The following is a 72,089-nucleotide window of genomic DNA, read 5'->3' on the forward strand; positions in this document are numbered from 1 at the left end:
AAGCTTCTCTCCTCTTTGCCTCTTGTCTTATATTAAATAACGTTCAGCAATTGAATGGTTTAAAGCACATGGAGCACCAGCATGCCACAGCACGTCACCAATCTCAGGTCTAGCTGACATAAAATGCACTGATTAAATGACTTCAAAGACATTAAACAAGTAAATGAAATACCCTCAGAACCATTATGAGATATTAAAATCAAATTTTAAAAAAAGAAAACTGATTCCAGACTGTACCCCAGAACTCCCAAAAACTCGCACTGAAGTCAGAAGAAGTTCCTGTACACCAACGGTCTTCATAGAGCTGCAATGAAGCCAATTCTTATGACCTTTTCAAACAGCAGCATCTGCTAGTTACATTTCAATGTCAATGTGCTCCATACAGTGTCATGCCACCTAGATATTTCTTCATATCACCTTGAAATCAGTCTTTTCCTTGCTTCAAATACTACTGCAAGTTTCTCTCCTCTTAGCCTCTTGTCTTATATTAAATAACTTTCAGCAGTTGAATGCTTTAAAGCACATGGAGCACCAGCATGCAACAGCATGTCACCAATCTCAGGTCTAGCTGACATAAAATGTACTGTTTAAATGACGTCAAAGACATTAAACAAGTAAAAGAAATACCCTCAGAACCATTATGAGATATTAAAATCAAATTTTAAAAAAAGAAAACTGACTCCAGACTGTACACGAGAACTCCCAAACTCATGCACTAAAGTCAGAAGCTGTTCCTGTGCACCAATGATCTTCATGGGAACTGTGATGGAGCCAACACTTATCACCTTTTCAAACAGCAGCTTTGGCTAGTTACGTTTTAATGTCAATGTGTTCCATACAGTGTCATGCCACCTAGATATTTCTTCATATCACCTTGAAATCAGTCTTTTCCTTGCTTCAAATAGTGCTGCAAGCATCTCTCCTCTTGGCCTCTTGTCTTATATTAAATAACTTTCAGCAAGTGAATGGTTTAAAGCACATGGAACACCAGCATGCCATAGCATGTCACCAATTTCGGGACTAGCTGATGTAAAATGTACTGTTTAAATGACTTCAAAGACATAAAACGAGTTAAAAAATACCCTCAGAACCATTATGCAATATTAAAATCAAATTTTAAAAAAAGAAAACTGATTCCATCCTGTCCCCTAGAACTCACAAACTCATGCTCTGAAGGCAGAAACTGTTAACAATGCACCAATGTTCTTCATGGTAACTACTATGGAGTAAATTTGTATGACCCTTTCAAACAGCAGCATCTGCTAGTTACATTTCAATGTCAATGTGTTCCATATAGTGTCATGGCACCAAGATATTTCTTCATGTCACCTTGAAATCAGTCTTTTCCTTGATTCAAATACTACTGCAAGTTTCTCTCCTCTTAGCCTCTTGTCTTATATTAAATAACTTTCAGCAATCGAATGGTTTAAAGCACATGAAACACCAGCATGCCATAGCATGTCACCAATTTCGGGATTAGCAGATGTAAAATGTACTGTTTAAATGACGTCAAAGACATTAAACAAGTAAAAGAAATACCCTCAGAACCATTATGAGAAATTAAAATCAAATTTTAAAAAAAGAAAACTGATTTCAGACTGTACCCCAGAACTCCCAAACTCTTGCACGGAAGTCAGAAGCTGTTCCTGTACACCAATGCTCTTCTTGAGAACTACAATGGAGCCAATTCTTATGACCTATTCAAACAGCAGCATCTGCTAGTTACGTTTCAATGTCAATGTGTTCCATGCAGTGTCATGCCACCTAGATATTTCTTCATATCACCTTGAAATCAGTCTTTTCCTTGCTTCAAATAGTACTGCAAGCATCTCTCCTCTTACCCTCTGGTCTTATATTAAATAACTTTCAGCAATTGAATGGTTTAAAGCACATGGAACACCAGCATGCCATAGCATGTCACCAATTTCCAGACTAGCTGATGTAAAATATACAGTTTAAATGACTTCAAAGACATTCAACAAGTTAAAAAATACCCTCAGAACCATTATGCAATATTAAAATCAAATTTAAAAAAAGAAAACTGATTCCATCCTGTCCCCTAGAACTCACAAACTCATGCACTGAAGTCAGAAGCTGTTCCAGTGCACCAATGGACTTTATGGTAAATGCAATGGAGCCAATTCTTATGACTTTTTCAAACAGCTGCATCGGCTAGTTACGTTTCAATGTCAATGTGTTCCATACATTGTCATGCCACCTAGCTATTTCTTCATATCACCTTGAAATCAGTCTTTTCCTTGCTTCAAATAGTACTGCAAGTTTCTCTCCTCTTAGCCTCTTGTCTTATATTAAATAACTTTCAGCAGTTGAATGCTTTAAAGCACATGGAGCACCAGCATGCCACAGCATGTCATCAATCTCAGGTCTAGCTGACATAAAATGTACTGTTTAAATGACTTCAAAGACATTAAACAAGTAAAAGAAATACCCTCAGAACCATTATGAGATATTAAAATCAAATTTAAAAAAAAGAAAATTGACTCCAGACTGTACACGAGAACTCGCAAACTCATGCGCTAAAGACAGAAGCTGTTCCTGTGTACCGATGCTCTTCATGGGATTTGCGATGGAGCCAATTCTTATGACCTTTTCAAACAGCTGCATCGGCTAGTTACCGTTCAATGTCAATGTGTTCTGTAGGGTATTTTGTGGAGATTTGGGGCCTGACGGTATTTTATTACCGCCGAAAAATAACTTAGCAATAATCACTCCTTGTATTCAGATTGGGCCATGTGCAACAATAATACAGTGGACATGCATTATTTCAGCACCCAGACATGCATATTTGGTATGCGTGGTTGGTATGCGTGGTTGGTTGTATTTTGGTGAGCATAATTCCCTTGTTTTATTTGTGGCCCCAATGTCCAGAATCCCTTATCTTTGCTTAGAGTTTTCGTGTAATCACTAGAGAGACCTCAGACCTACATTTTAGGAATACCACATTTTCAGTGTTAGTGTGCCACCATGGGCGATCTCACTGACTTATTTACGACAGAGAGCTATATGTGGTAATTTTGTGGTAATTTCCACTACCTTATATACGGTAGAGAACTATGTTCAGAGATTCCCTCTTCCCGTTGGCTCATGTACCTCCAACGAGCTATGCTACAAACAATCACTCTCAACTGTCCATACTGAATATGATCATGCACACATCTGTCTTAAAATGACAATTGCATTGTTTAAAATCTCCCCTCATCATCAGCACTGTATTGGTAAATATAAAATACACCACCCGTCTGCTTTCAAATATTTTTCTGTATTATAAAAGTTGCATTTAAACACGATCTCACTCTTTACAGAAATAAATAAAATAGCACAGTAACAGCATTGTCTGTGATACACTGAAAAAAGAGTGGCGGAGAACAGAACCCAATTTGCAACATTAACATGTGATTAAGGCGCCGGAATCTCCTTTCCTACTCTGACTGAATATCCTCGTACACACTCAGCTCCCACACTTATGTAATTACCTTATCTGTTCAGCCGAGTTTTCTTCAGCTGTTCTCTTTCTGAATGTGGCTCCCTTGAAGATTAACCCCAGTGAAAAGGAGCGCCTTTCCTTCTAAAACCGGGGTCATTGCCTGGAACTCTCAGCTTTTTCAGCAGAAATGCTCCAACCAGGAAAAAAAACAGGTCCTTCTCCTAGCTCTCCAAATCTCCACTGTCCTCCTTCCTCCTCAAACTCCCCCCAGCAAAACTCTGATCACTCCCTCTAGCATGATACTTGCTATGACGCTGCTCCAATCAGAATCAATCATGCCATCTCCTCCTTCTCTACACAATGGCTCATTTTTATAGTAATACTTTGTAACCAACTGAGTTCCTGTTCTTTCGAGCTCTTTTGCTTCCTGTAGTTATCTGGACAGGGCAGCAGAGAAAACGAAAAAAAAAAAATGGATGTGCGTTTAAAAGTTCACTTTCAGAATAGGCCTAATTGTGCAGTGGAGACACATTTTTATTAGTGGATTATGTTAACTTCAGTTTCATTAGTCAGGTTAGTTATGAGTAATGTTAGTTATTAATTTTCAAATGTGTCTCTCGCACCATAGGCATTTCAGGTGAAAAATAGTGTGCATTTTTTAATGTGCACGTGTGCTTTTAACTGTAAAAATAGATTTGCATCTTATATGTTAAAATCGTTTTTGACTGAATAGCCTGTCTTTCCTTGTTAATCTGGTAACACATATAGCAATGCACCATAGGCATTTGGTGCTGCATCAAAAAAAAAAACATTTGCTACCTGTGCAGTAGTGCTGTACTCTGTGCTGTAACACGCCAAATATCCTTACATACCCTCCTTTTGTTTTTAGAATCTGGCTACGATCCAAGCCAATTCCTAAAAACAATTTGTTCTTTTTCTTCTTTTCACAATATAGCAATCCAACAAAATGAATATTCATGTGCATCAATGAAAAAGTTGCAATCAATACAGTATTCATCTGAGTTCATTAGTTTACAAAATGTTCTACATTTGCCTTCTCAGTGGAAGTGGCATTACTCTAAGTTTAGATTTTACAAGTCAATTAAAAACAATGAAATAAAACAACTAACCAAAACAAAGAATTAATATAACAAATTAAAATAAATAATTAAAATAATAAATACGTGGAACTCCATATGTCAGGACTCTTGTCTGCCTCTGATATGTCCCGACCAGCGATGTTATTTGGTTCATTCGAGTACACTTTCATCTTGGCAATCTTAGATCCATAGGAGTCATCTTTTTTTAGCATTCTGGTTATCTTGTCTTCACCTCCACCTGGAGGCAGGCATCTTTTGGTCTTCATCCAGGGGACTCCAGGACTCCATCGTCTCCCGTGGCCTCTGATCCCGGAACCTCCGACCAAATAATGTTAATTTTCTAAATCAAATAGAAAATAAACAAATTAAGTACATAGCACAATACTAACTTCACCCTTTTGCCAAAAATAAAACATGCTTGGTAAAAATATTTCGTTTTTTTTTTCCTGAAATTAAACACAAGTTAAAAGAAAACAAGCACATATAAACAGCATTCAATATTTAATACATTTTCTCTCTGCACACCAACCATGAGCTTCTATTATATATTTATTTATTTATTTATTTATTTTATATTATATATTTTTACATATATTACAGTGTTTATGTGCCATTATAACAATCAACTTTTTAACTTCTTTGTCACTGCCTCCTGATTGCACCCATTTATTTTCTCTTTTTGTGTTCAAGGGACTTTATCTGTTTCTACATGCTCAAGCTGCCTGATCTCATGTCTGGGATGGCATGGTTTGATTTGATTTACATGGACAAACTGCTCTATTGCTGTCTCACCTTCATTTTTTAAAATTTTATAAACCACAGGAGAGACCTTATCTATAATTCGAAATGGCCCCTGCCAGGCTGCTAGAAATTTAGAATTTTTCTGTTTACTTTTTCCAAAATGAAACTTGTACACCTGATCCCCTACACTGTATTCCTTTACTGATGTCTTTTTATCATAATAAGATTTTGCACTGTCAGCAGCTCTTTCCAGATTTCTCTGCACAAAAGCAAATGCATGTTGCAAATGCCTCCTCAGTTCATCAATATATTCATGAACTGTGGATGCACTCACAAGGGTTTGCTCATGTGTTATGTATAGTAGGTGTTGTGGTAACACCATTTTCCTACCTGTCAAGACCTCATGGGGGCTAACACCTGTTGCTTTGGCAGGAGTCGACCTGATTGCCATCAAAACCAACGGTAAACGTAAATCCCAGCTGGAACCTGCTTCTGCCACAAATTTCTTTAAAATATCCACAACATACCTATTGCTTCTTTCAACTGTACCTGAAGACGCCGCCCGATATGCGATATGTAGTTTCCTTTTCACACCTAGTATTTGCCATACCTTACTCATTAGAGTACTTGTGAAATGACTTCCTCTGTCTGACTCAATTCTTTGTGGCAACCCAAACCTTGAGAACACATGGTTCACCAGCAATGTGGCTGCTGTTTGCGCACTACAATCTGGTGCAGGAATGCATTCAATCCACTTTGACATCAAACATACCACACTCAAAATATAACGGTGTCCCCTGCTCGACCTTTTTAAAGGACCTACATAGTCTATTTGCAAATCTGACCATGGGAGAGTTAGGCCTCTTTTCATCAATGGTGCTCTATGTATTGGTGAAGCAGGTTTAAATTGGGCGCATACTAGACATCCTCTAGTATATAATTCCACATCTTGGGACATATGTGGCCAGTAAGCATAATCTTTTAGTATTTCTAATGTTTTTTGTGAACCTCTATGGCCTGCAGTTATGGCATCATGTGCATGGTGTAGCATTAGTCCTCTGAATGAAAGGGGTACTACCCACTGTATTTGTCCTGTTATGGACTCTCTAATCATGAGTCCATCCTGTAATCTAATTCGTGTTTTGTTCTTTAATAGCACCCTCAACTCTTCTTTTCCCATACAATCATTTTCTGTTAAAGGATTTTGTTCGGGATCTATCAAATGATTATAATAGATTCCCAAAATTTGATCATTCTTTTGCGCCTCAATCAAATCTTAGTCTGGCGTGTCATGACTCCACTGCACCACCGGTTGATCTACCTCCTTTGGTGCTTTAGAACGTGTGACTGCATCAATTTGTATTTCACCCATTAAATAATCAATAGGTAGCAATTCTCCCATCACAGCCCCAATCTTAGCCAGGTGGTCTGCCTTATCATTTCCCTCCTTATCCTCTCCTGGTGTTTTTAAATGCCCACGAATTTTTCTCCAGTATATTGTTAACTTATTCTCTGACACCAATTTGTCTATGGCTTGTATCATTTTTCCATGCTTAAGTGGCTTTTTGTTATATGTAACCATGCCTCTTGCCTTCCAACCAGGCAAATACTCCACAAAGCTATTCCGTGCATAGTCAGAATCAGTCACCAGGACAATTTCACTGAACCTTTTATCAACTGCAGTAGCAATTGCTTTATAAAAGGCTGCCAATTCCGCCACCCGACTGCTCCTATCTCCAATCCTCATCCCTATACTGGGGACACCTTCACATTTCAACCAGACATTTCCTATTCCTGCCACTAACTGTTTATTACTGTCATTTTCAATGTGAAAAGCACAACCATCCACATATACAGTTGGCAAATCCTTGCATGTTTTTTCATCAAAAGCTTTGTGTGGTGATTGTTCAAATTCCTGCAAACTAGTTTCTACTTCCATTTCATTTGGTATTTGTTCAGCTGCACAGTCATGTAAGTCAGCTAACCCTTGAGCAATTGGGTTCTTTTTATTTTGTCCATATCTCACTTCTACGGGAAAACCTTGTAATGCTAGCGTCCATGAAGTGATTCTGGATTGCGCTAGGTTACCTGATCTAATTCTTTTACTCTCTAAAAATTGCAAAGGTTGATGATTTGTTTCAATAATTACCTTTTCTCCCTGAACAATGGGGCGGAAATGTTGTAGGGCCCACACGGTGGTTAATAGGGCCTTTTCACATTCATTAAATTTCATTTCAACTTGGGAAAATGCCTTACTTGCATATGCAATGGTTTTGTGATTCAAATCGTGTTTTTGTGATAGCACTGCTGACATACAATGTTCAGAAAAACCTATTTCTATAAAGAAATCCCTGTCCTTTATGGGGTATGCTAAACATGGTGCCTTTACAAGACATTCCTTTAATTTAGCCACTGCATCAGACTGCCCTTTTTCCCATTTCCAGGGAGTATTCAGTTTAAGCAGTTTAGTCAATGGTTGAGTGATTTCTGCATAATTTTCAATGAACTTTCTGTTATAGCCTGTCATCCCTAATAAACGTTTTACTCCTTTCACATTTTTAGGATCTTTTAATCTTTGTATGGCCTCTATTTTCTTCTTTTGTGGATTTAGCCCATGTTCAGTCACTTCATGCCCTAGAAAGTTCACTTTTTTCTTGCACCATTGTGCTTTTTGCAAAGATACTTTGGCGCCTGCTTTCTGCAATTGGCCAAGTACATGTCTTATTTCATCAAAATGGCTTTTCAGGCTTTCATTTTTTATCAGGACATCGTCCACATAAACTATTGTTCCTCTTTCCGCTGCATCCGGCATGGCCTTTCTCAAAAATATGCCAAATTCACTCCCACTATTGATGTACCCGAACGGAGCTCTAAGCCAGGCATATTGAGTCCTGTCAAATGTAAAGGAAAATAAATGTTGTATCTCCTCTGCCAATGGCACGCACCAATATCCAGAGGTGAGATCTAATGTGGTAAATACATTTGAACCATGTACCTGAGCTATGCCCTGATCAATGAATGGCAGTGGCCATCTAGATATTGGTACTCTTTTATTTAACTCTCTCAAGTCTGCACACAGCCGCCATTGACTATTTGGCTTTAACACACCTAAAATAGGTGTATTGGATGTGCTATTAATGGGCCTGATGATTCCCCGCGATTCCAAATTTTTAATAATCTCTGCCAATGATTCTAAACATGCCAGCGGTAGTCTATACTGGCGTACAAACACTGGATTTCTGCTACACCCTTCTGGTAGTGTGGCCACATGTAAATCAGTTAAACCACAATCATAAGCATCTTTTGCAAATACATCCTTAAACTCCATAAATATCTCCCTCAGATTGTCCCTCTCTTCATTGCTTTCATATGCATCCGCTAAGGAGATCTGCTCTTCTACCATTTTGGAAAATTCTGGAAAATCTTCTGGTAAGGGAATCTCGGCGCTTTTCTCTAACTGTGTGGCTGTGTCTTTTTGTAAAGCTGCCACTTTTAAATATTTTGACATATCAGCTTCCACTTCAATGGGCTGATTTTCTGTTTCATTTTCATTTAAATTAAATATTATGCAATCCTCTTGATGGCAGCACACTGTCTCATTTGAATCATAAGGATACACAGAATGAATTTTAAATATTCCTTTGGGCTGAGAGTCCAGGTGTTCTGGCAACTCGCCCTTGGCATCTACATATTTTTCAGGAATATTCCCAATCACCATGTTATTTAAATCTGCCGTATAATGTGATTTTTGTATGGCCATTCCTAATGGGGAGTTTTCCTCTAAATGAATATCCTGACAACCTTTATTATTTACCATGATTTTTACAGATCCTTCACCAATGTCTACCAATGGAATGTATTCATAATACAGGCCTTGCTGTTTTATGGATTCATTCAGGCATACAAATGCATCAGAGCCTTTCATCTGCTGTCCATTTTTGCATTTCAGTGTTATTGCAAACTGTTTTGTAAATGCAGGAATAATAGTATCTTTCCTCATTTGTAATTCGATTGCATAAGGAACCAGTTGTGCACAATGATAAGCCCTTCTTTTGTCTTCAAATTCAGGTGCCGGACCAACTAGGCGTGACCATATTTTTTGATTAAGGAAATCTAACACCATACATATTCTGTGCATGATGTCATTTCCCATGTAAAATTCATTTTGTGCTCCACTCACTATCCATACATTATGGTAAATTGTTTTCTGCCCAATGCTAATTTTAAGCATGCATCTGCCTGCAATTCGGTTTTCAAAGTCTGGACTGTCCAACCCAGAAACATATTGGTTTTTAATCCTAAATCTCGGGATTTCTTCCCTTTCCATTATTTTTTGCAACAATTTCTCATTAATGAAACTCCTTTCATGTTCAAGCGCTAAAGTGGCTTTTATTGTTTTAAAATAGTCATTTATACCAACATGAACCCATGGTTGCTCATCTTCCATGTGTATTTCTGCCAGAGTGGTAATGTGTTTTTCTGCATCTGTTTTAGGAGCAATATTCGGTTTGCATGTTTTCTCTTTTAAATAAAAACGTAATGTGTGCTCATCTATGGCAGTCTGCCAATTTTTCCTTGGGTCCAAGTATATTTGTACAGGTAGTTTTTCATTGTCGCTCTGCATTTTGTCTTGACACATTAATATAACAGTGACACTAGGTATGCAGCTATTCTGGACCTATACCTCCACAGCATCATTTGTTTTGGCAACGGTGTGACATTCATTTATATTGCTGTTTTGTGATTTTAGTTTCTTAGGCCTCAATGGTTTTTTGGTTAAGGACCACAGCACTCCATTCACCCCATCTATGAGAGGAGACAATCTTTTCAGACAATCTGTCCCCATCAGAAATGGAATTTCACAAATAGATGTGATCAATACCTCTTGTTTCATTCTGTGCTTTCCTATTTTTATGTCAACCTCAGTTACACCTATGATGGGCACCTCCTCCCCATTAAAGTTATGCACTGGGCCTTGATTTTCCTTCACTGTGATCTGACTCTGTGGAGGTCTCCCTTCATTGATACTCTTTACCAGCTCCTTGGACATAATTGTGGCCTGTGCGCCAGTGTCAATCATAGCAAAGGTGTGGCATTTTTCTTCTACAGTGATGGGTGCATAATATCTGTCCTCAACTTCCTCTAATACACATAAAAAGTGTGAATTCTTACTGAGTTCAGGGCTCACCTTTCTCAGATCTTTTTCACTTTTGGCTAAGCACATTGGTAAATGAAAAGACATTTTTCCCTCCTTTTTACCCATTTCTGTGCGAGAGATTTTATTCATTTCTCCATGATCAGAGGTTTTTTGGAGTGTGGCCACTGTTCGCCCATCCATCTGGGTAACATCAGAGACCACATTACAATCCTCCAACTGAACATGTGTAACAACATCATTCAGCAATTTGTCATTTTTTAATTCTGTGCATTTGTAATCATTTAGTGTGATACCAGCCCTTTCAGCCTCTTCAAAAATATGTGGCTCAACGAATTCTTCAGGTGATTGACTTGTACCCTCCTTGTGAGTATTTCCTTTTTCTGTCTGTGTTTGGTCATTGTTTTGCTTGCCCAGGGAAGGAGCTATAGCATCCCCACTTACTCCCTGTTCACTGGTATTCCCCATGCATGAGTCATTTTTCTTAAATCTGTCCCTTTGTTCTTTTGGAATTCCTAATGTTTCTTTTTCATTTGTGCAAATCTTTACTGTTTTATTTAGCTCTAAGTTAAACCGTACCTCTTTTTTAGAAGTATTTGCACTTTCTGTCACAATTTCATTTACTGGTACTTTCATTTTTAATCCATTAGGCATCTCAGAGTCGTTATGCAAAATTATATCAGAGCAATCTGTCATTTTGGCACTGCAGTTATCATGAGTACTTAGTCACTTTTCGGAAGCCCCCCGGTCATTGCTATGGCCATCAGCCCCCTCTTTGGAAGGTTGTTTTTGCGCTGTATAGAGCTTTCCTATTTGCTCAGCTAACATTTTCACTTGGGCCTCAAGGCACTGGAACCTTTCCATCTCTCTAGGATCCTCTTTCTGTGGCCTAGTCGATATTGGTTGTTTTCCCCCTGATTGGATCTATTCTGATACCTCTCAGGTGATTGATGTCGGTTGGGATGGTTTCTGAACTCTTGATTCATTTGTGGAGGGGAGCGGGTTGCACCCATCCTTTGATTATAGTCCCCTGGTGGGGAATCATTGTACTGGCGTGGACTGTAGTTCACGTTTTGCCTCATGTCCTGTCTCTCAGATTGTGGGTACTGGCCCCTAGGTTGATTTCCATTATCAGTAAATCGATCCACATATCGGGGCCTATCCTGATTACCATATATCATGGTGCTGGGATCAAATCTGCTCTGTGTCCCCAATGACTGGTAGGGACCATCATTTCTTTGATCTTGATTTTGTCTCTGGTTATTGTTCATACCTACCACATCAGGCCGGTATCCTACCCGGGGTCTGTCCCTTAAATACCTAGGGCTGATGTAGCTCTCTCTATTACTAGGATCATGTGATTGGAACATTGGTACAGGAAATGGCGATCTTTGTTGATTACCCCTTTGTTCAGGTGTCACATTATTTTTACCTTGGCTTTGAGCAGACTCAAGGGACATTTTGGCTGACCTGATTTCCATTACTGTGGCTGAGGGTTCTTTAGATTTAGGTCTAGTATCTTTCATTTTATCACTTTCTCTACCCTGACAATAGAGTACCTCATATAGTTTTGTGCTTTGATGTACAATCCATTCAAGGGACTTGTCACGGTCAAATTCATGGACCAATTGGGATATGATGTCTTTCTGTAGCCCATAGAAGTATGCAGTTTTAAACTCATTGGAATTTGAGTCAAAAGATACATCAAAGCGAGAAAATGCTCTTTTTAAGTCTTGTAAAAATTGGCGAGGAGATGTATTAGGTCCAGCAGTAATTGTGTACGTGACTTTCTTTGCCTCCTGCAATGACTGAAAAGGAGAAAAATGACGCCTAATTTCCTTTTCAAACTCCAGCCATGTCATATTCTGCTGTTCATTTAATCCCCTTATGATGCTGGCCGTCGGGGCATCTAAAGTTAAATGAAAATATTGTCTGTACTGTTCCTTAGGTATCTGGAGTGCTTTAAAAATGTCATGCACCGCTTCTAAGTGATCCTCAATGCAGCATTCACCTCCCTTTTTAAATGGTTTGATCAGGGCTTTAATGGATTTCATTATTTTTATGGGGCTACTTGTTGCAATGCATGGAATTGCACTATTTTGTGATTCAATCCTGTTTTCAGGTGTATGAGATTGGTGGCTGCCCCCAATGGGAGTATCAAATCCCCCAAGGGCGCTGCAAACAAGTTCAGTCAACGGCCCAGTCACTGGAGCACTAGCTCTTTGGGCAGAGCTAGAATTCACCTCCACTCCATTGAATCTGGTACCCTGCCGCCTCTCCTGGGACCTGGGAATGCACATTTGCTGTTCTAAGTCCTTACACTTTTTAAGGAGTCTGTTGGCTTCATCTTGCAAATAGTTGTTTTCACCATTCATCTTATTAATCACCTCCTGCATGTCGCACATTTGCATTTGGCATTCATTGAACTCTTTATTTCTCTTGTCTCTTTCTTGAATCATTTTAATCATTTCTTGTTCTGCACTCTGGAGATCACCTTCTTTTTCACAATGTTCTTTTTGTAAAATCTGCATCTCTGAAACAACCTCATCTTTATCCTGTCTAATGTGATCCACTAAGGCTTTTAAGTGTGCCAATTCTTGCTCACTATCTTCAAATTGTTTCTTGCTTTTGGATAACTGAGTATCAAAGTCTCTGCATTTTAATTGCATGTCTTTTTGGCATACATCCAATTCTGCTCTCAACATTTCCTGATTTTTACTTGCCCCACCTAATTCAATCTTTAACCTGTTAATTAGCTGAGTATCATTCTCTTGCATTTGCAGGGACTTGTTTAAAATGAACCATATTTTGCCGCATAGCCGTATTAAACAGTCTTTCTCTGCACTTTTATCGGCTGCATTCAATAATCTTGTAAGGCAGACCTGAATTATGCTGCCTTCTGCAAAAATATTGTCTAGTTTTTCTTTCTGCACCTCACCCTGAATGCGGTTACTCCATTCTAACGTGCTATTCGACGACCGATTCCCATGTGCAAACAACTTTGCCTCTAAATATTGCACTAGATCTGAGAATGTGGTTTCCCTTTGTGACATTCTGAAATTCGTTTTTAGTGGCACACTGCTATTATAAAATGGGTTCCCTTTAATGTGCAAATGGCAGTGTGAGACACGCTTGCCACGCCCAGTAGGTACTCTATGATCACTTTCCCGGCCTGCAACGCACCATAAATATGTAGGGTATTTTGTGGAGATTTGGGGCCTGACGGTATTTTATTACCGCCGAAAAATAACTTAGCAATAATCACTCCTTGTATTCAGATTGGGCCATGTGCAACAATAATACAGTGGACATGCATTATTTCAGCACCCAGACATGCATATTTGGTATGCGTGGTTGGTATGCGTGGTTGGTGGTATTTTGGTGAGCATAATTCCCTTGTTTTATTTGTGGCCCCAATGTCCAGAATCCCTTATCTTTGCTTAGATTTTTCGTGTAATCACTAGAGAGACCGCAGACCTACATTTTAGGAATACCACATTTTCAGTGTTAGTGTGCCACCATGGGCGATCTCACTGACTTATTTACGACAGAGAGCTATATGTGGTAATTTTGAGGTAATTTCCACTACCTTATATACGGTAGAGAACTATGTTCAGAGAGTCCCTCTTCCCGTTGGCTCATGTACCTCCAACGAGCTATGCTACAAACAATCACTCTCAACTGTCCATACTGAATATGATCATGCACACATCTGTCTTAAAATGACAATTGCATTGTTTAAAATCTCCCCTCATCATCAGCACTGTATTGGTAAATATAAAATACACCACCCGTCTGCTTTCAAATATTTTTCTGTATTATAAAAGTTGCATTTAAACACGATCTCACTCTTTACAGAAATAAATAAAATAGCACAGTAACAGCATTGTCTGTGATACACTGAAAAAAGAGTGGCGGAGAACAGAACCCAATTTGCAACATTAACATGTGATTAAGGCGCCGGAATCTCCTTTCCTACTCTGACTGAATATTCTCGTACACACTCAGCTCCCACACTTATGTAATTACTTTATCTGTTCAGCCGAGTTTTCTTCAGCTGTTCTCTTTCTGAATGTGGCTCCCTTGAAGATTAACCCCAGTGAAAAGGAGCGCCTTTCCTTCTCAAACCGGGGTCATTGCCTGGAACTCTCAGCTTTTTCAGCAGAAATGCTCCAACCAGGAAAAAAAACAGGTCCTTCTCCTAGCTCTCCAAATCTCCACTGTCCTCCTTCCTCCTCAAACTCCCCCCAGCAAAACTCTGATCACTCCCTCTAGCATGATACTTGCTATGACGCTGCTCCAATCAGAATCAATCATGCCATCTCCTCCTTCTCTACACAATGGCTCATTTTTATAGTAATACTTTGTAACCAACTGATTTCCTGTTCTTTCAAGCTCTTTTGCTTCCTGTAGTTATCTGGACAGGGCAGCAGAGAAAACGAAAAAAAAAAAATGGATGTGCGTTTAAAAGTTCACTTTCAGAATAGGCCTAATTCTGCAGTGGAGACACATTTTTATTAGTGGATTATGTTAACTTGAGTTTCATTAGTCAGGTTAGTTATGAGTAATGTTAGTTATTAATTTTCAAATGTGTCTCTCGCACCATAGGCATTTCAGGTGAAAAATAGTGTGCATTTTTGAATGTGCACGTGTGCTTTTAACTGTAAAAATAGATTTGCATCTTATATGTTAAAATCGTTTTTGACTGAATATCCTGTCTTTCCTTGTTAATCTGGTAACACATATAGCAATGCACCATAGGCATTTGGTGCTGCATCAAAAAAAAAAACATTTGCTACCTGTGCAGTAGTGCTGTACTCTGTGCTGTAACACGCCAAATATCCTTACAGTTCCATACATTGTCATGCCACCTAGCTATTTCTTCATATCACCTTGAAATCAGTCTTTTCCTTGCTTCAAATAGTACTGCAAGTTTCTCTCCTCTTAGCCTCTTGTTTTATATTAAATAACTTTCAGCAGTTGAAAGCTTTAAAGCACATGGAACACCAGCATGCCACAGCATGTCACCAATCTCAGGTCTAGCTGACATAAAATGTACTGTTTAAATGACTTCAAAGACATTAAACAAGTAAAAGAAATACCCTCAGAACCATTATGAGATATTAAAATAAAATTTAAAAAAAGTAAACCGATCCCAGAATTTCCAAACTCTTGCACTGAAGTCAGAAGCTGTTCCTGTACACCAATGCTCTTCATGTGAAATGCAACGGAGCCAATTCTTATGACATTTTCAAACAGCAGCATCTGCTAGTTACATTTCAATGTCAATGTGTTCCATACAGTGTCATGCCACCTAGATATTTCTTCATATCACCTTGAAATCAGTCTTTTCCTTGCTTCAAATTGTACTGCAAGTTTCTCTCCTCTTACCCTCTTGTCTTATATTAAATAACTTTCAGCAGTTGAATGCTTTAAAGCACATGGAACACCAGCAAGCCACAGCATGTCACCAATCTCAGGACTAGCTGACGCAGAATGTACTGTTTAAATGACTTCAAAGACATTAAACAAGTAAACAAATACCCTCAGAACCATTATGAGATATTAAAATCAAATTTAAAAAAAAGAAAACTGACTCCAGACTGTACACGAGAACTCCCAAACTCATGCACTAAAGTCAGAAGCTGTTCCTGTGCACCAATGCCCTTCTTGGGAACTGTAATGGAGCCAATTCTTATGACCTTTTCCAACAGCAGCATCGTCTAGTTACGTTTCAATGTCAATGTGTTCCATACATTGTCATGCCACCTAGCTATTTCTTCATATCACCTTGAAATCAGTCTTTTCCTTGCTTCAAATAGTACTGCAAGTTTCTCTCCTCTTAGCCTCTTGCCTTATATTAAATAACTTTCAGCAGTTGAATGCTTTAAAGCACATGGAACACCAGCAAGCCACAGCATGTCACCAATCTCAGGACTAGCTGACGCAGAATGTACTGTTTAACTGACTTCAACGACATTAAACAAGTAAACAAATACCCTCAGAACCATTATGAGATATTAAAATCAAATTTAAAAAAAAGAAAACTGACCCCAGACTGTACACGAGAACTCCCAAACTCATGCGCTAAAGTCAGAAGCTGTTCCTGTGCAACAATGCCCTTCTTGGGAACTGCAATGGAGCCAATTCTTATGACCTTTTCCAACAGCAGCATCGGCTAGTTATGTTTCAATGTCAATGTGTTCCATACATTGTCATGCCACCTAGCTATTTCTTCATATCACCTTGAAATCAGTCTTTTCCTTGCTTCAAATAGTACTGCAAGTTTCTCTCCTCTTAGCCTATTGCCTTATATTAAATAACTTTCAGCAGTTGAATGCTTTAAAGCAAATGGAACACCAGCATGACACAGCATGTCACCAATCTCAGGTCTAGCTGACGTAAAATGTATTGTTTAAATGACTTCAAAGACATTAAACAAGTAAAAGAAATACCCTCAGAACCATTATGAGATATTAAAATCAAACTTAAAAAAAGAAAACTGATTCCAGACTGTACCCCAGAACTCCCAATCTCTTGCACTGAAGTCAGAAGCTGTTCCTGTACACCAAAGGTGTTCATGGGAGCTATAATGGAGCCAATTCCTATGACCTTTTCAAACAGCAGCATCTGCTAGTTACGTTTCAATGTCAATGTATTCCATACAGTGTCATGCCACCTAGATATTTCTTCATATCCCTTTGAAATCAGTCTTTTCCTTGCTTCAAATAGTACTGCAAGTTTCACTCCTCTTACCCTCTTGTCTCATATTAAATAACTTTCAGCAGTTGAATGCTTTAAAGCACATGGAACACCAGCAAGCCACAGCATGTCACCAATCTCAGGACTAGCTGACGCAGAATGTACTGTTTAAATGACTTCAAAGACATTAAACAAGTAAAAAAATACCCTCAGAACCATTATGAGATATTAAAATCAAATTTAAAAAAAAGCAAACTGACTCCAGACTGTACACAAGAACTCGCAAACTCATGCGCTAATGTCAGAAGCTGTTCCTGTGTACCGTTGCTCTTCATGGGATCTGCGATGGAGCCAATTCTTATGACCTTTTCAAACAGCTGCATCGGCCAGTTACATTTCAATGTCAATGTGTTCCATACAGTGTCATGCCACCTAGATATTTCTTCATATCACCTTGAAATCAGTCTTTTCCTTGCTTCAAATAGTACTGCAAGTATCTCTCCTCTTTGCCTCTTGTCTTATATTAAATAACTTTCAGCAATTAAATGGTCTAAAGCACATGGAACACCAGCATGCCATATCATGTCACCAATTTCGGGACTAGCTGATGTAAAATGTACCATTTAAATGACTTCAAAGACATAAAACAAGTTAGAAAATACCCTCAGAACCATTATGCAATATTAAAATCAAATTTTAAAAAAAGAAAACTGATTCCATTCTGTTTCCTAGAACTCACAAGCTCATGCACTGAAGTCTGAAGCTGTTCCAGTGCACCAATGCTCTTCATGGTAAATGCAATGGAGCCAATTCTTATGACCTTTTCAAACAGCAGCATCTGCTAGTTACGTTTCAATGTCAATGTATTCCATGCAGTGTCATGCCACCTAGCTATTTCTTCATATCACCTTGAAATCAGTCTTTTCCTTGCTTCAAATAGTACTGCAAGTTTCTCTCCTCTTAGCCTCTTGTCTTTTATTAAATAACTTTCAGCAGTTGAAAGCTTTAAAGCACATGGAGCACCAGCATGCCACAGCATGTCACCAATCTCAGGTCTAGCTGACATAAAATGTACTGTTTAAATGACTTCAAAGACATTAAACAAGTAAAAGAAATACCCTCAGAACCATTATGAGATATTAAAATCAAATTTTAAAAAAGTAAACTGATTTCAGACTGTACCCCAGAACTCCCAAACTCTTGCACTGAAGTCAGAAGCTGTTCCTGTACACCAATGCCCTTCATGGGAACTACAATGGAGCGAATTCTTATGACCTTTTCAAACAGCATCATCTGCTAGTTACATTTCAATGTCAATGTGTTCCATACAGTTTCATGCCGCCTAGATATTTCTTCATATCACCTTGAAATCAGTCTTTTCCTTGCTTCAAATAGTACTGCAAGCATCTCTCCTCTTTGCCTCTTGTCTTATATTAAATTACTTTCAGTAATTGAATGGTTTAAAGCACATGGAACACCAGCAAGCCACAGCATGTCACCAATCTCCGGACTAGCTGACGCAGAATGTACTGTTTAAATGACTTCAAAGACATTAAACAAGTAAAAAAATACCCTCAGAACCATTATGAGATATTAAAATTATATTAAAAAAAAAGAAAACTGACTCCAGACTGTACACGAGAACTCCCAAAATCATACGCTAAAGTCAGAAGCTGTTCCTGTGCACCATTGCTCTTCATGGGAACTGCAATGGAGCCAATTCTTATGACCTTTTCAAACAGCAGCATCTGCTAATTACGTTTCAATATCAATGTGTTCCATACAGTGTCATGCCACCTAGATATTTCTTCATATCACCTTGAAATCAGTCTTTTCCTTGCTTCAAATAGTACTGCAAGTTTCTCTCCTCTTACCCTCTTGTCTTCTATTAAATAACTTTCAGCAGTTGAATGCTTTAAAGCACATGGAACACCAGCAAGCCACAGCATGTCACCAATCTCAGGACTAGCTGACGCAGAATGTACTATTTAAATGACTTCAAAGACATTAAACAAGTAAAAAAATACCCTCAGAACCATTATGAGATATTAAAATCATTCCAGACTGTACCCCAGAACTCCCAAACTCTTTTACTGAAGTTAGAAGCTGTTCCTGTACACCAATACTCTTCATGGGAAAAACTATGGAGCCAATTCTTATGACCTTTTCAAATAGCAGCATCGGCTAGTTACCTTTCAATGTCAATGTGTTCCATACAGTGTCATGCCACCTAGATATTTCTTCATATCACCTTGAAATCAGTCTTTTCCTTGCTTCAAATAGTACTGCAAGCATCTCTTCTCTTACCCTCTGGTCTTATATTATATAACTTTCAGCAATTGAATGGTTTAAAGCACATGGAACATCAGCATGCCATAGCATGTCACCAATTTCTGGACTAGCTGATGTAAAATATACAGTTTAAATGACTTCAAAGACATTCAACAAGTTAAAAAATTCCATCAGAACCATTATGACATATTAAAATCAAATTTGAAAGAAAAGAACACCGATTCAATACTGTACTCATGAACTCCCAACCACATGCAATGAGGGTAGAAACTGTTAACAGTGCACCAATGTTCTTCATGGTAGCAATTGTGGAGTCAATTCTTATGACCCTTTCAAACAGCAGTATCTGCTACTTACATTTCAATGTCAATGTGTTCCATACAGTGTCATGGCACCAAGATATTTCTTAATGTCACCTTGAAATCAGTCTTTTCCTTGCTTCAAATAGTACTGCAAGCTTCTCTCCTCTTTGCCTCTTGTCTTATATTAAATAACTTTCATCAATCGAATGGTTTAAAGCACATGAAACACCAGCATGCCATAGCATATAACCAATTTCGGGATTAGCAGATGTAAAATGTACTGTTTAAATGACTTCAAAGTCATTAAACAAGTTAAAAAATACCCTCAGAACCATTATGCAATATTAAAATCAAATTTAAAAAAAGAAATCTGATTCCATCCTGTCCCCTAGAACTCACAAACTCATGCACTGAAGTCAGAAGCTGTTCCAGTGCACCAATGCACTTCATAGTAAATGTAATGGAGCCAATTCTTATGACTTTTTCCAACAGCTGCATCGGCTAGTTACGTTTCAATGTCAATGTGTTCCATACATTGTCATGTCACCTAGCTATTTCTTCATATCACCTTGAAATCAGTCTTTTCCTTGCTTCAAATAGTACTGCAAATTTCTCTCCTTTTAGCCTCTTGTCTTATATTAAATAACTTTCAGCAGTTGAATGCTTTAAAGCACATGGAGCACCAGCATGCCACAGCATGTCACCAATCTCAGGTCTAGCTGACATAAAATGTACTGTTTAAATGACTTCAAAGACATTAAACACATAAAAGAAATACCCTCAGAACCATTATGAGATACTAAAATCAAATTTTAAAAAAAGAAAATTGACTCCAGACTGTACACGAGAACTCCCAAACTCATGCACTAAAGTCAGAAGCTGTTCCTGTGCACCAATGCTCTTCATGGGAACTGTGATGGAGCCAATTCTTATGACCGTTTCAAACAGCAGCATCGGCCAGTTACGTTTCAATGTCAATGTGTTCCATACAGTGTCATGCCACCTAGATATTTCTTCATATCACCTTGAAATCAGTCTTTTCCTTGCTTCAAATAGTACTGCAAGCATCTCTCCTCTTTGCCTCTTGTCTTATATTAAATAACTTTCAGCAATTGAATGGTTTAAAGCACATGGAACACCAGCATGCCATAGCATGTCACCAATTTCAGGACTAGCTGATGTAAAATGTACCATTTAAATGACTTCAAAGAAATTAAACAAGTTAAAAAATACCCTCAGAACCATTATGACATATTAAAATCAAATTTGAAAAAAAAGAACACCGATCCAATACTGTACCCAAGAACTCCGAACCTCATGCAATGAATGCAGAAACTATTAACAGTGCACCAATGTTCTTCATGGTAACTGCGATGGAGTAAATTCTTATGACCCTTTCAAACATCAGCATCTGCTAGTTACATTTCAATGTCAATGTGTTTCATACAGTGTCATGGCACCAAGATATTTCTTCATGTCACCTTGAAATCAGTCTTTTCCTTGATTTAAATAGTACTGCAAGCTTCTCTCCTCTTTGCCTCTTGTTTTATATTAAATATCTTTCAGCAATTGAATGGTTTAAAGCACATGGAACACCAGCATGCCATAGCATGTCACCAATTTCGGGATTAGCTGATGTAAAATGTACTGTTTAAATGACTTCAAAGACATTAAACAAGTTAAAAAATACCCTCAGAACCATTAAGCAATATTAAAATCAAATTTAAAAAAAGAAATCTGATTCCATCCTGTCCCCTAGAACTCACAAACTCATACACTGAAGTCAGAAGCGGTTCTAGTGCACCAATGCACTTCATGGTAAATGTAATGGAGCCAATTCTTATGACTTTTTCAAACAGCTGCATCGGCTAGTTACGTTTCAATGTCAATGTGTTCCATACATTGTCATGTCACCTAGCTATTTCTTCATATCACCTTGAAATCAGTCTTTTCCTTGCTTCAAATAGTACTGCAAATTTCTCTCTTCTTAGCCTCTTGTCTTATATTAAATAACTTTCAGCAGTTGAATGCTTTAAAGCACATGGAGCACCAGCATGCCACAGCATGTCACCAATCTCAGGTCTAGCTGACATAAAATGTACTGTTTAAATGACTTCAAAGACATTAAACAAGTAAAATAAATACCCTCAGAACCATTATGAGATATTAAAATCAAATTTGAAAAAAAAGAACACCGATCCAATCCTGTACCCAAGAACTCCCAACCTCATGCAATGAAAGCAGAAACTGTTAACAGTGCACCAATGTTCTTCATGGAAACTACAATGGAGTCGATTCTTATGACCCTTTCAAACAGTAGCATCTACTAGTTACATTTCAATGTCAATGTGTTCAATACAGTGTCATGGCACCAAGATATTTCTTCATGTCACCTTGAAATCAGTCTTTTCCTTGCTTCAAATAGTACTACAAGCTTCTCTCCTCTTTGCCTCTTGTCTTATATTAAATAACTTTCAGCAATTGAATGGTTTAAAGCACAAATAAATATACAGTTTAACTGACTTCAAAGACATTCAACAAGTAATAAAATACCCTCAGAACCATTATGAGATATTAAAATCAAATTTAAAAAAAAGAAAACTGACTCCAGACTGTACACGAAAACTCCCAAACAAATGCGCTAAAGTCAGAAGCTGTTCCTGTGCACCAATGCTCTTCGTGGGTTCCGTGATGGTGCCAATTCTTATGACCTTTTCAAACAGCAGCATCTGCTAGATGCATTTCAATGTCAATGTGTTCCATACATTGTCATACCACCTAGCGATTTCTTCATATCACCTTGAAATCAGTCTTTTCCTTGCTTCAAATAGTACTGCAAGCTTCTCTCCTCTTAACCTCTTGCCTTATATTAAATAACTTTCAGCAATTGAATGGTTTAAAGCACATTGAACACCAGCATGCCACAGCATGTCACCAATATCAGGACTATCTGACGCAGAATGTACTGTTTAAATGACTTCAAAGACATTAAACAAGCAAATAAATACCCTCAGAACCATTATGAGATATTAAAATCAAATTTAAAAAAAAGAAAGCTGACTCCAGAAATCCCAAACTCATGCATTAAAGTCAGAAGCTGTTCCTGTGCACCAATGCTCTGCATGGGAACTGTGATGGAGCCAATTCTTATGACCTTTTCAAACAGCAGCATCGGCTAGTTACGTTTCAATGTCAATGTGTTCCATACAGTGTCATGCCACCTAGATATTTCTTCATATCACCTTGAAATCAGTCTTTTCCTTGCTTCAAATAGTACTGCAAGCATCTCTCCTCTTTGCCTCTTTTCTTATATTAAATAACTTTCAGCAATTGAATGGTTTAAAGCACATGGAACACCAGCAAGCCACAGCATGTCACCAATCTCAGGACTAGCTGATGCAGAATGTACTGTTTAAATGACTTCAAAGACATTAAACAAGTAAAGAAAATACCCTCAGAACCATTATGAGATATTAAAATAAAATTTTAAAAAAAAAAACTGACTCCACACTGTACACGAGAACTCCCAAACTCATGCGCTAAAGTCAGAAGCTGTTCCTGTGCACCATTGCTCTTCATGGGAACTGTAATGGAGCCAATTCTTATGACCTTTTCAAACAGCAGCATCTGCTAATTATTTTTCAATGTCAATGTGTTCCATACAGTGTCATGCCACCTAGATATTTCTTCATATCACCTTGAAATCAGTCTTTTCCTTGCTTCAAATAGTACTGCAAGTGTCTCTCCTCTTTGCCTCTTGTCTTATATTAAATAACTTTCAGCAATCGAATGCTTTAAAGCACATGGAACACCAGCAAGCCACAGCATGTCACCAATCTCAGGACTAGCTGACGCAGAATGTACTGTTTAAATGACTTCAAAGTCATTAAACAAGTACAAAAATACCCTCAGAACCATTATGAGATATTACAATTATTCCAGACTGTACCCCGGAACTCCCAAACTCTTGTACTGAAGTCAGAAGCTGTTCCAGTACACCAATGCTCTTCATGGGAAGAGGAACTACAATGGAGCCAATTCTTATGACCTTTTCAAATAGCAGCGTCGGCTAGTTACGTTTCAATGTCAATGTGTTCCATACAGTTTCATGCCACCTAGATATTTCTTCATATCACCTTGAAATCAGTCTTTCCATTCCTTCAAATAGTACTGCAAGCATCTCTCCTCTTACCCTCTGGTCTTATATTAAATAACTTTCAGCAATTGAATGGTTTAAAGCACATGGAACACCAGCATGCCATAGCATGTCACCAATTTCCGGACTAGCTGATGTAAAATATACAGTTTAAATGACTGCAAAGACATTCAACAAGTTAAAAAATACCCTCAGAACCATTATGACATATTAAAATCAAATTTGAAAAAAAAGAACACCGATCCAATACTGTACCCAAAAACTCCCAAGCTCATGCAATGAAGGCTGAAACTGTTAACATTGCACCAATGTTCTTCATGGTAACTACTATGGAGTAAATTCTTATGACCCTTTCAAACAGCAGCATCTGCTAGTTACATTTCAATGTCAATGTGTTCCATACAGTGTCATGGCACCAAGATATCTATTCATGTCACCTTGAAATCAGTCTTTTCCTTGATTCAAATAGTACTGCAAGCTTCTGTCCTCTTTGCCTCTTGTCTTATATTAAATAACTTTCAGCAATTGAATGGTTTAAAGCACATGGAACACCAGCATGCCATAGCATGTCACCAATTTCGTGCTTATCTGATGTAAAATGTACTGTTTAAATGACTTCAAAGACATTAAACAAGTTAAAAAATACCCTCAGAACCATTATGCAAAATTAAAATCAAATTTAAAAAAAGAAAACTGATTCCATCCTGTCCCCTAGAACTCACAAACTCATGCACTGAAGCCAAAAGCTGTTCCAGTGCACCAATGCTCTTCATGGTGAATATTATGGAGCCAATTCTTATGACCTTTTCAAACAGCAGCAGCTGCCTGACACGTTTCAATGTCAATGTGTTCCATACATTGTCATGCCACCTAGCTATTTCTTCATATCACCTTGAAATCAGTCTTTTCCTTGCTTCAAATAGTACTGCAAGTTTCTCTCCTCTTAACCTCTTGTCTTATATTAAATAACTTTCAGCAGTTGAATGCTTTAAAGCACATGGAACACCAGCAAGCCACAGCATGTCACCAATATCAGGACTAGCTGACGCAGAATGTACTGTTTAAATGACTTCAAAGACATTAAACAAGTTAAAAAATACCCTCAGAACCATTATGCGATATTAAAATCAAATTTAAAAAAAATAAAACTGATTCCAGACTGTACCCCAAAACTCCCAAATTCTTGCACTGAAGTCAGAAGCTGTTCCTATACACCAATGCTCTTCATGGGACCTGCAATGGAGCCAATTCTTATGACCTTTTAAAACAGCAGCATCTGCTAATTACGTTTCAATGTCAATGTGTTCCATACAGTGTCATGCCACCTAGATATTTCTTCATATCACCTTGAAATCAGTCTTTTCCTTGCTTCAAATAGTACTGCAAGTTTCTCTCCTCTTACCCTCTTGTTTTATATTAAATAACTTTCAGCAGTTGAATGCTTTAAAGCACATGGAGCACCAGCATGCCACAGCATGTCACCAATCTCAGGATTAGCTGACACTGAATGTACTGTTTTAATGACTTCAAAGACATTAAACAAGTAAAAAAATACCCTCAGAATCATTATGAGACATTAAAATCAAATTTAAAAAAAAAAAACTGACTCCAGACTGTACACAAGAACTCCCAAACTCATGCGCTAAAGTCAGTAGCTTTTCCAATGCACCAATGCTCTTCATGATAAATGCAATGGAGCCAATTCTTATGACTTTTTCAAACAGCTGCATTGGCTAGTTACGGTTCAATGTCAATATGTTCCATACATTGTCATGCCACCTAGATATTTCTTCATATCACCTTGAAATCAGTCTTTTCCCTGCTTCAAATAGTACTGCAAGTTTCTCTCCTCTTAGCCTCTTGTCTTATATTAAATAACTTTCGGCAGTTGAAAGCTTTAAAGCACATGGAGCACTAGCATGCCACAGCATGTCACCAATCTCAGGTCTAGCTGACATAAAATGTACTGTTTAAATGACTTAAAAGACATTAAACAAGTAAAAGAAATACCCTCAGAACCATTATGAGATATTAAAATCAAATTTTAAAAAAGAAAACTGATTCCAGACTGTACCCCAGAACTCCCAAACACTTGCACTGAAGTCAGAAGCTGTTCCTGTACACCAATGCTCTTCATGGGAACTATGATGGAGCCAAGTCTTATGACCTTTTCAAACAGCAGCATCTGCTAGTTACATTTCAATGTCAATGTGTTCCATACAGTTTCATGCCACCTAGATATTTCTTCATATCACCTTGAAATCAGTCTTTTCCTTGCTTCAAATAGTACTGCAAGCATCTCTCCTCTTACCCTCCTCTGGTCTTATATTAAATAACTTGCAGCAATTGAATGGTTTAAAGCACATGGAACACCAGCATGCCATAGCATGTCACCAATTTCCGGACTAGCTGATGTAAAATATACAGTTTAAATGACTGCAAATACATTCAACAAGTTAAAAAATACCCTCAGAACCATTATGACATATTAAAATCAAATTTGAAAAAAAAGAACACTGATCCAATACTGTACCCAAAAACTCCCAAGCTCATGCAATGAAGGCTGAAACTGTTAACATTGCACCAATGTTCTTCATGGTAACTACTATGGAGTAAATTCTTATGACCCTTTCAAACAGCAGCATCTGCTAGTTACATTTCAATGTCAATGTGTTCCATACAGTTTCATGCCACCTAGATATTTCTTCATATCACCTTGAAATCAGTCTTTTCCTTTCTTCAAATAGTACTGCAAGCATCTCTCCTCTTACCCTCCTCTGGTCTTATATTAAATAACTTGCAGCAATTGAATGGTTTAAAGCACATGGAACACCAGCATGCCATAGCATGTCACCAATTTCCGGACTAGCTGATGTAAAATATACAGTTTAAATGACTGCAAAGACATTCAACAAGTTAAAAAATACCCTCAGAACCATTATGACATATTAAAATCAAATTTGAAAAAAAAGAACACCGATCCAATACTGTACCCAAAAACTCCCAAGCTCATGCAATGAAGGCTGAAACTGTTAACATTGCACCAATGTTCTTCATGGTAACTACTATGGAGTAAATTCTTATGACCCTTTCAAACAGCAGCATCTGCTAGTTACATTTCAATGTCAATGTGTTCCATTCAGTGTCATGGCACCAAGATATCTCTTCATGTCACCTTGAAATCAGTCTTTTCCTTGATTCAAATAGTACTGCAAGCTTCTGTCCTCTTTGCCTCTTGTCTTATATTAAATAACTTTCAGCAATTGAATGGTTTAAAGCACATGGAACACCAGCATGCCATAGCATGTCACCAATTTCGTGCTTATCTGATGTAAAATGTACTGTTTAAATGACTTCAAAGACATTAAACAAGTTAAAAAATACCCTCAGAACCATTATGCAATATTAAAATCAAATTTAAAAAAAGAAAACTGATTCCATCCTGTCCCCTAGAACTCACAAACTCATGCACTGAAGCCAAAAGCTGTTCCAGTGCACCAATGCTCTTCATGGTAAATACTATGGAGCCAATTCTTATGACCTTTTCAAACAGCAGCAGCTGCCTGACACGTTTCAATGTCAATGTGTTCCATACATTGTCATGCCACCTAGCTATTTCTTCATATCACCTTGAAATCAGTCTTTTCCTTGCTTCAAATAGTACTGCAAGTTTCTCTCCTCTTAACCTCTTGCCTTATATTAAATAACTTTCAGCAGTTGAATGCTTTAAAGCACATGGAACACCAGCATGCCACAGCATGTCACCAATCTCAGGTCTAGCTGACGTAAAATGTACTGTTTAAATGACTTCAAAGACATTAAACAAGTAAAAGAAATACCCTCAGAACCATTATGAGATATTAAAATCAAATTTTAAAAAAGAAAACTGATTCCAGACTGTACCCCAGAACTCCCAAACTCTTGCACTGAAGTCAGAAGCTGTTCCTGTACACCAACGGTCTTCAAGGGAGCTGCAATGGAGCCGATTGTTATGACCTTTTCAAACAGCAGCATCTGCTAGTTACGTTTCAATGTCAATGTATTCCATACAGTGTCATGCCACCTAGATATTTCTTCATATCACCTTGAAATCAGTCTTTTCCTTGCATCAAATAGTACTGCAAGTTTCACTCCTCTTACCCTCTTGTCTTATATTAAATAACTTTCAGCAGTTGAATGCTTTAAAGCACATGGAACACCAGCAAGCCACAGCATGTCACCAATATCAGGACTAGCTGACGCAGAATGTACTGTTTAAATGACTTCAAGACATTAAACAAGTTAAAAAATACCCTCAGAACCATTATGCAATATTAAAATCAAATTTTAAAAAAAGAAAACTGATTCCAGACTGTACCCCAAAACTCCCAAACTCTTGCACTGAAGTCAGAAGCTGTTCCTATACACCAATGCTCTTCATGGGACCTGCAATGGAGCCAATTCTTATGACCTTTTAAAACAGCAGCATCTGCTAATTACGTTTCAATGTCAATGTGTTCCATACAGTGTCATGCCACCTAGATATTTCTTCATATCACCTTGAAATCAGTCTTTTCCTTGCTTCAAATAGTACTGCAAGTTTCTCTCCTCTTACCCTCTTGTTTTATATTAAATAACTTTCAGCAGTTGAATGCTTTAAAGCACATAGAGCACCAGCATGCCACAGCATGTCACCAATCTCAGGACTAGCTGACACTGAATATACTGTTTAAATGACTTCAAAGACATTAAACAAGTAAAAAAATACCCTCAGAATCATTATGAGACATTAAAATCAAATTTAAAAAAAAGAAAACTGACTCCAGACTGTACACGAGAACTCCAAAACTCATGCGCTAAAGTCAGTAGCTTTTCCAATGCACCAATGCTCTTCATGATAAATGCAATGGAGCCAATTCTTATGACTTTTTCAAACAGCTGCATTGGCTAGTTACGGTTCAATGTCAATGTGTTCCATACATTGTCATGCCACCTAGATATTTCTTCATATCACCTTGAAATCAGTCTTTTCCTTGCTTCAAATAGTACTGCAAGTTTCTCTCCTCTTAGCCTCTTGTCTTATATTAAATAACTTTCAGCAGTTGAAAGCTATAAAGCACATGGAGCACCAGCATGCCACAGCATGTCACCAATCTCAGGTCTAGCTGACATAAAATGTACTGTTTAAATGACTTAAAAGACATTAAACAAGTAAAAGAAATACCCTCAGAACCATTATGAGATATTAAAATCAAATTTTAAAAAAGAAAACTGATTCCAGACTGTACCCCAGAACTCCCAAACACTTGCACTGAAGTCAGAAGCTGTTCCTGTACACCAATGCTCTTCATGGGAACTACGATGGAGCCAAGTCTTATGACCTTTTCAAACAGCAGCATCTGCTAGTTACATTTCAATGTCAATGTGTTCCATACAGTTTCATGCCACCTAGATATTTCTTCATATCACCTTGAAATCAGTCTTTTCCTTGCTTCAAATAGTACTGCAAGCATCTCTCCTCTTACCCTCCTCTGGTCTTATATTAAATAACTTGCAGCAATTGAATGGTTTAAAGCACATGGAACACCAGCATGCCATAGCATGTCACCAATTTCCGGACTAGCTGATGTAAAATATACAGTTTAAATGACTGCAAAGACATTCAACAAGTTAAAAAATACCCTCAGAACCATTATGACATATTAAAATCAAATTTGAAAAAAAAGAACACCGATCCAATACTGTACCCAAAAACTCCCAAGCTCATGCAATGAAGGCTGAAACTGTTAACATTGCACCAATGTTCTTCATGGTAACTACTATGGAGTAAATTCTTATGACCCTTTCAAACAGCAGCATCTGCTAGTTACATTTCAATGTCAATGTGTTCCATACAGTGTCATGGCACCAAGATATCTCTTCATGTCACCTTGAAATCAGTCTTTTCCTTGATTCAAATAGTACTGCAAGCTTCTGTCCTCTTTGCCTCTTGTCTTATATTAAATAACTTTCAGCAATTGAATGGTTTAAAGCACATGGAACACCATGTTCCATGCCATAGCATGTCACCAATTTCGTGCTTATCTGATGTAAAATGTACTGTTTAAATGACTTCAAAGACATTAAACAAGTTAAAAAATACCCTCAGAACCATTATGCAATATTAAAATCAAATTTAAAAAAAGAAAACTGATTCCATCCTGTCCCCTAGAACTCACAAACTCATGCACTGAAGCCAAAAGCTGTTCCAGTGCACCAATGCTCTTCATGGTAAATACTATGGAGCCAATTCTTGTGACCTTTTCAAACAGCAGCAGCAGCCTGACACGTTTCAATGTCAATGTGTTCCACACATTGTCATGCCACCTAGCTATTTCTTCATATCACCTTGAAATCAGTCTTTTCCTTGCTTCAAATAGTACTGCAAGTTTCTCTCCTCTTAACCTCTTGCCTTATATTAAATAACTTTCAGCAGTTAAATGCTTTAAAGCACATGGAACACCAGCATGCCACAGCATGTCACCAATCTCAGGTCTAGCTGACGTAAAATGTACTGTTTAAATGACTTCAAAGACATTAAACAAGTAAAAGAAATACCCTCAGAACCATTATGAGATATTAAAATCAAATTTTAAATAAGAAAACTGATTCCAGACTGTACCCCAGAACTCCCAAACACTTGCACTGAAGTCAGAAGCTGTTCCTGTACACCAATGCTCTTCATGGGAACTACGATGGAGCCAAGTCTTATGACCTTTTCAAACAGCAGCATCTGCTAGTTACATTTCAATGTCAATGTGTTCCATACAGTTTCATGCCACCTAGATATTTCTTCATATCACCTTGAAATCAGTCTTTTCCTTGCTTCAAATAGTACTGCAAGCATCTCTCCTCTTACCCTCCTCTGGTCTTATATTAAATAACTTGCAGCAATTGAATGGTTTAAAGCACATGGAACACCAGCATGCCATAGCATGTCACCAATTTCCGGACTAGCTGATGTAAAATATACAGTTTAAATGACTGCAAAGACATTCAACAAGTTAAAAAATACCCTCAGAACCATTATGACATATTAAAATCAAATTTGAAAAAAAAGAACACCAATCCAATACTGTACCCAAAAACTCCCAAGCTTATGCAATGAAGGCTGAAACTGTTAACATTGCACCAATGTTCTTCATGGTAACTACTATGGAGTAAATTCTTATGACCCTTTCAAACAGCAGCATCTGCTAGTTACATTTCAATGTCAATGTGTTCCATACAGTTTCATGCCACCTAGATATTTCTTCATATCACCTTGAAATCAGTCTTTTCCTTGCTTCAAATAGTACTGCAAGCATCTCTCCTCTTACCCTCCTCTGGTCTTATATTAAATAACTTGCAGCAATTGAATGGTTTAAAGCACATGGAACACCAGCATGCCATAGCATGTCACCAATTTCCGGACTAGCTGATGTAATATATACAGTTTAAATGACTGCAAAGACATTCAACAAGTTAAAAAATACCCTCAGAACCATTATGACATATTAAAATCAAATTTGAAAAAAAAGAACACCGATCCAATACTGTACCCAAAAACTCCCAAGCTCATGCAATGAAGGCTGAAACTGTTAACATTGCACCAATGTTCTTCATGGTAACTACTATGGAGTAAATTCTTATGACCCTTTCAAACAGCAGCATCTGCTAGTTACATTTCAATGTCAATGTGTTCCATACAGTGTCATGGCACCAAGATATCTCTTCATGTCACCTTGAAATCAGTCTTTTCCTTGATTCAAATAGTACTGCAAGCTTCTGTCCTCTTTGCCTCTTGTCTTATATTAAATAACTTTCAGCAATTGAATGGTTTAAAGCACATGGAACACCAGCATGCCATAGCATGTCACCAATTTCGGGCTTATCTGATGTAAAATGTACTGTTTAAATGACTTCAAAGACATTAAACAAGTTAAAAAATACCCTCAGAACCATTATGCAATATTAAAATCAAATTTAAAAAAAGAAAACTGATTCCATCCTGTCCCCTAGAACTCACAAACTCATGCACCGAAGCCAATAGCTGTTCCAGTGCACCAATGCTCTTCATGGTAAATGCTATGGAGCCAATTCTTATGACCTTTTCAAACAGCAGCAGCTGCCTGACACGTTTCAATGTCAATGTGTTCCATACATTGTCATGCCACCTAGCTATTTCTTCATATCACCTTGAAATCAGTCTTTTCCTTGGGTCAAATAGTACTGCAAGTTTCTCTCCTCTTAACCTCTTGCCTTATATTAAATAACTTTCAGCAGTTGAATGCTTTAAAGCACATGGAACACCAGCATGCCACAGCATGTCACCAATCTCAGGTCTAGCTGACGTAAAAGGTACTGTTTAAATGACTTCAAAGACATTAAACAAGTAAAAGAAATACCCTCAGAACCATTATGAGATATTAAAATCAAATTTTAAAAAAAGAAAACTGATTCCAGACTGTACCCCAGAACTCCCAAACTCTTGCACTGAAGTCAGAAGCTGTTCCTGTACACCAACAGTCTTCATGGGAGCTGCAATGGAGCCGATTGTTATGACCTTTTCAAACAGCAGCATCTGCTAGTTACGTTTCAATGTCAATGTATTCCATACAGTGTCATGCCACCTAGATATTTCTTCATATCACCTTGAAATCAGTCTTTTCCTTGCATCAAATAGTACTGCAAGTTTCACTCCTCTTACCCTCTTGTCTTATATTAAATAAGTTTCAGCAGTTGAATGCTTTAAAGCACATGGAACACCAGCAAGCCACAGCATGTCACAAATATCAGGACTAGCTGACGCAGAATGTACTGTTTAAATGACTTCAAAGACATTAAACAAGTTAAAAAATACCCTCAGAACCATTATGCGATATTAAAATCAAATTTTAAAAAAAGAAAACTGATTCCAGACTGTACCCCAAAACTCCCAAACTCTTGCACTGAAGTCAGAAGCTGTTCCTATACACCAATGCTCTTCATGGAACCTGCAATGGAGCCAATTCTTATGACCTTTTAAAACAGCAGCATCTGCTAATTACGTTTCAATGTCAATGTGTTCCATACAGTGTCATGCCACCTAGATATTTCTTCATATCACCTTGAAATCAGTCTTTTCCTTGCTTCAAATAGTACTGCAAGTTTCTCTCCTCTTACCCTCTTGTTTTATATTAAATAACTTTCAGCAGTTGAATGCTTTAAAGCACATGGAGCACCAGCATGCCACAGCATGTCACCAATCTCAGGACTAGCTGACACTGAATGTACTGTTTAAATGACTTCAAAGACATTAAACAAGTAAAAAAATACCCTCAGAATCATTATGAGACATTAAAATCAAATTTAAAAAAAAGAAAACTGACTCCAGACTGTACACAAGAACTCCCAAACTCATGCGCTAAAGTCAGTAGCTTTTCCAATGCATCAATGCTCTTCATGATAAATGCAATGGAGCCAATTCTTATGACTTTTTCAAACAGCTGCATTGGCTAGTTACGGTTCAATGTCAATGTGTTCCATACATTGTCATGCCACCTAGATATTTCTTCATATCACCTTGAAATCAGTCTTTTCCTTGCTTCAAATAGTACTGCAAGTTTCTCTCCTCTTAGCCTCTTGTCTTATATTAAATAACTTTCAGCAGTTGAAAGCTTTAAAGCACATGGAGCACCAGCATGCCACAGCATGTCACCAATCTCAGGTCTAGCTGGCATAAAATGTACTGTTTAAATGACTTAAAAGACATTAAACAAGTAAAAGAAATACCCTCAGAACCATTATGAGATATTATAATCAAATTTGAAAAAAAAGAACACCGATCCAATACTGTACCCAAAAACTCCCAAGCTCATGCAAAGAAGGCTGAAACTGTTAACATTGCACCAATGTTCTTCATGGTAACTACTATGGAGTAAATTCTTATGACCCTTTCAAACAGCAGCATCTGCTAGTTACATTTCAATGTCAATGTGTTCCATACAGTTTCATGCCACCTAGATATTTCTTCATATCACCTTGAAATCAGTCTTTTCCTTGCTTCAAATAGTACTGCAAGCATCTCTCCTCTTACCCTCCTCTGGTCTTATATTAAATAACTTGCAGCAATTGAATGGTTTAAAGCACATGGAACACCAGCATGCCATAGCATGTCACCAATTTCCGGACTAGCTGATGTAAAATATACAGTTTAAATGACTGCAAAGACATTCAACAAGTTAAAAAATACCCTCAGAACCATTATGACATATTAAAATCAAATTTGAAAAAAAAGAACACCGATCCAATACTGTACCCAAAAACTCCCAAGCTCATGCAATGAAGGCTGAAACTGTTAACATTGCACCAATGTTCTTCATGGTAACTACTATGGAGTAAATTCTTATGACCCTTTCAAACAGCAGCATCTGCTAGTTACATTTCAATGTCAATGTGTTCCATACAGTGTCATGGCACCAAGATATCTCTTCATGTCACCTTGAAATCAGTCTTTTCCTTGATTCAAATAGTACTGCAAGCTTCTGTCCTCTTTGCCTCTTGTCTTATATTAAATAACTTTCAGCAATTGAATGGTTTAAAGCACATGGAACACCAGCATGCCATAGCATGTCACCAATTTCGGGCTTATCTGATGTAAAATGTACTGTTTAAATGACTTCAAAGACATTAAACAAGTTAAAAAATACCCTCAGAACCATTATGCAATATTAAAATCAAATTTAAAAAAAGAAAACTGATTCCATCCTGTCCCCTAGAACTCACAAACTCATGCACCGAAGCCAAAAGCTGTTCCAGTGCTCCAATGCTCTTCATGGTAAATGCTATGGAGCCAATTCTTATGACCTTTTCAAACAGCAGCAGCTGCCTGACACGTTTCAATGTCAATGTGTTCCATACATTGTCATGCAACCTAGCTATTTCTTCATATCACCTTGAAATCAGTCTTTTCCTTGCGTCAAATAGTACTGCAAGTTTCTCTCCTCTTAACCTCTTGCCTTATATTAAATAACTTTCAGCAGTTGAATGCTTTAAAGCACATGGAACACCAGCATGCCACAGCATGTCACCAATCTCAGGTCTAGCTGACGTAAAATGTACTGTTTAAATGACTTCAAAGACATTAAACAAGTAAAAGAAATACCCTCAGAACCATTATGAGATATTAAAATCAAATTTTAAAAAAAGAAAACTGATTCCAGAACTCCCAAACTCTTGCACTGAAGTCAGAAGCTGTTCCTGTACACCAACAGTCTTCATGGGAGCTGCACTGGAGCCGATTGTTATGACCTTTTCAAACAGCAGCATCTGCTAGTTACGTTTCAATGTCAATGTGTTCCATACATTGTCATGCCACCTAGCTATTTCTTCATATCACCTTGAAATCAGTCTTTTCCTTGCATCAAATAGTACTGCAAGTTTCTCTCCTCTTAACCTCTTGCCTTATATTAAATAACTTTCAGCAGTTGAATGCTTTAAAGCACATGGAACACCAGCATGCCACAGCATGTCACCAATCTCAGGTCTAGCTGACGTAAAAGGTACTGTTTAAATGACTTCAAAGACATTAAACAAGTAAAAGAAATACCCTCAGAACCATTATGAGATATTAAAATCAAATTTTAAAAAAAGAAAACTGATTCCAGACTGTACCCCAGAACTCCCAAACTCTTGCACTGAAGTCAGAAGCTGTTCCTGTACACCAACAGTCTTCATGGGAGCTGCAATGGAGCCGATTGTTATGACCTTTTCAAACAGCAGCATCTGCTAGTTACGTTTCAATGTCAATGTATTCCATACAGTGTCATGCCACCTAGATATTTCTTCATATCACCTTGAAATCAGTCTTTTCCTTGCATCAAATAGTACTGCAAGTTTCACTCCTCTTACCCTCTTGTCTTATATTAAATAAGTTTCAGCAGTTGAATGCTTTAAAGCACATGGAACACCAGCAAGCCACAGCATGTCACAAATATCAGGACTAGCTGACGCAGAATGTACTGTTTAAATGACTTCAAAGACATTAAACAAGTTAAAAAATACCCTCAGAACCATTATGCGATATTAAAATCAAATTTTAAAAAAAGAAAACTGATTCCAGACTGTACCCCAAAACTCCCAAACTCTTGCACTGAAGTCAGAAGCTGTTCCTATACACCAATGCTCTTCATGGAACCTGCAATGGAGCCAATTCTTATGACCTTTTAAAACAGCAGCATCTGCTAATTACGTTTCAATGTCAATGTGTTCCATACAGTGTCATGCCACCTAGATATTTCTTCATATCACCTTGAAATCAGTCTTTTCCTTGCTTCAAATAGTACTGCAAGTTTCTCTCCTCTTACCCTCTTGTTTTATATTAAATAACTTTCAGCAGTTGAATGCTTTAAAGCACATGGAGCACCAGCATGCCACAGCATGTCACCAATCTCAGGACTAGCTGACACTGAATGTACTGTTTAAATGACTTCAAAGACATTAAACAAGTAAAAAAATACCCTCAGAATCATTATGAGACATTAAAATCAAATTTAAAAAAAAGAAAACTGACTCCAGACTGTACACAAGAACTCCCAAACTCATGCGCTAAAGTCAGTAGCTTTTCCAATGCATCAATGCTCTTCATGATAAATGCAATGGAGCCAATTCTTATGACTTTTTCAAACAGCTGCATTGGCTAGTTACGGTTCAATGTCAATGTGTTCCATACATTGTCATGCCACCTAGATATTTCTTCATATCACCTTGAAATCAGTCTTTTCCTTGCTTCAAATAGTACTGCAAGTTTCTCTCCTCTTAGCCTCTTGTCTTATATTAAATAACTTTCAGCAGTTGAAAGCTTTAAAGCACATGGAGCACCAGCATGCCACAGCATGTCACCAATCTCAGGTCTAGCTGGCATAAAATGTACTGTTTAAATGACTTAAAAGACATTAAACAAGTAAAAGAAATACCCTCAGAACCATTATGAGATATTATAATCAAATTTGAAAAAAAAGAACACCGATCCAATACTGTACCCAAAAACTCCCAAGCTCATGCAAAGAAGGCTGAAACTGTTAACATTGCACCAATGTTCTTCATGGTAACTACTATGGAGTAAATTCTTATGACCCTTTCAAACAGCAGCATCTGCTAGTTACATTTCAATGTCAATGTGTTCCATACAGTTTCATGCCACCTAGATATTTCTTCATATCACCTTGAAATCAGTCTTTTCCTTGCTTCAAATAGTACTGCAAGCATCTCTCCTCTTACCCTCCTCTGGTCTTATATTAAATAACTTGCAGCAATTGAATGGTTTAAAGCACATGGAACACCAGCATGCCATAGCATGTCACCAATTTCCGGACTAGCTGATGTAAAATATACAGTTTAAATGACTGCAAAGACATTCAACAAGTTAAAAAATACCCTCAGAACCATTATGACATATTAAAATCAAATTTGAAAAAAAAGAACACCGATCCAATACTGTACCCAAAAACTCCCAAGCTCATGCAATGAAGGCTGAAACTGTTAACATTGCACCAATGTTCTTCATGGTAACTACTATGGAGTAAATTCTTATGACCCTTTCAAACAGCAGCATCTGCTAGTTACATTTCAATGTCAATGTGTTCCATACAGTGTCATGGCACCAAGATATCTCTTCATGTCACCTTGAAATCAGTCTTTTCCTTGATTCAAATAGTACTGCAAGCTTCTGTCCTCTTTGCCTCTTGTCTTATATTAAATAACTTTCAGCAATTGAATGGTTTAAAGCACATGGAACACCAGCATGCCATAGCATGTCACCAATTTCGGGCTTATCTGATGTAAAATGTACTGTTTAAATGACTTCAAAGACATTAAACAAGTTAAAAAATACCCTCAGAACCATTATGCAATATTAAAATCAAATTTAAAAAAAGAAAACTGATTCCATCCTGTCCCCTAGAACTCACAAACTCATGCACCGAAGCCAAAAGCTGTTCCAGTGCTCCAATGCTCTTCATGGTAAATGCTATGGAGCCAATTCTTATGACCTTTTCAAACAGCAGCAGCTGCCTGACACGTTTCAATGTCAATGTGTTCCATACATTGTCATGCAACCTAGCTATTTCTTCATATCACCTTGAAATCAGTCTTTTCCTTGCGTCAAATAGTACTGCAAGTTTCTCTCCTCTTAACCTCTTGCCTTATATTAAATAACTTTCAGCAGTTGAATGCTTTAAAGCACATGGAACACCAGCATGCCACAGCATGTCACCAATCTCAGGTCTAGCTGACGTAAAATGTACTGTTTAAATGACTTCAAAGACATTAAACAAGTAAAAGAAATACCCTCAGAACCATTATGAGATATTAAAATCAAATTTTAAAAAAAGAAAACTGATTCCAGAACTCCCAAACTCTTGCACTGAAGTCAGAAGCTGTTCCTGTACACCAACAGTCTTCATGGGAGCTGCACTGGAGCCAATTGTTATGACCTTTTCAAACAGCAGCATCTGCTAGTTACGTTTCAATGTCAATGTGTTCCATACATTGTCATGCCACCTAGCTATTTCTTCATATCACCTTGAAATCAGTCTTTTCCTTGCATCAAATAGTACTGCAAGTTTCTCTCCTCTTAACCTCTTGCCTTATATTAAATAACTTTCAGCAGTTGAATGCTTTAAAGCACATGGAACACCAGCATGCCACAGCATGTCACCAATCTCAGGTCTAGCTGACGTAAAAGGTACTGTTTAAATGACTTCAAAGACATTAAACAAGTAAAAGAAATACCCTCAGAACCATTATGAGATATTAAAATCAAATTTTAAAAAAAGAAAACTGATTCCAGACTGTACCCCAGAACTCCCAAACTCTTGCACTGAAGTCAGAAGCTGTTCCTGTACACCAACAGTCTTCATGGGAGCTGCAATGGAGCCGATTGTTATGACCTTTTCAAACAGCAGCATCTGCTAGTTACGTTTCAATGTCAATGTATTCCATACAGTGTCATGCCACCTAGATATTTCTTCATATCACCTTGAAATCAGTCTTTTCCTTGCATCAAATAGTACTGCAAGTTTCACTCCTCTTACCCTCTTGTCTTATATTAAATAAGTTTCAGCAGTTGAATGCTTTAAAGCACATGGAACACCAGCAAGCCACAGCATGTCACAAATATCAGGACTAGCTGACGCAGAATGTACTGTTTAAATGACTTCAAAGACATTAAACAAGTTAAAAAATACCCTCAGAACCATTATGCGATATTAAAATCAAATTTTAAAAAAAGAAAACTGATTCCAGACTGTACCCCAAAACTCCCAAACTCTTGCACTGAAGTCAGAAGCTGTTCCTATACACCAATGCTCTTCATGGAACCTGCAATGGAGCCAATTCTTATGACCTTTTAAAACAGCAGCATCTGCTAATTACGTTTCAATGTCAATGTGTTCCATACAGTGTCATGCCACCTAGATATTTCTTCATATCACCTTGAAATCAGTCTTTTCCTTGCTTCAAATAGTACTGCAAGTTTCTCTCCTCTTACCCTCTTGTTTTATATTAAATAACTTTCAGCAGTTGAATGCTTTAAAGCACATGGAGCACCAGCATGCCACAGCATGTCACCAATCTCAGGACTAGCTGACACTGAATGTACTGTTTAAATGACTTCAAAGACATTAAACAAGTAAAAAAATACCCTCAGAATCATTATGAGACATTAAAATCAAATTTAAAAAAAAGAAAACTGACTCCAGACTGTACACAAGAACTCCCAAACTCATGCGCTAAAGTCAGTAGCTTTTCCAATGCATCAATGCTCTTCATGATAAATGCAATGGAGCCAATTCTTATGACTTTTTCAAACAGCTGCATTGGCTAGTTACGGTTCAATGTCAATGTGTTCCATACATTGTCATGCCACCTAGATATTTCTTCATATCACCTTGAAATCAGTCTTTTCCTTGCTTCAAATAGTACTGCAAGTTTCTCTCCTCTTAGCCTCTTGTCTTATATTAAATAACTTTCAGCAGTTGAAAGCTTTAAAGCACATGGAGCACCAGCATGCCACAGCATGTCACCAATCTCAGGTCTAGCTGGCATAAAATGTACTGTTTAAATGACTTAAAAGACATTAAACAAGTAAAAGAAATACCCTCAGAACCATTATGAGATATTAAAATCAAATTTGAAAAAAAAGAACACCGATCCAATACTGTACCCAAAAACTCCCAAGCTCATGCAAAGAAGGCTGAAACTGTTAACATTGCACCAATGTTCTTCATGGTAACTACTATGGAGTAAATTCTTATGACCCTTTCAAACAGCAGCATCTGCTAGTTACATTTCAATGTCAATGTGTTCCATACAGTTTCATGCCACCTAGATATTTCTTCATATCACCTTGAAATCAGTCTTTTCCTTGCTTCAAATAGTACTGCAAGCATCTCTCCTCTTACCCTCCTCTGGTCTTATATTAAATAACTTGCAGCAATTGAATGGTTTAAAGCACATGGAACACCAGCATGCCATAGCATGTCACCAATTTCCGGACTAGCTGATGTAAAATATACAGTTTAAATGACTGCAAAGACATTCAACAAGTTAAAAAATACCCTCAGAACCATTATGACATATTAAAATCAAATTTGAAAAAAAAGAACACCGATCCAATACTGTACCCAAAAACTCCCAAGCTCATGCAATGAAGGCTGAAACTGTTAACATTGCACCAATGTTCTTCATGGTAACTACTATGGAGTAAATTCTTATGACCCTTTCAAACAGCAGCATCTGCTAGTTACATTTCAATGTCAATGTGTTCCATACAGTGTCATGGCACCAAGATATCTCTTCATGTCACCTTGAAATCAGTCTTTTCCTTGATTCAAATAGTACTGCAAGCTTCTGTCCTCTTTGCCTCTTGTCTTATATTAAATAACTTTCAGCAATTGAATGGTTTAAAGCACATGGAACACCAGCATGCCATAGCATGTCACCAATTTCGGGCTTATCTGATGTAAAATGTACTGTTTAAATGACTTCAAAGACATTAAACAAGTTAAAAAATACCCTCAGAACCATTATGCAATATTAAAATCAAATTTAAAAAAAGAAAACTGATTCCATCCTGTCCCCTAGAACTCACAAACTCATGCACCGAAGCCAAAAGCTGTTCCAGTGCTCCAATGCTCTTCATGGTAAATACTATGGAGCCAATTCTTATGACCTTTTCAAACAGCAGCAGCTGCCTGACACGTTTCAATGTCAATGTGTTCCATACATTGTCATGCAACCTAGCTATTTCTTCATATCACCTTGAAATCAGTCTTTTCCTTGCGTCAAATAGTACTGCAAGTTTCTCTCCTCTTAACCTCTTGCCTTATATTAAATAACTTTCAGCAGTTGAATGCTTTAAAGCACATGGAACACCAGCATGCCACAGCATGTCACCAATCTCAGGTCTAGCTGACGTAAAATGTACTGTTTAAATGACTTCAAAGACATTAAACAAGTAAAAGAAATACCCTCAGAACCATTATGAGATATTAAAATCAAATTTTAAAAAAAGAAAACTGATTCCAGAACTCCCAAACTCTTGCACTGAAGTCAGAAGCTGTTCCTGTACACCAACAGTCTTCATGGGAGCTGCACTGGAGCCGATTGTTATGACCTTTTCAAACAGCAGCATCTGCTAGTTACGTTTCAATGTCAATGTATTCCATACAGTGTCATGCCACCTAGATATTTCTTCATATCACCTTGAAATCAGTCTTTTCCTTGCATCAAATAGTACTGCAAGTTTCACTCCTCTTACCCTCTTGTCTTATATTAAATAACTTTCAGCAGTTGAATGCTTTAAAGCACATGGAACACCAGCAAGCCACAGCATGTCACAAATATCAGGACTAGCTGACGCAGAATGTACTGTTTAAATGACTTCAAAGACATTAAACAAGTAAATAAATACCCTCAGAACCATTATGAGATATTAAAATCAAATTTAAAAAAAAGAAAACTGACTCCAGACTGTACACGAAAACTCCCAAACTCATGCACTAAAGTCAGAAGCTGTTCCTGTGCACCAATGCTCTGCATTGGAACTGGGATGGAGCCAATTCTTATGACCTTTTCAAACAGCAGCATCGGCCAGTTACATTTCAATGTCAATTTGTTCCATACAGTGTCATGCCACCTAGATATTTCTTCATATCACCTTGAAATCAGTCTTTTCCTTGCTTCAAATAGTACTGCAAGTTTCTTTCCTCTTAGCCTCTTGTCTTATATTAAGTAACTTTCAGCAGTTGAAAGCTTTAAAGCACATGGAGCACCAGCATGCCACAGCATGTCACCAATCTCAGGTCTAGCTGACATAAAATGTACTGTTTAAATGACTTAAAAGACATTCAACAAGTTAAAAAATACCCTCAGAACCATTATGACATATTAAAATCAAATTTGAAAAAAAGAACACCGATCCAATACTGTACCCATGAACTCTCAAGCTCATGCAATGAAGACTGAAACTGTTAACATTGCACCAATGTTCTTCATGGTAACTATTATGGAGTAAATTCTTATGACCCTTTCAAACAGCAGCATCTGCTAGTTACATTTCAATGTCAATGTGTTCCATACAGTGTCATGGCACCAAGATATCTCTTCATGTCACCTTGAAATCAGTATTTTCCTTGATTCAAATAGTACTGCAAGCTTCTCTCCTCTTTGCCTCTTGTCTTATATTAAATAACGTTCAGCAATTGAATGGTTTAAAGCACATGGAACACCAGCATGCCATAGCATGTCACCAATTTCGGGATTAGCTGATGTAAAATGTACTGTTTAAATGACTTCAAAGACATTAAACAAGTTAAAAAATACCCTCAGAACCATTATGCAATATTAAAATCAAATTTAAAAAAAGAAAACTGATTCCATCCCGTCCCCTAGAACTTACAAACTCTTGCACTGAAGCCAGAAGCTGTTCCAGTGCACCAATGCTCTTCATGGAAAATACTATGGAGCCAATTCTTATGACCTTTTCAAACAGCAGCAGCTGCCTGATACGTTTCAATGTCAATGTGTTCCATACATTGTCATGCCACCTAGCCATTTCTTCATATCACCTTGAAATCAGTCTTTTCCTTGCTTCAAATAGTAATGCAAGTTTCTCTCCTCTTAGCCTCTTGCCTTATATTAAATAACTTTCAGCAGTTGAATACTTTAAAGCACATGGAACACCAGCATGCCACAGCATGTCACCAATCTCAGGTCTAGCTGACGTAAAATGTACTGTTTAAATGACTTCAAAGACATTAAACAAGTAAAAGAAATACCCTCAGAACCATTATGAGATATTAAAATCAAATTTTAAAAAAGAAAACTGATTCCAGAACTCCCAAACTCTTGCACTGAAGTCAGAAGCTGTTCCTGTACACCAAAGGTCTTCATGGGAGCTGCAATGGAGCCGATTCTTATGACCTTTTCAAACAGCAGCATCTGCTAGTTACGTTTCAATGTCAATGTATTCCATACAGTGTCATGCCACCTAGATATTTCTTCATATCACCTTGAAATCAGTCTTTTCCTTGCATCAAAGAGTACTGCAAGTTTCACTCCTCTTACCCTCTTGTCTTATATTAAATAACTTTCAGCAGTTGAATTCTTTAAAGCACATGGAACACCAGCAAGCCACAGCATGTCACCAATATCAGGACTAGCTGACGCAGAATGTACTGTTTAAATGACTTCAAAGACATTAAACAAGTAAATAAATACCCTCAGAACCATTATGAGATATTAAAATCAAATTTAAAAAAAAGAAAACTGACTCCAGACTGTACACGAGAACTCCCAAACTCATGCACTAAAGTCAGAAGCTGTTCCTGTGCACCAATGCTCTGCATGGGAACTGGGATGGAGCCAATTCTTATGACCTTTTCAAACAGCAGCATCGGCCAGTTACGTTTCAATGTCAATTTGTTCCATACAGTGTCATGCCACCTAGATATTTCTTCATATCACCTTGAAATCAGTATTTCCCTTGCTTCAAATAGTACTGCAAGCATCTCTCCTCTTTGCCTCATGTCTTATATTAAATAACTTTCAGCAATTGAATGGTTTAAAGCACATGGAACACCAGCAGGCCATAGCATGTCACCAATTTCGGGACTAGCTGATGTAAAATGTACCGTTTAAATGACTTCAAAGACATTAAACAAGTTAAAAAATACCCTCAGAACCATTATGCGATATTAAAATCACATTTTAAAAAAAGAAAACTGACTCCAGACTGTACCCCAGAACTCCTAAACTCTTGCACTAAAGTCAGAAGCTGTTCCTATACACCAATGCTCTTCATAGGAACTGCAATGGAGCCAATTCTTATTACCTTTTCAAACAGCAGCATCTGCTAGTTACGTTTCAATGTCGATGTGTTCCATACAGTGTCATGCCACCTAGATATTTCTTCATATCACCTTGAAATCAGTCTTTTCCTTGCTTCAAATAGTACTGCAAGCATATCTCATCTTTGCCTCTTGTCTTATATTAAATAACTTTCAGCAATTGAATGGTTTAAAGCACATGGAACACCAGCATGCCATAGCATGTCACCAATTTCGGGATTAGCTGATGTAAAATGTACTGTTTAAATGACTTCAAAGACATTAAACAAGTTAAAAAATACCCTCAGAACCATTATGCAATACTAAAATCAAATTTAAAAAAAGAAAACTGATTCCATCCTGTCCCCTAGAACTCACATACTCATGCACTGAAACCAGAAGCTGTTCCAGTGCACCAATGCACTTCATGGTAAATGGCATGGAGCCAATTCTTATGACTTTTTCAAACAGCAGCATCTCCTAGTTACATTTCAATGTCAATGTGTTCCATACAGTTTCATGCCACCTAGATATTTCTTCATATCACCTTGAAATCAGTCTTTCCCTTGCTTCAAATAGTACTGCAAGCATCTCTCCTCTTACCCTCTGGTCTTATATTAAATAACTTTCAGCAATTGAATGGTTTAAAGCACATGGAACACCAGCATGCCATAGCATGTCACCAATTTCCGGACTAGCTGATGTAAAATATACAGTTTAAATGACTTCAAAGACATTCAACAAGTTAAAAAATACCCTCAGAACCATTCTAGCATATTATAATCAAATTTGAAAAAAAACAACACTGATCCAATACTGTACCCAAGATCTCCCAACCTCATGCAATGAAGGCTGAAACTGTTAACAGTGCACCAATGTTCTTCATGGTAACTACTATGGAGTAAATTCTTATGACCCTTTCAAACAGCAGCATCTGCTAGTTACATTTCAATGTCAATGTGTTCCATACAGTGTCATGGCACCAAGATATTTCTTCATGTCACCTTGAAATCAGTCTTTTCCTTGATTCAAATAGTACTGCAAGCTTCTCTCCTCTTTGCCGCGTCTTATATTAAATAACTTTCAGCAATTGAATGGTTTAAAGCACATGGAACACCAGCATGCCATAGCATGTCAACAAATTCGGGATTAGCTGATGTAAAATGTACTGTTTAAATGACTTCAAAGACATTAAACAAGTTAAAAAAAACCCTCAGAACCATTATGCAATATTAAAATCAAATTTAAAAAAAGAAAACTGAGTCCATCCTGTCCCCTAGAACTCACAAACTCATACACTGAAGTCAGAAGCTGTTCCAGTGCACCAATGCACTACATGGTAAATGCAATGGAGCCAATTCTTATGACTTTTTCAAACAGCTGCATCGGCTAGTTACATTTCAATGTCAATGTGTTCCCTACATTGCCATGCAACCTAGCTATTTCTTCATATCACCTTGAAATCAGTCTTTTCCTTGCTTCAAATAGTACTGCAAGTTTCTCTCCTCTTAGCCTCTTGTCTTATATTAAATAACTTTCAGCAGTTGAATGCTTTAAAGCACATGGAGCACCAGCATGCCACAGCATGTCACCAATCTCAGGTCTAGCTGACATAAAATGTACTGTTTAAATGACTTCAAAGACATTAAACAAGTGAAAGAAATACACTCAGAACCATTATGAGATATTAAAATCAAATTTAAAAAAAAGAAAATTGACTCCAGACTACACGCGAACTCCCAAACTCATGCACTCAAGTCAGAAGCTGTTCTTGTGTACCAATGCTCTTTATGGGATCTGCGATGGAGCCAATTCTTATGACCTTTTCAAACAGCAGCATCGGCTAGTTAAGTTTCAATGTCAATGTGTTCCATACAGTGTCATGCCACCTAGATATTTCTTCATATCACCTTGAAATCAGTCTTTTCCTTGCTTCAAATAGTACTGCAAGCATCTCTCCTCTTACCATCTGGTCCTATATTAAATAACTTTCAGCAATTGAATGGTTTAAAGCACATGGAACACCTGCATGCCATAGCATGTCACCAATTTCCGGAATAGCGGATGTAAAATATACAGTTTAAATGACTTCAAAGACATTCAACAAGTTAAAAAATACCCTCAGAACCATTATGACATATTAAAATCAAATTTGAAAAAAAAGAACACCGATCCAATACTGTACCCAAGAACTACCAACATCATGCAATGAAGGCTGAAACTGTTAACAGTGCACCAATATTCACTAGCACTAGCATCTGCTAGTTACATTTCAATGTCAATGTGTTCCATACAGTGTCATGGAACCAAGATATTTCTTCATGTCACCTTGAAATCAGTCTTTTCCTTGCTTCAAATAGTACTGCAAGCATCTCTCCTCTTTGCCTCTTGTCTTATATTAAATAACTTTCAGCAATTGAATGATTTAAAGCACATGGAACACCAGCATGCCATAGCATGTCACCAATTTCGGGACTAGCTGAGGTAAAATGTACCATTTAAATGACTTCAAAGACATTAAACAAGTTAAAAAATACCCTCAGAACCATTATACGATGTTAAAATCAAATTTTAAAAAAAGAAACCTGATTCCATCCTAACCCCTAGAACTCCCAAACTCATGCACTGAAGTCAGAAGCTGTTCCAGTGCACCAATGCTCTTCATGGTTAAAGCTGTGGAGCCAATTCTTATGACCTTTTCAAACAGCAGCATCTGCTAGATACGTTTCAATGTCATTGTGTACCATATAGTGTCATGCCACCTAGATATTTCTTCATATCACCTTGAAATCATTCTTTTCCTTGCTTCAAATAGTACTTCAAGATTCTCTCCTCTTACCCTCTTGTTTTATATTAAATAACTTTCAGCAGTTGAATGCTTTAAAGCACATGGAACACCAGCAAGCCACAGCATTTCACCAATCTCAGGACTAGCTGACGCAGAATGTACTGTTTAAATGACTTCAAAGACATTAAACAAGTAAAAAAATACCCTCAGAAACATTATGAGATATTAAAATCAAATTTAAAAAAAAGAAAACTGACTCCAGACTGTACACAAGAACTCCCAAACTCATGCCCTAAAGTCAGAAGCTGTTTCTGTGCACCATTGCTCTTCATGTGAAATGCAATGGAGCCAATTCTCATGACCTTTTCAAACAGCAGCATCGGCTAGTTACGTTTCAATGTCAATGTGTTCCATAAAGTGTCATGCCACCTAGCTATTTCTTCATGTCACCTTGAAATCAGTCTTTTCCTTGCTTCAAATAGTACTGCAAGTTTCTCTCCTCTTAGCCTCTTGTCTTATATTAAATAACTTTCAGCAGTTGAATGCTTTAAAGCACATGGAGCCCAGCATGCCATAGCATGTCACCAATTTCCGGACTAGCTGATGTAAAATATACAGTTTAAATGACTTCGAATACATTAAACAAGTAAAAAAATACCCTCAGAACCATTATGAGATATTAAAATCAAATTTAAAAAAAAGAAAACCGATTCCAGACTGTACCCCAGAACTCCCAAACTCTTGCACTGAAGTCAGAAGCTGTTCCTGTACACCAATGCTCTTCATGGGAACTACAATGGAGCCAATTCTTATGACCTTTTCAAACAGCAGCATCTGCTAGTTACATTTCAATGTCAATGTGTTCCATACAGTTTCATGCCACCTAGATATTTCTTCATATCACCTTGAAATCAGTCTTTTCCTTGCTTCAAATAGTACTGCAAGCATCTCTCCTCTTACCCTCTGGTCTTATATTAAATAACTTTCAGCAATTGAATGGTTTAAAGCACATGGAACACCAGCATGCCATAGCATGTCACCAATTTCCGGACTAGCTGATGTAAAATATACAGTTTAAATGACTTCAAAGACATTCAACAAGTTAAAAAATACCCTCAGAACCATTATGACATATTAAAATCAAATTTGAAAGAAAAGAACACCGATCCAATACTGTACCCAAGAACTCCCAACATCATGCAATGACGGCTGAAACTGTTAACAGTGCACCAATGTTCTTCATGGTAACTACTTTGGAGTAAATTCTTATGACCCTTTCAAACAGCAGCATTTGCTAGTTACATTTCAATGTCAATGTGTTCCATACAGTGTCATAGCACTAAGATATTTCTTCATGTCACCTTGAAATCAGTCTTTTCCTTGCTTCAAATAGGACTGCAAGCATCTCTCCTCTTTGCCTCTTGTCTTATATTAAATAACTTTCAGCAATTGAATGGTTTAAAGCACATGGAACACCAGCATGCCATAGCATGTCACCAATTTCGGGACTAGCTGATGTAAAATGTACCGTTTAAATGACTTCAAAGACATTAAACAAGTTAAAAAATACCCTGAAACCATTATGCGATATTAAAATCAAATTTGAAAAAAAGAATACTGATTCCATCCTGTCCCCTAGAATTCCCAAACTCTTACACTGGAGTCAGAAGCTGTTCCAGTGCACCAATGCTCTTCATGGTGAATAGTATGGAGCCAATTCTTATGACCTTTTCAAACAGCAGCATCTGCCTGATACGTTTCAATGTCAATGTGTTCCATACATTGTCATGCCACCTAGCTATTTCTTCATATCACCTTGAAATCAGTCTTTTCCTTGCTTCAAATAGTACTGCAGGTTTCTCTCCTCTTAGTCTCTTGCCTTATATTAAATAACTTTCAGCAGTTGAATGCTTTAAAGCACATGGAACACCAGCATGCCACAGCATGTCACCAATCTCAGGTCTAGCTGACGTAAAATGTACTGTTTAAATGACTTCAAAGACATTAAACAAGAAAAAGAAATACCCTCAGAACCATTATGAGATATTAAAATCAAATTTAAAAAAAGAAAACTGATTCCAGACTGTACCCAAGAACTCCCAAACACTTGTACTGAAGTCAGAAGCTGTTCCTGTACACCAATGCTCTTCATGAGAACTACGATGGAGCCAAGTCTTATGACCTTTTCAAACAGCAGCATCTGCTAGTTACATTTCAATGTCAATGTGTTCCATACAGTTTCATGCCACCTAGATATTTCTTCATATCACCTTGAAATCAGTCTTTTCCTTGCTTCAAATGGTACTGCAAGTTTCGCTCCTCTTACCCTCTTGTCTTATATTAAATAACTTTCAGCAGTTCAATGCTTTAAAGCACATGGAACACCAGCAAGCCACAGCATGTCACCAATATCAGGACTAGCTGACGCAGAATGTACTGTTTAAATGACTTCAAAGACATTAAACAAGTAAATAAATACCCCCAGAACCATTATGAGATATTAAAATCAAATTTTTAAAAAAGAAAATTGACTCCAGACTGTACACGAGAACTCCCAAACTCATAAGCTGCTCCTGTGCACCAATGCTCTGCATGGGAATTGGGATGGAGCCAATTCTTATGACCTTTTCAAACAGCAGCATCGGCCAGTTACGTTTCAATGTCAATTTGTTCCATACAGTGTCATGCCACCTAGATATTTCTTCATATCACCTTGAAATCAGTCTTTTCCTTGCTTCAAATAGTACTGCAAGCATCTCTCCTCTTTGCCTCTTGTCTTATATTAAATAACTTTCAGCAATTGAATGGTTTAAAGCACATGGAACACCAGCATGCCATAGCATGTCACCAATTTCGGGACTAGCTGATGTAAAATGTACCGTTTAAATGACTTCAAAGACATTAAACAAGTTTAAAAATACCCTCAGAACCATTATGCGATATTAAAATCACATTTTTAAAAAAGAAAACTGACTCCAGACTGTACACGAGAACTCACAAACTCATGCCCTCAAGTCAGAAGCTGTTCCTGTGCACCATTGCTCTTCATGTGAAATGCAATGGAGCCAATTCTTATGACCTTTTCAAACAGCAGCATCGGCCAGTTACGTTTCAATGTCAATGTGTTCCATACATTGTCATGCCACCTAGCTATTTCTTCATATCACCTTGAAATCAGTCTTTTCCTTGCTTCAAATAGTACTGCAAGTTTCTCTCCTCTTAGCCTCTTGTCTTATATTAAATAACTTTCAGCAGTTGAATGCTTTAAAGCACATGGAGCACCAGCATGCCATAGCATGTCACCAATCTCAGGTCTAGCTGACATAAAATGTACTGATTTAATGACTTCAAAGACATTAAACAAGTAAAAAAATACCCCCAGAACCATTATGAGATATTAAAATCAAATTTAAAAAAAGAAAACTTATTCCAGACTGTTCACGAGAACTCCCAAAATCATGCGCAAAAGTCAGAAGCTTTTCCAGTGCACCAATGCTCTTCATGATAAATGCTATGGAGCCAATTCTTATGACTTTTTCAAACAGCTGCATTGTCTAGTTACGGTTCAATGGCAATGTGTTCCATACATTGTCATGCCACCTAGATATTTCTTCATATCACCTTGAAATCAGTCTTTTCCTTGCTTCAAATAGTACTGAAAGTTTCTCTCCTCTTAGCCTCTTTTCTTATATTAAAAAACTTTCAGCTGTTGAAAGCTTTAAAGCACATGGAGCACCAGCATGCCACAGCATGTCACCAATCTCAGGTCTAGCTGACATAAAATGTACTGTTTAAATGACTTAAAAGACATTAAACAAGTAAATGAAATACCCTCAGAATCATTATGAGATATTAAAATCGAATTTTAAAAAAGAAAACTGATTCAAGACTGTACCCCAGAACTCCCAAACTCTTGCACTGAAGTCAGAACCTGTTCCTGTACACCAATGCTCTTCATGGGAACTACAATGGAGCCAATTCTTATGACCTTTTCAAACAGCAGCATCTGCTAGTTACATTTCAATGTCAATGTGTTCCATACAGTTTCATGCCACCTAGATATTTCTTCATATCACCTTGAAATCAGTCTTTTCCTTGCTTCAAATAGTACTGTAAGCATCTCTCCTCTTACCATCTGGTCTTATATTAAATAACTTTCAGAAATTGAATGGTTTAAAGCACATGGAACACCTGCATGCCATAGCATGTCACCAATTTCCAGACTAGCTGATGTAAAATATACAGTTTAAATGACTTCAAAGACATTCAACAAGTTAAAAAATACCCTCAGAACCATTATGACATATTAAAATCAAATTTGAACACCGATCCAATACTGAACCCAAGAACTCCCAACATCATGCAATGAAGGCTGAAACTGTTAACAGTGCACCAATGTTCTTCATGGTAACTACTATGGAGTAAATTCTTATGACCCTTTCAAACAGCAGCATCTGCTAGTTACATTTCAATGTCAATGTGTTCCATACAGTGTCATGGAACCAAGATATTTCTTCATGTCACCTTGAAATCAGTCTTTTCCTTGCTTCAAATAGTACTGCAAGCATCTATCCTCTTTGCCTCTTGTCTTATATTAAATGACTTTCAGCAATTGAATGGTTTAAAGCACATGGAACACCAGCATGCCATAGCATGTCACCAATTTCCGGACTAGCTGATGTAAAATGTACCGTTTAAATGACTTCAAAGACATTAAACAAGTTAAAAAATACCCTCAGAACCATTATACGATATTAAAATCAAATTTTTAAAAAAGAAAACTGATTCCATCCTGTCCCCTAGAACTCCCAAACTCAAGCACTGAAGTCAGAAGCTGTTCCAGTGCACCAATGCTCTTCATGGTAAATGCTGTGGAGCCAATTCTTATGACCTATTCGAACAGCAGCATCTGCTAGATATGTTTCAATGTCAATGTGTTCCATATAGTGTCATGCCACCTAGATATTTCTTCATATCACCTTGAAATCAGTCTTTTCCTTGCTTCAAATAGTACTGCAAGTTTCTCTCCTCTTAACCTCTTGCCTTATATTAAATAACTTTCAGCAGTTGAATGCTTTAAAGCACATGGAACTCCAGCAAGCCACAGCATGTCACCAATCTCAGGACTAGCTGAAGCAGAAGGTACTGTTTAAATGACTTCAAAGACATTAAACAAGTAAAAAAATACCCTCAGAACCATTATGAGATATTAAAATCAAATTTAAAAAAAGAAAACTGACCCCAGACTGTACACGAGAACTCCCACACTCATGCACTAAAGTCAGAAGCTGTTCCTGTGCACCATTGCTCTTCATGTGAAATGCAATGGAGCCAATTCTCATGACCTTTTCAAACAGCAGCATCGGCTAGTTACGTTTCAATGTCAATGTGTTCCATACAGTGTCATGCCACCTAGCTATTTCTTCATGTCACCTTGAAATCAGTCTTTTCCTTTCTTCAAATAGTACTGCAAGTTTCTCTCCTCTTAGCCTCTTGTCTTATATTAAATAACTTTCAGCAGTTGAAAGCTTTAAAGCACATGGAGCACCAGCATGCCGCAGCATGTCACCAATCTCAGCTCTAGCTGACATAAAATGTACTGTTTAAATGACTTCAAAGACATTAAACAAGTGAAAGAAATACCCTCAGAACCATTATGAGATATTAAAATCAAATTTTAAAAAAAGAAAATTGACTGCAGACTACACGAGAACTCCCAAACTCATGCACTAAAGTTAGAAGCTGTTCTTGTGTACCAATGCTCTGCATGATAAATGCAATGGAGCCAATTCTTATGACTTTTTCAAACAGCTGCATTGGCTAGTTACGGTTCAATGTCAATGTGTTCCATACATTGTCATGCCACCTAGATATTTCTTCATATCACCTTGAAATCAGTCTTTTCCTTTCTTCAAATAGTACTGCAAGTTTCTCTCCTCTTAGCCTCTTGTCTTATATTAAATAACTTTCAGCAGTTGAAAGCTTTAAAGCACATGGAGCACCAGCATGCCGCAGCATGTCACCAATCTCAGGTCTAGCTGACATAAAATATACTGTTTAAATGACTTAGAAGACATTAAACAAGTAAAATAAATACCCTCAGAACCATTATGAGATATTAAAATTAAATTTTAAAAAAGAAAACTCCAGACTGTACCCCAGAACTCCCAAACTCTTGCACTGAAGTCAGAAGATGTTCCTGTACACCAATGCTCTTCATGGGACCTACAATGGAGCCAATTCTAATGACTTCTGCAAACAGCAGCATCTGCTAGTTACATTTCAATGTCAATGTGTTCCATACAGTTTCATGCCAACTAGATATTTCTTCATATCACCTTGAAATCAGTCTTTTCCTTGCTTCAAATAGTACTGCAAGCATCTCTCCTCTTACGCTCTGGTCTTATATTAAATAACTTTCAGCAATTGAATGGTTTAAAGCACATGGAACACCAGCATGCCATAGCATGTCACCAATTTCCGGACTAGCTGATGTACAATATACAGTTTAAATGACTTCAATGACATTCAACAAGTTAAAAAATACCCTCAGAACCATTATGACATATTAAAATCAAATTTGAAAAAAAAGAACACCGATCCAATACTGTACCCAAGAACTCCCAACATCATGCAATGACGGCTGAAACTGTTAACAGTGCACCAATGTTCTTCATAGTAACTATTTTGGAGTAAATTCTTATGACCCTTTCAAACAGCAGCATTTGCTAGTTACATTTCAATGTCAATGTGTTCCATACAGTGTCATAGCACCAAGATATTTCTTCATGTCACCTTGAAATCAGTCTTTTCCTTGCTTCAAATAGGACTGCAAGCATCTCTCCTCTTTGCCTCTTGTCTTATATTAAATAACTTTCAGCAATTGAATGGTTTAAAGCACATGGAACACCAGCATGCCATAGCATGTCACCAATTTCGGGACTAGCTGATGTAAAATGTACCATTTAAATGACTTCAAAGACATTAAACAAGTTAAAAAATACCCTTAGAACCATTATACGATATTAAAATTAAATTTAAAAAAAAGAAAACTGATTCCATCCTGTCCCCTAGAGCTCCCAAACTCAAGCACCGAAGTCAGAAGCTGTTCCAGTGCACCAATGCTCTTCATGGTAAATACTATGGAGCCAATTCTTATGACCTTTTCAAACAGCAGCATCTGCCTGATACGTTTCAATGTCAATGTGTTCCATACATTGTCATGCCACCTAGCTATTTCTTCATATCACCTCGAAATCAGTCTTTTCCTTGCTTCAAATAGTACTGCAAGTTTATCTCCTCTTATCCTCTTGTCTTATTTTAAATAACTTTCAGCAGTTGAATGCTTTAAAGCACATGGAACACCAGCATGCCACAGCATGTCACCAATCTCAGGTCTAGCTGACGTAAAATGTACTGTTTAAATGACTTCAAAGACATTAAACAAGTAAAAGAAATACCCTCAGAACCATTGTGAGATATTAAAATCAAATTTTAAAAAAAAGAAAACTCACTCCAGATTGTACACGAGAACTGCCAATCTCTTGCACTGAAGTCAAAAGCTGTTCCTGTACACCAACGGTCTTCATGGGAGCTGCAATGGAGCCAATTCTTATGACCTTTTCAAACAGCAGCATCTGCTAGTTAAGTTTCAATGTCAATGTATTCCATACAGTGTCATGCCACCTAGATATTTCTTCATACCACCTTGAAATCAGTCTTTTCCTTGCTTCAAATGGTACTGCAAGATTCACTCCTCTTACCCTCTTGTCTTATATTAAATAACTTTCAGCAGTTGAATGCTTTAAAGCACATGGAACACCAGCAAGCCACAGCATGTCACCAATATCAGTTCTAGCTGACGCAGAATGTACTGTTTAAATGACTTCAAAGACATTAAACAAGTAAATAAATACCCTCAGAACCATTATGAGATATTAAAATCAAATTTTTAAAAAGGAAAATTGACTCCAGACTGTACACGAGAACTCCCAAACTCATGCACTGAAGTCAGAAGCTGCTCCTGTGCACCAATGCTCCGCATGGGAACTGGAATGGAGCCAATTCTTATGACCTTTTCAAACAGCAGCATCGGCCAGTTACGTTTCAATGTCAATTTGTTCCATACAGTGTCATGCCACCTAGATATTTCTTCATATCACCTTGAAATCAGTCTTTTCCTTGCTTCAAATAGTTCTGCAAGCATCTCTCCTCTTACCCTCTGGTCTTATATTAAATAACTTTCAGCAATTGAATGGTTTAAAGCACATGGAACACCAGCATGCCATAGCATGTCACCAATTTCCGGACTAGCTGATGTAAAATATACAGTTTAAATGACTTCAAAGACATTCAACAAGTTAAAAAATACCCTCAGAACCATTATGACATATTAAAATCAAATTTGAAAAAAAAGAACACTGATCCAATACTGTACCCAAGAACTCCCAACATCATGCAATGAAGGCTGAAACTGTTAACAGTGCACCAATGTTCTTCATGGTAACTATTTTGGAGTAAATTCTTATGACCCTTTCAAACAGCAGCATTTGCTAGTTACATTTCAATGTCAATGTGTTCCATACAGTGTCATAGCACCAAGATATTTCTTCATATCACCTTGAAATCAGTCTTTTCCTTGCTTCAAATAGTGCTGCAAGCATCTCTCCTCTTTGCCTCTTGTCTTATATTAAATAACTTTCAGCAATTGAATGGCTTAAAGCACATGGAACACCAGCATGCCATAGCATGTCACCAATTTCGGGACTAGCTGATGTAAAATGTACCGTTTAAATGACTTCAAAGACATTAAACAAGTTAAAAAATACCCTCAGAACTATTATACGATATTAAAATCAAATTAAAAAAAAAGAAAACTGATTCCATCCTGTCTCCTAGAACTCCCAAACTAAAGCACTGAAGTCAGAAGCTCTTCCAGTGCACCAATGCTCTTCATGGTAAATACTATGGAGCCAATTCTTATGACCTTTTCAAACAGCAGCATCTGCCTGATACGTTTCAATGTCAATGTGTTCCATACATTGTCATGCCACCTAGCTATTTCTTCATATCACCGTGAAATCAGTCTTTTCCTTGCTTCAAATAGTACTGCAGGTTTCTCTCCTCTTAGCCTCTTGCCTTATATTAAATAACTTTCAGCAGTTGAATGCTTTAAAGCACATGGAACACCAGCATGCCACAGCATGTCACCAATCTCATGTCTAGCTGACGTAAAATGTACTGTTTAAATGACTTCAAAGACATTAAACAAGTAAAAGAAATACCCTCAGAACCATTATGAGATATTAAAATCAAATTTTAAAAAAAGAAAATTGATTCCAGACTGTACCCCAGAACTCCCAAACACTTGCACTGAAGTCAGAAGCTGTTCCTGCACACCAATGCTCTTCATGAGAACTACGATGGAGCCAAGTCTTATGACCTTTTCAAAGAGCAGCATCTGATAGTTACGTTTCAATGTCAATGTATTCCATACAGTGTCATGCCACCTAGATATTTCTTCATATCACCTTGAAATCAGTCTTTTCCTTGCTTCAAATGGTACTGCAAGTTTCACTCCTCTTACCCTCTTGTCTTATATTAAATAACTTTCAGCAGTTGAATGCTTTAAAGCACATGGAACACCAGGAAGCCACAGCATGTCACCAATATCAGGACTAGCTGACGCAGAATGTACTGTTTAAATGTCTTCAAAGACATTAAACAAGTAAATAAATACCCTCAGAACCATTATGAGATATTAAAATCAAATTTTTAAAAAAGAAAATTGACTCCAGTCTGTACATGAGAACTCCCAAACTCATGCACTAAAGTCAGAAGCTGCTCCTGCGCACCAATGCTCTGCATGGGAACTGGGATGGAGCCAATTCTTATGACCTTTTCAAACAGCAGCATCGGCCAGTTACGTTTCAATGTCAATTTGTTCCATACAGTGTCATGCCACCTAGATATTTCTTCATATCACCTTGAAATCAGTCTTTTCCTTGCTTCAAATAGTACTGCAAGCATCTCTCCTCTTTGCCTCTTGTCTTATATTAAATAACTTTCAGCAATTGAATGGTTTAAAGCACATGGAACACCAGCATGCCATAGCATGTCACCAATTTCGGGACTAGCTGATGTAAAATGTACCGTTTAAATGACTTCAAAGACATTAAACAAGTTAAAAAATACCCTCAGAACCATTATGCGATATTAAAATCACATTTTAAAAAAAGAAAACTGATCCCAGACCTCCCACACACTTGCACTGAAATCAGAAGCTGTTCCTGTACACCAATGCTCTTCTTGGGAATTATAATGGAGCCAATTCTTATGACCTTTTCAAACAGCAGCATCTGCTAGTTACATTTCAATGTCAATGTGTTCCATACAGTTTCATGCCACCTAGATATTTCTTCATATCACCTTGAAATCAGTCTTTTCCTTGCTTCAAATAGTGCTGCAAGCATCTCTCCTCTTTGCCTCTTGTCTTATATTAAATAACGTTCAGCAATTGAATGGTTTAAAGCACATGGAACACCAGCATGCCATAGCATGTCACCAATTTCCGGACTAGCTGATGTAAATTATACAGTTTAAATGACTTCAAAGACATTCAACAAGTTATAAAATACCCTCAGAAACATTATGACATATTAAAATCAAATTTGAAAAAAAAGAACACCAATCCAATACTGTACCCAAGAACTCCCAACATCATGCAATGACGGCTGAAACTGTTAACAGTGCACCAATGTTCTTCATGGTAACTACTTTGGAGTAAATTCTTATGACCCTTTCAAACAGCAGCATTTGCTAGTTACATTTCAATGTCAATGTGTTCCATACAGTGTCATAGCACCAAGATATTTCTTCATGTCACCTTGAAATCAGTCTTTTCCTTGATTCAAATAGTACTGCAAGCTTCTCTCCTCTTTGCCTCTTGTCTTATATTAAATAACTTTCAGCAATTGAATGGTTTAAAGCACATGGAACACCAGCATGCCATAGCATGTCACCAATTTCGGGATTAGCTGATGTAAAATGTACCGTTTAAATTATTCAACGACATAAAACAAGTTAAAAAATACCCTCAGAACCATTATGCAATATTAAAATCAAATTTTAAAAAAAGAAAACTGATTCCATCCTGTCCCCTAGAACTCACAAACTCATGCACTAAAGTCAGAAGCTTTTCCAGTGCACCAATGCTCTTCATGACAAATGCAATGGAGCCAATTCTTATGACTTTTTCAAACAGTTGCATTGGCTAGTTACGGTTCAATGTCAATGTGTTCCATACATTGTCATGCCACCTAGCTATTTCTTTATATCACCTTGAAATCAGTCTTTTCCTTGCTTCAAATAGTACTGCAAGTTTCTCTCCACTTAGCCTCTTGTCTTATGTTAAATAACTTTCAGCAGTTGAACGCTTTAAAGCACATGGAGCACCAGCATGCCACAGCATGTCACCAATCTCAGGTCTAGCTGACATAAAATGTACTGTTTAAATGACTTCAAAGACATTAAACAAGTAAAAGAAATACCCTCAGAACTATTATGAGATATTAAAATCAAATTTTAAAAAAGAAAACTGATTCCAGACTGTACCCCAGTACTCCCAAACTCTTGCACTGAAGTAAGAAGCTGTTCCTGTACACCAGGGGTGCACAACTGATTTTGACAGAGGGCCGAAAGTACCTTACATGAGGGCTATATTGGGCCGAAAAGTAAATGTGGGCGGGGCGGTAGGCGTGGCGTGGCAGGAGGCTTTTTAAACCCCCAATTTGTACTAAACACATGGAAAAAGAATGTTTTTGAGGGGTAACGATTTTTATTTGCATTTCAAACTTACATTTTGTACTACACATTTTCCATTGTTATAATTTATTTCTATTTAGTTATTGTATCTCGCCTGTTTAATTAACTTATATATATTTTATTGACCCTAGATACACTATGCCCCATGGCCCCCTCATCCCAACCAAACACTATGCCCCATGTCCCTCACCCCCAACCAAACACTATGCCCCATGGCCCCCTCACCCCCAACCAAACACTATGCCCCATGGCCCCCTCACCCCCAACCAAAACTATGCCCATGGCCCCCTCACCCCCAACCAAACACTCTGCCCCATGGCGCCCTCACCCCCAACCAAACACTATGCCCCATGGCCCCCTTACCCCCAACCAAACACTATGCCCCATGTCCCTCGCCCCCAACCAAACACTATGCCCCATGTCCCTCACCCCCAATCAAACACTATGCCCCATGGCCCCCTCACCCCCAACCAAACCCCCCAACTCAGCACACACACAAACATGCACCAATACAGACCCGAACCCCCACCCCCAACTCAGCACACACACAAACATGCACCCATACAGACCTGAACACCCCACCCCAGCACACAAACATGCACCCATACAGACCCGAACACCCCACCCCCAACTCAGCACACACACAAACATGCACCCATACAGACCCGAACCCCCCACCCCGCAACTCAGCACACACACAAACATGCACCCATACAGACCCCAACCCCCCACCCCCAACTCAGCACACACACAAACATGCACCCATACAGACCCGAACCCCCCACCCCCCAAATCAGCACACACACAAACATGCACCCATACAGACCCGAACCCCCCACCACCCAACTCCAAACCCCCACCCCTAACTCAGCACACACACACTCAGCATGCACCCATACAGACCCGAACCCCCCACCCCCCCAACTCAGCACACACACAAACATGCAACATACACACACAAACATAAAGCAAAACAAACCCGACACACAAACACAAACAGACCACTTACCGGAAACGTGCTGGAAGGCAGGCAGATAAGCGGCAGGTAAGCTGGATCGCTGGAATCGCACTACGACTGGCGTGGTCCAAGGCTGAAATGCCTTCCGGCATCAAGCCTTATGGACCACTCCAGCCGTAGTGCTGGCCCTCCATTGGTGCAGCACACACGCATTACGTGGCTCGTAGGAGAGACGTGATGCGTGTGTGTGCTGAGCCAATGAGGGCCAGTGTTTTCACCGGCCCGGAAGACAACAAAGACTTTCCTAATGGAGGGCGGCCGCGGGCCGCCCTCCATTAGGAAAGTCTTTGTGCCTCGCGGGCTGGTCAAAAGGGCATGGCGGGCCGCAACTGGCCCGCGGGCCGTATGTTGTGCACCCATGCTGTACACCAATGCTCTTCATGGGAACTACAGTGAAGCCAATTCTTATGACCTTTTCAAACAGCAGCATCTGCTAGTTACATTTCAATGTCAATGTTTTCCATACAGTTTCATGCCACCTAGATATTTCTTCATATCACCTTGAAATCAGTATTTCCCTTGCTTCAAATAGTACTGCAAGCATCTCTCCTCTTACCCTCTGGTCTTACATTAAATAACTTTCAGCAATTGAATGGTTTAAAGCACATGGAACACCAGCATGCCATAGCATGTCACCAATTTCCAGACTAGCTTATGTAAAATATACAGTTTAAATGACTTCAAAGACATTCAACAAGTTAAAAAATACCCTCAGAACCATTATGACATATTAAAATCAAATTTGAAAAAAAGAACACTGATCCAATACTGTACCCAAAAACTCCCAACCTCATGCAATGAAGGCAGAAACTGTTAACAGTGCACCAATATTCTTCATGTTCACTACCATGGAGTAAATTCTTATGACCCTTTCAAACGGCAGCATCTGCTAGTTACATTTCAATTTCAATGTGTTCCATACATTGTCATGCCACCTAGCTATTTCTTCATATCACCTTGAAAGCAGTCTTTTCCTTGATTCAAATAGTACTGCAAGTTTCTCTCCTCTTAGCCTCTTGCCTTATATTAAATAACTTTCAGCAGTTGAATGCTTTAAAGCACATGGAGCACCAGCATGACACAGCATGTCACCAATCTCAGGTCTAGCTGACATAAAATGTACTGTTTAAATGACTTCAAAGACATTAAACAAGTAAAAGAAATACCCACAGAACCATTATGAGATATTAAAATCAAATTTAAAAAAAAGAAAATTGACTCCAGACTGTACACAAGAACTCCCAAACTCATGCGCTAAAGTCAGAAGCTGTTCCTTTGTACTAATGCTCTTCATGGTATCTACGATGGAGCCAATTCTTATGACCTTTTCAAACAGCAGCATCTGCTAGTTACGTTTCAATGTCAATGTGTTCCATACAGTGTCATGCCACCTAGATATTTCTTCATATCACCTTGAAATCAGTCTTTTCCTTGCTTCAAATAGTAGTGCAAGCATCTCTCCTCTTTGCCTCTTGTCTTATATTAAATAACTTTCAGCAGTTGAATGCTTTAAAGCACATGGAGCCCAGCATGCCATAGCATGTCACCAATTTCCGGACTAGCTGATGTAAAATATACAGTTTAAATGACTTCAAAGACATTAAACAAGTAAAACAATACCCTCAGAACCATTATGAGATATTAAAATCAAATTTTAAAAAAAAGAAAACTGACTCCAGACTGTACACGAGAACTCCCAAAATCATGTGCTAAAGTCAGAATCTTTTCCAGTGAACCAATGCTCTGCATGATAAATGCAATGGAGCCAATTCTTATGACTTTTTCAAACAGCTGCTTTGGCTAGTTACGGTTCAATGTCAATGTGTTCCATACATTGTCATGCCACCTAGATATTTCTTCATATCACCTTGAAATCAGTCTTTTCCTTTCTTCAAATAGTACTGCAAGTTTCTCACCTCTTAGCCTCTTGTCTTACAGCATGTCACCAATCTCAGGTCTAGCTGACATAAAATATACTGTTTAAATGACTTAAAAGACATTAAACTAGTAAAAGAAATACCCTCAGAACCATTATGAGATATTAAAATCAAATTTGAAAAAAAAGAACACCAATCCAATACTGTACCCAAGAACTCCTAACATCATGCAATGACGGCTGAAACTGTTAACAGTGCACCAATGTTCTTCATGGTAACTACTTTGGAGTAAATTCTTATGACCCTTTCAAACAGCAGCATTTGCTAGTTACATTTCAATGTCAATGTGTTCCATACAGTGTCATAGCACCAAGATATTTCTTCATGTCACCTTGAAATCAGTCTTTTCCTTGATTCAAATAGTACTGCAAGCTTCTCTCCTCTTTGCCTCTTGTCTTATATTAAATAACTTTCAGCATTTGAATGGTTTAAAGCACATGGAACACCAGCATGCCATAGCATGTCACCAATTTCGGGATTAGCTGATGTAAAATGTACCGTTTAAATTATTCAAAGACATAAAACAAGTTAAAAAATACCCTCAGAACCATTATGCAATATTAAAATCAAATTTTAAAAAAAGAAAACTGATTCCATCCTGTCCCCTAGAACTCACAAACTCATGCACTAAAGTCAGAAGCTTTTCCAGTGCACCAATGCTCTTCATGATAAATGCAATGGAGCCAATTCTTATGACTTTTTCAAACAGCTGCATTGGCTAGTTACGGTTCAATGTCAATGTGTTCCATACATTGTCATGCCACCTAGATATTTATTCATATCACCTTGAAATCAGTCTTTTCCTTGCTTCAAATAGTACTGCAAGTTTCACTCCTCTTAACCTCTTGTCTTATATTAAATAACTTTCAGCAGTTGAATGCTTTAAAGCACATGGAACACCAGCAAGCCACAGCATGTCACCAATATCAGGACTATCTGATGCAGAATGTACTGTTTAAATGACTTCAAAGACATTAAACAAGTAAATAAATACCCTCAGAACCATTATGAGATATTAAAATCAAATTAAAAAAAAAGAAAACTGAGTCCAGACTGTACACGAGAACTCCCAAACTCAGAAGCTGTTCCTGTGCACCAATGCTCTGCATGGGAACTGGGATGGAGCCAATTCTTATGACCTTCTCAAACAGCAGCATCGGCCAGTTACGTTTCAATGTCAATGTGTTCCATAAAGTGTCATGCCACCTAGATATTTCTTCATATCACCTTGAAATCAGTCTTTCCCTTGCTTCAAATAGTACTGCAAGCATCTCTCCTCTTACCCTCTGGTCTTATATTAAATAACTATCAGCAATTGAATGGTTTAAAGCACATGGAACACCAGCATGCCATAGCATGTCACCAATTTCGGGATTAGCTGATGTAAAATGTACTGTTTAAGTGACTTCAAAGACATTAAACAAGTTAAAAAATACCCTCAGAACCATTATGCAATATTAAAATCAAATTTAAAAAAAGAAAACTGATTCCGTCCTGACCCTAAAACTCACAAACTCATTCACTGAAGCCAGAAGCTGTTCCAGTGCACCAATGCACTACATGGTAAATGCAATGGAGCCAATTCTTATGACTTTATCAAACAGCAGCATCTGCTAGTTACATTTCAATGTCAATGTGTTCCATACAGTTTCATGCCACCTAGATATTTCTTCATATCACCTTGAAATCAGTCTTTTCCTTGCTTCAAATAGTACTGCAAGTTTCTCTCCTCTTAGCCTCTTGTCTTATATTAAATAACTTTCAGCAGTTGAATGCTTTAAAGCACATGGAGCACCAGCATGCCACAGCATGTCACCAATCTCAGGTCTAGCTGACATAAAATGTACTGTTTAAATGACTTCAAAGACATTAAACAAGTGAAAGAAATACCCTCAGAACCATTATGAGATATTAAAATCAAATTTTAAAAAAAGAAAATTGACTGCAGACTACACGAGAACTCCCAAACTCATGCACTAAAGTTAGAAGCTGTTCTTGTGTACCAATGCTCTGCATGATAAATGCAATGGAGCCAATTCTTATGACTTTTTCAAACAGCTGCATTGGCTAGTTACGGTTCAATGTCAATGTGTTCCATACATTGTCATGCCACCTAGATATTTCGTCATATCACCTTGAAATCAGTCTTTTCCTTTCTTCAAATAGTACTGCAAGTTTCTCTCCTCTTAGCCTCTTGTCTTATATTAAATAACTTTCAGCAGTTGAAAGCTTTAAAGCACATGGAGCACCAGCATGCCGCAGCATGTCACCAATCTCAGGTCTAGCTGACATAAAATATACTGTTTAAATGACTTAGAAGACATTAAACAAGTAAAATAAATACCCTCAGAACCATTATGAGATATTAAAATTAAATTTTAAAAAAGAAAACTGATTCCAGACTGTACCCCAGAACTCCCAAACTCTTGCACTGAAGTCAGAAGATGTTCCTGTACACCAATGCTCTTCATGGGACCTACAATGGAGCCAATTCTAATGACTTTTGCAAACAGCAGCATCTGCTAGTTACATTTCAATGTCAATGTGTTCCATACAGTTTCATGCCAACTAGATATTTCTTCATATCACCTTGAAATCAGTCTTTTCCTTGCTTCAAATAGTACTGCAAGCATCTCTCCTCTTACCCTCTGGTCTTATATTAAATAACTTTCAGCAATTGAATGGTTTAAAGCACATGGAACACCAGCATGCCATAGCATGTCACCAATTTCCGGACTAGCTGATGTAAAATATACAGTTTAAATGACTTCAATGACATTCAACAAGTTAAAAAATACCCTCAGAACCATTATGACATATTAAAATCAAATTTGAAAAAAAGAACACCGATCCAATACTGTACCCAAGAACTCCCAACATCATGCAATGACGGCTGAAACTGTTAACAGTGCACCAATGTTCTTCATGGTAACCATTTTGGAGTAAATTCTTATGACCCTTTCAAACAGCAGCATTTGCTAGTTACATTTCAATGTCAATGTGTTCCATACAGTGTCATAGCACGAAGATATTTCTTCATGTCACCTTGAAATCAGTCTTTTCCTTGCTTCAAATAGGACTGCAAGCATCTCTCCTCTTTGCCTCTTGTCTTATATTAAATAACTTTCAGCAATTGAATGGTTTAAAGCACATGGAACACCAGCATGCCATAGCATGTCACCAATTTCGGGACTAGCTGATGTAAAATGTACCATTTAAATGACTTCAAAGACATTAAACAAGTTAAAAAATACCCTTAGAACCATTATACGATATTAAAATCAAATTAAAAAAAAAGAAAACTGATTCCATCCTGTCCCCTAGAGCTCCCAAACTCAAGCACCGAAGTCAGAAGCTGTTCCAGTGCACCAATGCTCTTCATGGTAAACACTATGGAGCCAATTCTTATGACTTTTTCAAACAGCTGCATTGGCTAGTTACGGTTCAATGTCAATGTGTTCCATACATTGTCATGCCACCTAGCTATTTCTTTATATCACCTTGAAATCAGTCTTTTCCTTGCTTCAAATAGTACTGCAAGTTTATCTCCTCTTATCCTCTTGTCTTATATTAAATAACTTTCAGCAGTTGAATGCTTTAAAGTACATGGAGCACCAGCATGCCACAGCATGTCACCAATCTCAGGTCTAGCTGACATAAAATGTACTGTTTAAATGACTTCAAAGACATTAAACAAGTAAAAGAAATACCCTCAGAACCATTATGAGATATTAAAATCAAATTTTAAAAAAAGAAAACTGATTCCAGACTGTACCCCAGAACTCCCAAACACTTGCACTGAAGTCAGAAGCTGTTCCTGTACACCAATCCTCTTCATGAGAACTCTGATGGAGCCAAGTCTTATGACCTTTACAAACAGCAGCATCTGCTAGTTACGTTCCAATGTCAATGTATACCATACAGTGTCATGCCACCTAGATATTTCTTCATATCACCTTGAAATCAGTCATTTCCTTGCTTCAAATGGTACTGCAAGTTTCACTCCTCTTACCCTCTTGTCTTATATTAAATAACTTTCAGCAGTTGAATGCTTTAAAGCACATGGGACACCAGCAAGCCACAGCATGTCACCAATATCAGGACTAGCTGACGCAGAATGTACTGTTTAAATGACTTCAAAGACATTAAACAAGTAAATAAATACCCTCAGAACCATTATGAGATATTCAAATCAAATTTTTAAAAAAGAAAATTGACTCCAGAATTTACATGAGAACTCCCAAACTCATAAGCTGCTCCTGTGCACCAATGCTCTGCATGGGAACTGGGATGGAGCCAATTCTTATGACCTTTTCAAACAGCAGCATCGGCCAGTTACGTTTCGATGTCAATTTGTTCCATACAGTGTCGTGCCACCTAGATATTTCTTCATATCACCTTGAAATCAGTCTTTTCCTTGCTTCAAATAGTACTGCAAGCATCTCTCCTCTTTGCCTCTTGTCTTATATTAAATAACTTTCAGCAATTGAATGGTTTAAAGCACATGGAACACCAGCATGCCATAGCATGTCACCAATTTCGGGACTAGCTGATGTAAAATGTACCGTTTAAATGACTTCAAAGACATTAAACAAGTTAAAAAATACCCTCAGAACCATTATGCGATATTAAAATCACATTTTAAAAAAAGAAAACTGATCCCAGACCTCCCACACACTTGCACTGAAGTCAGAAGCTGTTCCTGTACACCAATGCTCTTCTTGGGAATTATAATGGAGCCAATTCTTATGACCTTTTCAAACAGCAGCATCTGCTAGTTACATTTCAATGTCAATGTGTTCCATACAGTTTCATGCCACCTAGATATTTCTTCATATCACCTTGAAATCAGTCTTTTCCTTGCTTCAAATAGTGCTGCAAGCATCACTCCTCTTTGCCTCTTGTCTTATATTAAATAACGTTCAGCAATTGAATGGTTTAAAGCACATGGAACACCAGCATGCCATAGCATGTCACCAATTTCCGGACTAGCTGATGTAAAATATACAGTTTAAATGACTTCAAAGACATTCAACAAGTTAAAAAATACCCTCAGAAACATTATGACATATTAAAATCAAATTTGATAAAAAAGAACACCAATCCAATACTGTACCCAAGAACTCCCAACATCATGCAATGACGGCTGAAACTGTTAACAGTGCACCAATGTTCTTCATGGTAACTACTTTGGAGTAAATTCTTATGACCCTTTCAAACAGCAGCATTTGCTAGTTACATTTCAATGTCAATGTGTTCCATACAGTGTCATAGCACCAAGATATTTCTTCATGTCACCTTGAAATCAGTCTTTTCCTTGATTCAAATAGTACTGCAAGCTTCTCTCCTCTTTGCCTCTTGTCTTATATTAAATAACTTTCAGCATTTGAATGGTTTAAAGCACATGGAACACCAGCATGCCATAGCATGTCACCAATTTCGGGATTAGCTGATGTAAAATGTACCGTTTAAATTATTCAAAGACATAAAACAAGTTAAAAAATACCCTCAGAACCATTATGCAATATTAAAATCAAATTTTAAAAAAAGAAAACTGATTCCATCCTGTCCCCTAGAACTCACAAACTCATGCACTAAAGTCAGAAGCTTTTCCAGTGCACCAATGCTCTTCATGATAAATGCAATGGAGCCAATTCTTATGACTTTTTCAAACAGCTGCATTGGCTAGTTACGGTTCAATGTCAATGTGTTCCATACATTGTCATGCCACCTAGCTATTTCTTTATATCACCTTGAAATCAGTCTTTTCCTTGCTTCAAATAGTACTGCAAGTTTCTCTCCACTTAGCCTCTTGTCTTATATTAAATAACTTTCAGCAGTTGAACGCTTTAAAGTACATGGAGCACCAGCATGCCACAGCATGTCACCAATCTCAGGTCTAGCTGACATAAAATGTACTGTTTAAATGACTTCAAAGACATTAAACAAGTAAAAGAAATACCCTCAGAACTATTATGAGATATTAAAATCAAATTTTAAAAAAGAAAACTGATTCCAGACTGTACCCCAGTACTCCCAAACTCTTGCACTGAAGTAAGAAGCTGTTCCTGTACACCAGGGGTGCACAACTGATTTTGACAGAGGGCCGAAAGTACCTTACATGAGGGCTATAGTGGGCCGAAAAGTAAATGTGGGCGGGGCGGTGGGCGGGGCGTGGCAGGAGGCTTTTTAAACCCCCAATTTGTACTAAACACATGGAAAAAGAATGTTTTTGAGGGGTAACGATTTTTATTTGCATTTCAAACTTACATTTTGTACTACACATTTTCCATTGTTATAATTTATTTCTATTTAGTTATTGTATCTCGCCTGTTTAATTAACTTATATATATTTTATTGACCCTAGATACACTATGCCCCATGGCCCCCTCACCCCAACCAAACACTATGCCCCATGTCCCTCACCCCCAACCAAACACTATGCCCCATGGCCCCCTCACCCCCAACCAAACACTATGCCCCATGGCCCCCACACCCCCAACCAAACACTATGCCCATGGCCCCTCACCCCCAACCAAACACTATGCCCCATGGCGCCCTCACCCCCAACCAAACACTATGCCCCATGGCCCCCTTACACCCAAACAAACACTATGCCCCATGGCCCCCTCACCCCAACCAAACACTATGCCCCATGTCCCTCACACCCAATCAAACACTATGCCCCATGTCCCTCGCCCCCAACCAAACACTATGCCCCATGTCCCTCACCCCCAATCAAACACTATGCCCCATGGCCCCCTCACCCCCAACCAAACCCCCCAACTCAGCACACACACAAACATGCACCAATACAGACCCGAACCCCCACCCCCAACTCAGCACACACACAAACATGCACCCATGCAGACCTGAACACCCCACCCCAGCACACAAACATGCACCCATACAGACCCGAACACCCCACCCCCCAACTCAGCACACACACAAACATGCACCCATACAGACCCGAACCCCCCACCCCGCAACTCAGCACACACACAAACATGCACCCATACAGACCCCAACCCCCCCACCCCCAACTCAGCATACACACAAACATGCACCCATACAGACCCGAACCCCCCACCCCCCAAATCAGCACACACACAAACATGCACCTATACAGACCCGAACCCCCCACCACCCAACTCCAAACCCCCACCCCTAACTCAGCACACACACACTCAGCATGCACCCATACAGACCCGAAACCCCCACACCCCCAACTCAGCACACACACAAACATGCAACATACACACACAAACATAAAGCAAAACAAACCCGACACACAAACACAAACAGACCACTTACCGGAAACGTGCTGGAAGGCAGGAAGGTAAGCGGCAGGTAAGCTGGAACGCTGGAATCGCACTACGACTGGCGTGGTCCAAGGCTGAAATGCCTTCCGGCATCAAGCCTTATGGACCACGCCAGCCGTAGTGCTGGCCCTCCATTGGTGCAGCACACACGCATTACGTGGCTCGTAGGAGAGACGTGATGCGTGTGTGTGCTGAGCCAATGAGGGCCAGTGTTTTCACCGGCCCGGAAGACAACAAAGACTTTCCTAATGGAGGGCGGCCGCGGGCCGCCCTCCATTAGGAAAGTCTTTGTGCCTCGCGGGCCGGTCAAAAGGGCATGGCGGGCCGCAACTGGCCCGCGGGCCGTATGTTGTGCACCCATGCTGTACACCAATGCTCATCATGGGAACTACAGTGAAGCCAATTCTTATGACCTTTTCAAACAGCAGCATCTGCTAGTTACATTTCAATGTCAATGTTTTCCATACAGTTTCATGCCACCTAGATATTTCTTCATATCACCTTGAAATCAGTCTTTCCCTTGCTTCAAATAGTACTGCAAGCATCTCTCCTCTTACCCTCTGGTCTTACATTAAATAAATTTCAGCAATTGAATGGTTTAAAGCACATGGAACACCAGCATGCCATAGCATGTCACCAATTTCCAGACTAGCTTATGTAAAATATACAGTTTAAATGACTTCAAAGACATTCAACAAGTTAAAAAATACCCTCAGAACCATTATGACATATTAAAATCAAATTTGGAAAAAAAAGAACACCGATCCAATACTGTACCCAAGAACTCCTAACCTCATGCAATGAAGGCAGAAACTGTTAACAGTGCACCAATATTCTTCAAGTTCACTACCATGGAGTAAATTCTTATGACCCTTTCAAACGGCAGCATCTGCTGGTTACATTTCAATGTCAATGTGTTCCATACATTGTCATGCCACCTAGCTATTTCTTCATATCACCTTGAAATCAGTCTTTTCCTTGATTCAAATAGTACTGCAAGTTTCTCTCCTCTTAGCCTCTTGCCTTATATTAAATAACTTTCAGCAGTTGAATGCTTTAAAGCACATGGAGCACCAGCATGACACAGCATGTCACCAATCTCAGGTCTAGCTGACATCAAATGTACTGTTTAAATGACTTCAAAGACATTAAACAAGTAAAAGAAATACCCACAGAACCATTATGAGATATTAAAATCAAATTTAAAAAAAAGAAAATTGACTCCAGACTGTACACAAGAACTCCCAAACTCATGCACTAAAGTCAGAAGCTGTTCCTTTGTACTAATGCTCTTCAGGGTATTGACGATGGAGCCAATTCTTATGACCTTTTCAAACAGCAGCATCTGCTAGTTACGTTTCAATGTCAATGTGTTCCATACAGTGTCATGCCACCTAGATATTTCTTCATATCACCTTGAAATCAGTCTTTTCCTTGCTTCAAATAGTAGTGCAAGCATCTCTCCTCTTTGCCTCTTGTCTTATATTAAATAACTTTCAGCAATTGAATGGTTTAAAGCACATGGAACACCAGCATGCCATAGCATGTCACCAATTTCGGGACTAGCTGATGTAAAATGTACCGTTTAAATGAATTCAAAGACATTAAACAAGTTAAGAAATACCCTCAGAACCATTATTCAATGTTAAAATCAAATTTAAAAAAAAGAAAACCGATTCCATCCTATCTCCTAGAACTCACAAACTCATGCAAGGAAGTCAGAAGCTGTTCCACTGCACCAATGCTATACAGGGTAAATGCAATGGAGCCAATTCTTATGACCTTTTCAAACAGCTGCATGGACTAGTTACGTTTCAATGTCAATGTGTTCCATACATTGTCATGCCACCTAGCTATTACTTCATGTCACCTTGAAATCAGTCTTTTCCTTGCTTCAAATAGTACTGCAAGTTTCTCTCCTCTTAGCCTCTTGTCTTATATTAAATAACTTTCAGCAGTTGAATGCTTTAAAGCACACGGAGCACCAGCATGCCATAGCATGTCACCAATCTCAGGTCTAGCTGACATAAAATGTTCTGATTAAATGACTTCAAAGACATTAAACAAGTAAAAGAAATACCCTCAGAACCATTATGAGATATTAAAATCAAATTTTAAAAAAGAAAACTGATTCCAGACTGTATCCCAGAACTCCCAATCTCTTGCACTGAAGTCAGAAGCTGTTCCTGTACACCAATGCTCTTCATGGAAACTCCAATGGAGCCAATTCTTATGACCTTTTCAAACAGCAGCATCTGCTAGTTACATTTCAATGTCAATGTGATCCATACAGTGTCATGCCACCTAGATATTTCTTCATATTACCTTGAAATCAGTCTTTTCCTTGATTCAAATAGTACTGCAAGCATCTCTCCTCTTACCCTCTGGCCTTATATTAAATAACTTTCAGCAATTGAATGGTTTAAAGCACATGGAACACCAGCATGTCATAGCATGTCACCAATTTCCGGACTAGCTGATGTAAAATATACAGTTTAAATGACTTCAAAGACATTCAACAAGTTAAAAAATTCCATCAGAACCATTATGACATATTAAAATCAAATTTGAAAAAAAAGAACACCGATCCAATACTGTCCCCTAGAACTCCCAAACTCAAGCACTGAAGTCAGATGCTGTTCCAGTGCACCAATGCTCTTCATGGTAAACACTATGGAGCCAATTCTTATGACCTTTTCAAACAGCAGCATCTGCTAGATACATTTCAATGTCAATGTGTTCAATACAGTGTCATGGCACCAAGATATTTCTTCATGTCACCTTGAAGTCAATTTTTTCCTTGCTTCAAATAGTACTGCAAGCTTCTTTCCTCTTTGCCTCTTGTCTTATATTAAATAACTTTCAGCAATTGAATGGTCAATCTTTTCCTTGCTTCAAATAGTACTGCAAGCTTCTCTTCTCTTTGCCTCTTGTCTTATATT

Source organism: Ambystoma mexicanum, chromosome 6q (genome assembly GCF_040938575.1).
Source record: "Ambystoma mexicanum isolate Mex_15411 chromosome 6q, UKY_AmexF1_1, whole genome shotgun sequence".
NCBI classification, from domain to species: domain Eukaryota; kingdom Metazoa; phylum Chordata; class Amphibia; order Caudata; family Ambystomatidae; genus Ambystoma; species Ambystoma mexicanum.